Source organism: Pelobates fuscus, chromosome 9, assembly GCF_036172605.1.
Source record: "Pelobates fuscus isolate aPelFus1 chromosome 9, aPelFus1.pri, whole genome shotgun sequence".
Lineage (NCBI taxonomy): Eukaryota > Metazoa > Chordata > Amphibia > Anura > Pelobatidae > Pelobates > Pelobates fuscus.
The window spans coordinates 151749373-151821461 of NC_086325.1; the positions used below are offsets into that span (position 1 = coordinate 151749373).

Below are 72089 nucleotides of genomic sequence, written 5' to 3' on the forward strand. Positions count from 1 at the left end.
TTTTCCTGACTACGCCTTTAAATTGGGATCGCTATTTAACGCAGTCTAACTTATAGCCTCTTTTTTCTTCAGTCCTATGTTTGCAGCATATGGGGTTGATTCATTAATCCTTAATATGCATTAGCATAACTCCTTTGGACAGTGGAATTATATAATTGGTTCTGCAGCGTTTGTTTTATTACCTCCAGTTCTGGGGAATATGCCGAAATTATTCGACCTTCTACCCCTGGGCACTGGTAAGTGATCCACCAATCACATATTAGCCCCCGCTAAACACCTTATAAGGTGTACATGCGATATGCTACTTTGGTGAGTAATTCCCACTGACCGGTCCATAGTGAGTGGCATTAAGCCCCGCCCTCCAGACGGGGCTTTACACTCCCACTCGTTCGGACAGCCCAGTGTTAGAGGATACATGGCGAGCAGCTTGCCAGTAATTGCATCCCTCCTCCTCCTCTGCCCACACTCGACGGACGTGTCGATCAACCTATGACCGCCGCCGAGTGTGTGCTGTAGTAAGGAGAGGCGGACCCTTCGTGGGATCAACTTTGATTGACCCACATAACCACCAATGTACAGCCACTAGCTGGCTATGACGCGGTACAGGAGGCGGGACAGAACGGCATCCATACACACGCCCCTCTAATTTGCTCCGATCAGCTGTAGGCTGTTTGGTTATGATATGTCAGGTATTTAAGAAGCTTGGGAGCACACAGTAGTTGACTGGCTCCTGACGACGGCGTGTACTCACGCTGAAACGCGCGTCGAGCGTTTCCTTCACTTTATTTTTTTCTTATGTTTGTTTTACACTTTATTTAGGTAGCACTTTAGTAGTTTTCATTAGGTGACCTTTCAGTTTGCTTGTGGTATCAGGTATTTAGCTAGCTTGCCTTAGTCCAGGTGGATGTTTCCACAGGCAATACTATATTAGGCAGCTATTGGAGAGGTTTTGGGGGTTTTTTTTGTTTGTTACCTCCTTATAGTCCCTGTGTTGGGCTATTTATTATTACTACTCTGTATAAGTATGGTACATTAAGGAAGTTGGGGGTATTGCATAGGTTATTTTTTACCTGCTTTCTCTCCTACTACTCTCTCTCTCTTTCCTGTTACCAGGCATTCAAGTGCCTTTTCCGTGTCCAAAGCTGCTTCTCAGGATCCCCTTGTTTCAAGGGTCTCCTTTTCTGTGTATTATCTATTTCCTGCAAGTTGTGAATTTGGCTAAAAGTTATTTTAGCCAACAGAGACCAGGTATTATTAACACCACTCGCATATACTTTTAAAAGGATCAATATAGCCATTTATACTCCATACAATTTCAGTTTTTCTAGACTACATTAAACCTATCTAACTCTGCATACTGTTAATCCAATTAAACACTAAGTCCAACTGAATACATCCTATGTTTCCAGTGTTCCAGGAAGGGGTTAATTGAACTTACCGTGGTAATTCCCCTTCTAATGGAGTTTCCATTCACGTCACCAATGAGAAATTGCCACGTCGCACCAATAAGAAGATCTCTCCTTTTATTTAACCCCTTAAAGACCAAACTTCTGGAATAAAAGGGAATCATGACATGTCACATGTCCTTAAGGGGTTAAACTGAATGCTGTGTACCAACCGGTTCCCCTATGATGAGCCAGGTCGGGCAAAATGCGCGCGTCAGGGGTTCCTAGCGTGCTGTTCTTTTGATCTAGAGATCAGTACATTTACCTGTGACCGTGCTTTTTCGTTTATCAGTCTATTTATTATTTAATTGGCCACAATATTACCATTCACTAGCCTAATGGGACTAGCGGTAGGTGCCCTCGAAGGCACAGGGGGTTTGTTAGCCTTAGCACTGAGGCATTGTTAGTCAATTTGATAGTAACTACTATTTATATTTCGTCACCATTCACTACTGGGACGTTGAGACCTCCTTATTAACATTACTTTTTAGGAGCATTACTTATAGACATTTTATGCTTTCTTGTTCCAGTTCTGATAGATCTCTACTACAGAACTTTTAAGTGCTTCACTACTACCCTACGAATCTTTAGACGGACTAGTACTACCACCCAATATAATATGTTTGTACTCAGCAGATAGTCATATCTAAGGAAGATTTATTCCACTGGTTTAGCATTATACATGGCAATTTACCTGTATTTATCTCCCACCAGTCCTTAACAAACTGACATTTACCTTCCAAATATCAGTTGATTCTGCTGCAAGTAGTTTCTAGATGCCTTATTCATTTGCTAAGTATTGAAAAACTCTGCATATCAAAGGGGTGAATACTAACAGATACCTTGGCTCTGTCATTTAACAGACAACCTTTATCAGAAGGATTTAAAAGTGGATGACTAAAATTAACCTTCCTATTATACACTGTTTTAGTATTACTACTAAGCACCATCTTGCTACTATCTCTACTCAGTAGCCTCTAAATATCTAATTTACTAGCATTGTCCGTCATTCAGATTGATCGTATTGATTTAACTCCACACCTGCCAATCTACCTGTGTATTCCTTACCAGTCCTGCTTTAATTAGCAATCACTTTACAGTAGCCCTAGTACTTTTATATATCTTTTTCTTATCCAGATACATTTTATAATCGGCAGACTAGACAGTTTTTTATTGTAAGTAGGGGTCTGATACATTTACAGATGATACCCCAGCTTACATGTAATGTTAATGAACACTTACAAACCTGTTTTAGCACCTCAGTGTGCTTTTTAATTATGGTATTGATTTCTAATACCTATTGATTGTTCACTGTCTGTACATAAGCACATTCATATTTTGTTATTTGAGTTTACAATAAATTTTTATTTTTTTATTTTATTAACCTAGTATATTGTCTGTCAGCTGTTAGTCTGTCATCCCTGACATTTGAAAGTCAGATTTTCTACACTTAGCTGTGTAGGTACACCACCTTTTGTCTTGCTATCTTCTACTTGGGGTTACCCCCGTCTCTCCAGTGTACCTAACATTTTGCTCCATCTCTGTTCTTTATCCCCTCATAGAATTGGCAAGACCTTTGCTAAATATTATACTTCATCATGCAATTGAAAAGAAAATGGTTTCTTTCAGAACGAATTAAAAGCTTTTCTTTATAAACATAATCTTCCTAAACTAAAGCCTGGTAAATTGGAAAATTTAAATAAATCCATTAAACCTGAAGAAATCAAGCGAACAATTGCTAAGCTTAGCAATGGGAAAGCACCTGGACCAGATGGTTTTACAGCCTATTTCTATAAATCTTTTGAAACCGTGATAACTCCTCTTTTACTAAAAACATTCTTAGATAAAAACAACTTCCAAAAGTTTTTCTTCTGAAATGTTAAAAGCTACGATTTCCCCAATCCAAAAACCTGGGAAAGACTTACATTATATATCCAATTACCGCCCGATTTCTCTTATTAATTTAGACATAAAAATATTTTCAAAAATTTTAACAGACAGACTTTCCCAAATAATTTCAGATCTAATCCACCTAGATCAATCTGGCTTCTAAAGAGGAAGATCAGCTAGTAATAATATTTGCAAGATTCTGAATATGATGATTGAAGTTGATAAAAAATCTGTCCCTACAGTTTTTATAGCTGTCGATGCCGAAAAGGCTTTTGACAGAGTAAATTGGAAATTTATTTCGGCTACACTTTCTGCGTTTGGGATTGAGGAAACTTCTAAAGATTTAAAAATGTCCATATACTCTTATCCCATGGCAAAAAATATATGGTAACGGTCTAGATTCCGATTGGTTTACTATTAGAAATGGAACCCGCCAGGGATGCCGTTTGGCACCCCTCCTTTATATTCTATCTATTGAGCCATTGGCAGTATACATAAGATAAAAACATAATATAATTGGGGTAGACCTAGGAGACCAAAAACAAAAAATAACAATGTTTGCTGACGACATCATTATGACATTAACAAATCCTGAACCCTCTGTCCCACATACATTACAATGTATAGAAGAATATAGTATATTTTCCAATTATAAAATCAATATGAAAAAAAAAAACAAAACACAGGTCCCACAACATAATCTTTCAACCTCTGAAATAGAAAATTTGAATAAAGATCATAAGTTAAACTGGTCTAATTCCCCTTGTTATCTAGGAATAATTATCAAATTCAATATTGATGAGTGGACTTCTGACAACTACAACTTACTTCTTAACCCCTTAAGGACACAACTTCTGGAATAAAAGGTAATCATGACAGAATATTTCCGCTGTGTGTCCTTAAGGGGTTAAAGAATTTAGAAATACTATTTTAAAATGGTCAAAATTGCAAATATCATGGCTTGGAAGAATGAACATTATAAGGGCATATTTACTTCCAAAATTGGAATCTCTCTTTCATACAATTCCCCTTAGAGTCCCAAAGAAGATCTTCAGCTATTGCATTCTTTATTTCTATCTTACATTTGGGCAAAAAGAAACCAAGGATTGCGCTTAGAATTATGTCAGCCAGACTAATAGAAGGAGGTTTATCTTTTCCGAACATTTTTTATACACATGATACTGTAATGTTCTCACACTTTTTAGAATGGGGATATAGTAAATCAAGGTTGAAAGCATTGTATATATATATATGAAAGGAAAGTGTGTACAGTAGTACTTTTGAGTGGATAAGAAACAATATAAAAATCTACTTATTGATAACCCACTCATTTTTCATACTTTTCAATCTATAAAGCCGATAAAGAAACATTTGTTTTCCCAAAATCAAATCTCCTTAAAAGCTCCTTTGAAAATTTTGAAACTATTTATGCAAGATCTAATTGGATGGCTGGCCGGAGATGTGGAAAAACATTTTTAAGATATTTATGGTAATTCCGAGATTAGTACCTCCAGGAAAAAATTGGAATACCAAATCCAGAGTATTTTACATACCTAACAATACGTGACTTTCTCCATAAGACACCTATAGTTAGAGATTCTTCTTTTGACAAAATATTCTTTGGAGAGAATTATCATAAAACTTCAACCATTAGAAGAGCCTTGGATGTATTAAACCAGGGTGTAAAACTTAACACTGTTATTAAGTGGGCAGCCGATTTGGGTAAATCTTTTCCCTGTCAGGATTGGTTAAATTCATTTGTAGCACTAAGAAAACCAATACATTGTATAAATATACAAGAAACCTTTCTTAAACTAATACATAGGTGGTATATAGTCCCTACGAAAATATGCAAATTTCAAATAAACTCAACCAACGTCTTTTGGCGCTGTAATAAAGAACCTGTCTCACTTAAACATATTTGGTGGGATTGTACTGGTTTGGACTCTATTAGACTTGGAATGTGTAAACTTTTTGCCAATTTAAATATCAATTTGTCCCCAGAAAGATTCTTATTCCATTTAGACATGCCAAAAATGGATAAATCCTCCTTGTATATGTCCATACATGTTTTGATGGTTGTTAAACTTTGTATCGCCAGAAAGTGGAGACAGGAGGAACCTCCCTCCCTGATTAAGGCCCAAATCCATAATCAAGAGCTAATGGAAAAGGCGGTATACTTTAAAGATAATAATATTGCTACCTACAATAAGATATGGAGAAATTGGTTAGACTACTATGAAGAATAAAAGCTTACCTTCCAGTAAATAAAACCCCTGCATAGTTGCACTTATTTGCTAAACCATTAATAATATTAATCTAAAAGTGGTTCAGAGTTAAATTAATATATTAAAGAAATAATGATTGCGCCCATCTCTCTGTTCTCGAGGGATGTCCCTATGTCTTATATGTTGTATGGAGTATGTATTACTCCCTTCTGTAGATTTAACTTTGGATAAGCAACTCATCTAGGGAATATATTAATATCTTAGATAGCGATACTTAGAGTTTACCATTTTGAGGAATATTAGTTGGGAATTAAATTACAATTCTTGTAAAAAAACAAATACAAATATAAAAGTACAAAAGAATTTATATTTATTCAAACAATACACGCCATCCGAAAATAAAAAAAATATTGGCACACATCTGGACCAATACAGCAATATGTATGCACTTCAAGTTAATATACCTTTTTGATGCTAAGTATTGGTGGTGAATGTTTATCTGCAAAAGCTTTTATATGTCTACGAATTCAATTAATTAGTATAAGTACACATAAGTATAAGGATATTTGATTCTTTAAAATAAGTGTAAAAAGGGTTGTGACTTAATCCCCATTCTGCCCAATCTATTTATAATACATTATAAAAATGGTTATAGGAATTACTATATATGTTTAAATGAATACATTCAGAAAGAGTCCCTTCTTAATACACATGGGAGTCTGGCATGGAATGCTGGGTTGAAGGTTATAACAACAGGTCTTCATCAATCTATCTGAAAAAAAAAACATGTGTTGACCATTGATATACAATTGACATAAGTCCTATAATTAATGTGTAGGTAGGGCCTCTCAGTTCCTGTGTATGAAATTATGTAATTTGAACTAATACAACAATGATAATAATATTCCAAAGAAACAAATCCTGCAACACAGATATTTTAAAGCTCATTAAATATTTTTCAGGAGGCTCTTTATTTGACTCTATGAATGTCTGATTTGATAATGTGACAAAATTGGTATATTTATTAGTTATAGTCTCAGCTGCATTGTATGCCTTAAGAAAAACCCTAGAGAATTAGAAGTAAACATAACCTTTGTTTGAAGTCTGTATTAACATGGGGATTGGGGGAACTAGCCTTTAGAGTTAGCAATGCAGGTTAGGCACCCCGGATGATAGCATCATATGTACATTGACTGCTACTATCACAGTTACTATTTATTGTGTCAGCATGAGAAGAATTCACACTACAAGATATTTTATTCCTATGTTAATGCATAGATGCATTATACATTTTTAGAGACTCATCACCTGTGTGAATTCTCTGATGTATAATAAGATGTGAATGTTGAGTAAAACATTTTCCACATTCACAACATGAGAACGGTTTCTCTCCAGTGTGAGTTCTCTGTTGTGTAATAAGAGCTGAGTGACAGCGAAAGCATTTTCAACATTTAGAACACGAGAATGGTTTCTCTCCTGTGTGAGTTCTCCGATGGCTGAAGAGCTCTGCTTTAGTGACAAAACATTTTCAAAAATCTGTGCATGAGAAAGGTTTTTCTCCTGTGTGACTTCTCTGACAGACAAGCTTTGCTTTAGTAACAAAACATTTTCCACATTCAGAACATGAGAACGGTTTCTCTCCTGTGAGTTCTCCGATGTTTAACAAAACTTGAGTAACACCTATAACATTTTCCACATTCAAAACATGAGAAAGGTTTCTCTCCTGTGTGAGTTCTTTGATGTATCATAAGACTTTGTTTACAGACAAAATCTTTCCCACATTTATTGCATGAGAAAGGTTTCTCTCCTGTGTGAGTTCTCTGATGTGTCATTAGAGATGCATTATTACTAAAACATTTTCCACATTCAGAACATGAGAAAGGTTTCTCTCCTGTGTGAGTTCTTTGATGTATAACAAGACTTGAACTTTGACTAAAACATTTTCCGCATTCAGAACATGAGAAAGGTTTCTCTCCTGTGTGTATTCTTTGATGACTGACCAGATCTGCATTAGTAACAAAACATTTTCCACATTCAGAACATGAGAACGGTTTCTCTCCTGTGTGAGATCTCTGATGACGGACAAGCTCTGATTTAGCGACAAAACATTTTCCACATTCAGAACATGAGAACGGTTTCTCTCCAGTGTGAAATTTCTGATGACGGATAAGATTTGCTTTAGCAGCATAGCATTTTCCGCATTCAGAACATGAGAAAGGTTTCTCTCCTGTGTGTATTCTTTGATGACTGACCAGATCTGCTTTAGTAACAAAACATTTTCCACATTCAGAACATGAGAACGGTTTCTCTCCTGTGTGAGTTCTCCAATGTGTAACAAAACTTGAATAACACGTATAACATTTTCCACATTCAGAACATAAGAACGGTTTCTCTCCTGTGTGAGATTTCTGATGACAAATAAGTCGTGCTTTATCAACAAAGCATTTTCCACATTCAGAGCATGAGAATGGTTTCTCTCCTGTGTGTATTCTCTGATGTATCATAAGACTTTGTTTAGAGACAAAATCTTTCCCACATTCATTGCATAAGAAAGGTTTCGCTCCTGTGTGTACTCTCTGATGTATAACAAGACTTGAACTTTTCCTAAAACATTTTCTGCATTCAGAACATGAGAAAGGTTTCTCTCCGGTGTGTATTCTCTGATGTACCATAAGACTTTGTTTACAGACAAAATCTTTACCACATTTATTGCATAAGAAAGGTTTCTCTCCTGTGTGCGTTCTCTGATGTGTCCTTAGAGTTAAATAATTACTAAAACATTTTCCACATTCAGAACATGAGAACGGTTTCGCTCCTGTGTGAGTTCTTTGATGTGCAGTAAGAGCTGACTTACAGCTATAACATTTTCCACATTCAGAACATGAGAATGGTTTCTCTCCTGTGTGTATTCTCTGATGTATCATAAGACTTTGTTTACAGGCAAAATCTTTCCCACATTCATTGCATAAGAAAGGTTTCTCTCCTGTGTGTACTCTCTGATGTGTAACAAGACTTGAATTTTTCCTAAAACATTTTCCACATTCAGAACATGAGAACGGTTTCTCTCCTGTGTGAGTTCTTTGATGTGCAGTAAGAGCTGACTTACAGCTATAACATTTTCCACATTCAGAACATGAGAATGGTTTCTCTCCTGTGTGTATTCTCTGATGTATCATAAGATTTTCTTTACAGGCAAAATCTTTCCCACATTCATTGCATAAGAAAGGTTTCTCTCCTGTGTGTACTCTCTGATGTATAACAAGACTTTCATTTTTCCTAAAACATTTTCTGCATTCAGAACACGAGAAAGGTTTATCTCCGGTGTGTATTCTCTGATGTACCACAAGCCTTTCTTTACAGGCAAAATCTTTCCCACATTCATTGCATAAGAAAGGTTTCTCTCCTGTGTGTACTCTCTGATGTATAACAAGACTTGAACTTCTCCTAAAACATTTTCTGCATTCAGAACATGAGAACGGTTGCTCTCCTGTGTGAATTCTTTGATGTCTAATAAGAGTTGAGTTACAGCGAAAACATTTTCCACATTCAGAACATGAGAACGGTTTCTCTCCTGTGTGTATTCTCTGATGTATCATAAGACTTTGTTTACAGGCAAAATCTTTCCCACATTTATTGCATAAAAAAGGTTTCTCTCCTGTGTGCGTTCTCTGATGTGTCATTAGAGTTAAAGAATTCCTAAAACATTTTCCACATTCAGAACATGAGAACGGTTTCTCTCCTGTGTGAGTTCTTTGATGTGCAGTAAGATCTGAGTTACGGCGAAAACATTTTCCACATTCAGAACAGGAGAAGGGCTTCTCTCCTGTGTGTATTCTCTGATGTATTGTAAGAGCTGACTTAAAGCTATAACATTTCCCACATTCAGAACATGAGAATGGTTTGCGGTTTATGTTTACGATCTCATTTAAGAACATATGGGAATCTGAGAAAATGCTTGACTGCTTGGTTCGGTTATTAAAAGATTTCTGCATAGCCTTGCTGCATGGATTTCTGTTCTTGTCACCTCTTTCAGTAATGCCGCTCCTGGGAAATACACCTGAAAAAAATATATACTGTGAGTTAAATGAAATCGGTCACAATAAATTGTTTGCCATACTTAGAAAAATCACAACATTTTTGCAATTCATAAGAAATACGACTATCGGGTATCATGGTGACTGTAGCGGAGAGGTAGTATAATCCACAATGACAGGAAAAGCAGGTAATAATCGAAGTAGGCAGGTACAGCATACAGTAATCCAGGTAGCGTTATAAGAATCCTTTCCTCCCAAGGACTAGACGACACATAGGCTGGGAGTCAACTGAGCTTATAATCACAGGTCACAATATTTATGCAGTTCCCCATGCAAGGGGTTTCCTTAATTACTTTACAGGGGTTATACAGTAGGGGACTACATGGGGAACTGAACATACAGGACATTACTCCCATCATGCACTGCTGTACGAGAGGGATACTCCCACAAGAATATTCTGTTAAGTGGATTATCCCGCCGTACAGCAGAACCGACTTTTTACATAAAAATAATAATTTTTATATTATTCGTGCCATTGTACTGAATGAACGTTCAGCAGATAGCTGGGGTCTGAGCGCATACTTCGTGAAAGTACTGCTCAGATCCCAGCACAATTAGCCCAACGCCGCACGAAATACACTTTCCTATAAACTTCTCATAAATGGCACGAATCCATATGAAGAGAAAAAATACCGAAAGGTCGGTGGGCCCAAACGGCCTGGAAGTGCCATTGAGTAGCCGATTTCAGTTCCAGGCCCTCGACGACAAAACACAGCTGGGCTAACAAAGGATCCACCCTGAAACCCCATTAACAACCGACAGCAACATTGTTGCCATCTGTAATGGGAGCCACACGACCTCATGTGTGTGGTCTCCCATTCGGTACTTTGTTTGTTTCACGAACAGTGTTGAAATTCACTGTTCGTGAAACTACCATAGGAATCCTAGCAGCTTTTCGTGCTGTTAGCATACGAATGCTCTCATTTACATAATAGGGAACACGGACATTTCAGACAGGCTTAAAGCAATACTATCATATAATGTAACTACAGTCTTACGTGGCTAGGTATGCAGGTCTTCCACCAGGTGGACACTCACCTAGGGGACCTGGTGGAAAACTGTGACAAAAATGACCAATCACAGTATTAGAGGCATAAACACTCCCCTTTAGCTGTGAAGAACCCTCCTCTCTATCCTGGAGATAATTGGGAAGTAATTCAATTATCTCCCAGGATAGAGGCAAAACTCCATTATTTTACATGTGGCAGAAAAACACAAAAATATATAACAAAAACTACCGAATGCACTAGGTACAATTAACGTATCCCAGATAGCTTAGATCTGAGCGCACATTATTACCGAATGGCGCTCAGATCACATACATACAGTTCAATCGCCATGTAGCCAAAGTCTTTCACATAGTCTTTCATTATACGAATGGGCTCCATGGCATAGCTATCTGGGGTAAGACCATTCGTGACGAAAAAGTACCGAACGAGCCGGCGTTCGAATGCTGGATGAACAGAAGGGAGGTCAGCGAACACCGCTGGGAATTCGTACGTCCAAGATGGCCGCCGACTCATGGTTGGCATACGAACGGCAACCACCCAGCCGACATTCGACAATTAGGAGGTGTCTGTGGTTAACCACAACGTTCTGATGGGGCCAAGAGGTTAACAAGCAGCACACTTCCAAGCTGGGTGGCCGGCCGTTTGGCAGTTGTTCGGTAAGAGAGCAAATAAATGTAGGGGCTATACGGACAGGGGAAATAGCCAAACAAACAGACGAATAGAGGGACAATAAAAGTAATTCACAGACAGATGAGTCTGTAACATATATTTATTACAGATGTACCTAGTGTTTTTCAGCATTGTCCACACACCTGTCTCTCCACTCTAAGGGTTTTGACATACTGGCTTAGTTTGATCATGATTTTTAGCTCTTTAAAATTCATATACAGCTAGAGCCAAGGCTTGTGCATGCGAGTTCTCTCTGGGTATTGAAACTAATCAAACAGAAGAGAGGGGATTTATAATAGCATTAAAGACGGCAAAAATTTTTTAGTCATCTTATGTTCCAAACACAAACACCTGGAACAAAAATACATTTTTTAAAGAATACGACCCCTAAAAAAATCAACTTAAATTATCCAGAGAGATCCCGAACAACGGTAAAACCAAATGAACGCCTGCTTCCTTTTCCCGAACAGCTACGAGAGCGCTATTTGGTAGCTTGGTTCCCACGAACCAGGGGAACAATCGCTACTAAGAGCCAGGGGGTTCCGTTCGTGCATTAGTTCGTTTTTGTGATTTGTCGAAATAGACCGACCGCACAACCTAAACCCCCAGGAACTGTATCCAAACCTCTTGTGCAGTTGGTCCAAATTCACTGTCCAGCGATTTAGTCTATATCAAGCTTACACGCTATTTTGCAAAGTTAAAACCAGGTTTCAATACCTAATTTTTCGGAAGCAACCTTCACAAGCAAATTTAAATGACAGATCTTTTAGACGAGTTATTAGATCCTACCATAAATCCAGACGACATTCAAAATGGTTTTTCAACAATCCACTATCCAAAAATAATACAATACAAAAACTATACCAGCAACACATTAGATGTTTTGGGGAATTAACAAGTCTCAACCAATACATAGAACAAAAACTGGTACCTAGGTCTCCGTCCAGATATACTATTACCTGACAAAATCCAAAAAGACGAACAATTAAATGAATGGAACACCATTTCACTAGATTGTTCCTCAAAATTAATGACTTTCCGTGTAAAACTTGAAACCACACATTTGGAATAAACTAATCAAAAATTACAAAATGAGATCACCCAAATAAAGAAATTTAAAACAGATACTCTCTTTTCACCTATGGAAATGAAAATTACAAAAAAAATATAGAACATTTTAGACAAAATCTAAAAGGAAAGAAACACAAAATTTCAAAGAGATTTCAAAGATTTTAAAGACTGATATCTTCTGTAAAAAAATGCAATTTTCGTAGATGTTTAAATAGTCAGAGAGGATCTACATCTGTAGACACTGAGTGGTCAGACTCAGATACCAGTTCCTCAAAATCACGACAAAGTCACTATATCAACAGCAATCGCAATAGCGATTGTGCCCCTAATCATACTCCTAATAGGAGTATTCCTAAAAAGCACTAATAAATCAGTCTCCTTTTTGGACACTCCGATTCCATCTGACACTAGCAATTCCATTGGTTTCAATACTTTTTTAGGACAGGACCCCCCTCGCGAACAGAGGGGGAGGTTGAGGGACCGGGATCGCTGGGCATACAAGAGACAGGGACGAGGACAGAGACTTTGACGCTAAACAAAATCATTATCCTCTCTGATTATCCCCTCCAACCACGTCACATCGCTTTGCTTAATAAAAGGTCTTTCATACGTACCAACTCCAAGTTACAATAAATTCATTTGGTCCAAGGACATAAACCTCTTTGGCAGGAAATTGGCCCTTAACGTAATGCACTCTAAAAAAAGATTTCCAAACCGCTAATGAACTTGGTCTATATGTTGAGGATTATGTATTCTCCAAAGTATTTACCGATCTATTGGATGAACAAAGTCCCAGTAAACCCTTGACCAATTTAAAACCTCAAAATTGGTTTACTCCTACCCTGAAGGTGTAACGGAGCTCAGTGTACTCCGACCGAGTACCCTCCGTTGATGGACGCTTCCTAGCTTGCGCCGAGGACCACAAGCACCACACTGGACACCACAACCACCGCAAACTCCACAACCGCCGAAGCTTAACTGGAGCCTCGCCGTCTTCCTTCCACCCGGGATCGGCTACTGTCCTCCAGGACCGTGTGGGGAAGACCTCTCCTCCAGGAGAGCGTATCCGGAACAAGCTCAGGGGAATATGCAGAGCATAGCAATCCCCAGTGTGATATAGCAGTTCCCTCCAATAACGAGACAAGGCTACGTATTGAGGGTCAGAAGAGGTCTGAGGTGCTAGAACACCCAGCCTGGTTTTTATTACCATTTTGTAAATACAGGACCACCCAAAGGGAGGGACAAAACAACCAATCATACACGTACATCATTGAAACCCCTCCCAGTAATTACACACAAAATCCTTCCTTCTGTCTGTGATATAATTATGGTTTAACATAATTATCACAGACAGTAAAAATACAGTTTTTAAACATACACTGTAACTTTAAAACCATACATTCAATCTCAGCATACATCAAACATAAACACTTCCAAAAATCAGCCAAATCCCTCCAGCGGATCAAAAGTTAAGTGGAAGTCCTTTATGACCGACCGCAAGCACAATTTCCTGCCCAAAACAGTTCCATAGATTTGGGCTGTGCGGTCGGTCAATTTCATGCAGAAAAACGACCAAGTCCCATCTTCGAACGGGACTTAGTCTCTGGAGCTGCAAGTTCAGTATGGAAGAAGGTAAGGGTCAGCAGTGTTCGTGTATTTGCGCATCCGATTTTAGTTCCACAGAATCTTTAGCATACACCGCTGACCGCGTTCGAATGAACAAAGATGGCCGCCGCCACGTGTTCGACTGTCGAATGGCGGCCACCCAGCGGTCGGCAATTAAACTGCAGTAACCTCACAGCCTGGGAGGTAAATTGCCTGCACACTTTAACTTCTGGGTGGTCCGCCTGTGTGGTACTTTGTTCAGTAAGCCCCATTTACTGAACCAAGAGGGAGAAAGCCAGGAACAAGTTATTTTACAGGTCTGGGGACATAGTCTTAAAGGGACATGGTTCACCAAAGTCCCAATATGTCCCCAGACGGTTCTTAAAGGGCCATACACACCCAATAAAAAAGTTAATAAGTTTTCAGGGGCACAATCTTCCAGGGGCCATAGTCATGAGGAAGGAGGCTGGCAAACAGGCTTCTCCACAATCCAGGGAAGCAGGGCAATTTATAATTTAAAGGGCCAGTTACAAATAGCAATTTGTAACAGAAGGATACCCCACATGTTTAACTTTTCGTAGAAATGACTGCTAGTGAACCACAAAATAGTCACTTTGAACATCCACCCACCAACAATCTTACTCACAATGAGAGGAAAGCCCTTCACTCACTAAAAATGCTGGATAATGTTGTAATTAAACCAGCGGATAAAGGAGGGAATATCGTTCTACTAAACCGTGACAGATATCTTGAAATGTGCACGTCACATCTAAATGACCAGTCATGTTACAGTGTCCTCCCATCTGATCCTACTAACAGCTACATAAGAGAACTGGAAGATCTTCTAACTAAAGCCCTAAAAGAAAAAATAATCAGTTCTGACGAGTTTAAGTATCTACTGCCTCAAACATCCAACAATAGCTACCCTATACTGTTTACCTAAAGTGCATAAAAATATGAGTGTACCCCCTGGGAGACCAATCATCTCAGAGAACAACTGAGGAAGGCTGAACTTGATGGACGTAAGTTTCTTTTCAGCTATGTAACTACCTATGGAGAGAGAAATTACATTTGTTGATAAAGGACATTGTGTCTATTGGTTTAATATTTTTCTTCTTTTTCCCTTATTATACAATTAGGTTTATCTTTATTGTTTCACTATTTTATTTATCTTGTCTAACATTAAAAGTTATGTTTTTCTCTCCTTCTCTACTTATATTGGACTTCCATAAAATTCAAAAAACCCTGATCTGATCTGGGTGATTTTTGGATATGTTGGTCACCCAGGTGAGGGGATATGACATTTATGGGGTTATTTTATGTTTTGGGGAACTGTTCGAGTTTTGTGAAAATAATGTTTTTTCTACCTGAAAATAATTAAATGTATTTCTTTATCTGACTCAATTATCTTCAGGCAGAGAGGAGGGAATTGCATGTTTGTATTGGACTGTCACAATTTGTAACTGCATTGTTATTAGCTGTACTCTTTGTGTCCCTGTCCCCCACATGGTCCACAGGGGAGTGCCCTTTGCATGGGGAATTGTATAAAAGCCATTGTGGCACCAATAAAGCTTCAGTCTTGTTACACCCTTCATCAAGTTTCGGCTGATGTTTGGGTACCTGTCCACATCATTGGGAGAATCTGCTGGGAAAGCTGTACCTGATGGGGAGAAAGAGACGAACGGACACCCGAACTGCGAGCTATAATCACTCATGCTCACAGCAGTTTGGGTGGAAACAAATGAACCGAAAGCTACCCCATCAGGGTTCATTACAATTGGTGGCAAGCAGAGGGATTTGTATCCCGAATGGACGTCCCGAATCGAAGGAAAGATGAATGGCTCAGCTGTATGAGTTACTAAAGCGAACTATGTTAAAAGACCTGCTGGAAGCTCGAGGCATAGCGGCAAGTAATAAGAAGAAAGATCCACGCTAATTGCAGAGTTATTACAGAGCGACAGAGCCAGCAACATGGAAGGAGAGCAAGCAGAGGAAAAAGAGTTCCAAAAAGAGGTGAGATGGATGATATGTTTATTGGGGCCCAATCCATCACAAGTCAGTGGTACAAATCGTAACGCATGCCAAAGACTCGCAGATAGCTCGGGAATCGAGCAGGATCCCCAGGATATACAAATGGGCGCCCACGGAAAGTAAACTATGCAGCCTTCAAAGCATTTATTATGGGGAAACAGACATCGATAATTACCTACAGGACTTTGAGCGGCAGTGTACTTTGGAAGGACTGGAAACAGACAATTGGGCTGCGGTTCTCAGCAGCAAGCTCTCAGGACGGGCAGCGGAAGCTTACCGGGCAGCACCTGATGAGGACATACAAAATTATGGGAAAATCAAAGAAATTTTATTGGCCAGATTTGCGGTCACACCAGAGTCGTACCGGAGGGAATTCCAGGGGCCTCAGGAAAGGAGGGAAGGATTCCTTTACCAAATGGGCATTCCGTATACACCGTGCTGCAAGGCCACATCATTGGAGGATGCGGTACAAATTCTATCCTTGGAACAGTTCTACGACAATACCTCCACGGAAGTCAGAGACTTGGTAAGAGACAGCAAACCCAAGACTGTGAAGGAGGCCGCCAGACTGGTATGGAACCCAGTGGAGGGCGACCTGTTTCCAGGCCCTCCTACCAGGTACCACCTCAACACCTAGCAGACCCGCTCCTTACAACCCTACCCTAACCCCCCAAAGTCGTGGTCCTATAACATGCCACCTTTGCAAGCAGATGGGACATAAAGCAATATTGCCCCAACCGGAACCGGGGAGGTTGGGAAAGGTCAGCAGCTCAACCCAGCCGAGCAGCGGCCCATTGCTGTCAGCAGGAGAGTTCCAGAGCACAGTGAGGAGCAGTGGACCACTCTGCACGAAGTGAATCCAGTGCAAGCAGCAGGCGACAACCGAGATCATCATCGCCAGTGGGTCACCATTGACGGCATGGACGCCAGGGTCCTGAGAGACACAGGGGCCACCCTCACCATAATCCAGCCACACAAAGGACAACAGGCTCTTATATTGGGTAACAGGGGGAGCAGGGAGTGGGGCAACGCAATTAGTATATAAAAAAAAAAAAAACAGCTAGGAGTACCCTGAAGATTGAGGGCTGAGTTACTCAAGCTCAGCCATGATATTCCATTGGCAGGTCATTTAAGAGAGACTAAAACTAAGGATAAATTAACTCAGATCTTCTTCTGGCCAGGTATTTCTCAGGATCTAAAGCATTATTGCAGAACTTGTGATGTGTGTCAAAGGACAGGGAGGAGATCGCCAGAGAGCCAAACTGCACCCCCTACCTATCACTGAGGAACCATTTAACAGGGTGGCCATAGATTTAATAGGACCAAGCAGTAAACCTAGTGCCTCCGGAAAGTGCTACATCCTCACGGTAGTAGACTATGCTACTAGATACCCTGAGGCCGTAGCCCTTTCCAATATAGGGACAGAGAGTGGCGGAAGCCTTAGTGAAAATCTTTACTCGGGTAGACTTCCCCAGGGAGATTTTGTCTGACAGAGGGACACAGTTCACCGCAATTGTGACCCAACAATTATGGCAGAGTTGCGGCATGAAACCGTTGTTCAGCTCTCCCTACCATCCCCAGACCAATGGACTATGCAAACGTTTTAACGGCACACAAACAAATGCTAGGAACTTTCACAGCCTTCTGTCCACACTGGGAGACTTTCCTTCCCCACCTCCAGTTGGCCTACCTTGAAGTGCCCCAGGCATCTATAGGGTTCTCCCCCTTCGGACTCCTTTATGGGAGAAAAGTCCAGGGATCCCTGGATCTAATAACACAGGAGAAGGGGGTGGGGGGGGGAGTCCAGTCCCTATTGTACAGTATGTTCTGGAGTTTAGGCACCACTTGCAGACCCTCACTGAATCCATTCAGGAGAACCTGCAGGCGACCAAGAAGCGCCAGAAAAGATGGTACGATAGGGGTGCCCGAGATAGGGTCTTAGCTATAGGACAGCGAGTAATGGCTCTGATGCCCTTTAAGAAAGACAAGCTTCAGGGAACGTTCAAGGTAGTGGAGACAATTAGCGACACCATTTATATAGTCAGCAAAGGTTCAACTGAAAGGATCCGGAGAGCTTTCTATGTGAATATGCTGAAGCCTTATTTTGAGTGTATAGGGGATATAGCGTCCGTATGTGCCCCTGCTTGTAAGGATAGTAAGCTGAACCCCCTACCGAACTTACTCGTTGCCGGCCCCAACACGAAAGATCAAGTGCAGCTAGGCGAGGCATTAAACCCCCAGGAAAAGAGTGAGGCCTCTCAGCTGCTCCAGGGATACAGGGACATGTTCTCTGCCCTACCCGGGTACACCTCTGCTGCGGTCCACTGAGTCGAGACCCAAGGAGAAACCCCGCTCAGGCAACAACCCTACCGTATCTCTGCGGCAGTTAGAGACAACATTCTGGCAGACGTCCAAGAGATGCTCCAACTAGGAGTTATAGAGCCATTGCAGAGTCCTTGGGCTTCGCCGGTAGTGCTGGTAACCCAAGCAAAACGGTACAACTGGTTTCTGTATTGACTACCAAAAGCTCAATGACAGGACCATACAGTTGCAAGAAAAAATATGTGAACCCTTTGGAATGATATGGATTTCTGCACAAATTGGTCATAAAATGATCTGATCATCATCTTAGTCACAACAATAGACAATCACAGTCTGCTTAAACTAATAACACACAAAGAATGAAATGTTGCCATGTTTTCATTGAACACACCATGTAAACATTCACAGTGCAGGTGGAAAAAGTATGTGAACCCTTGGATTTAATAACTGGTTGAACCTCCTTTGGCAGCAATAACTTCAACCAAACATTTCCTGTAGTTGCAGATCAGACGTGCACAACGGTCAGGAGTAATTCTTGACCATTCCTCTTTACAGAACTGTTTCAGTTCAGCAATATTCTTGGGATGTCTGGTGTGAATTGCTTTCTTGAGGTCATGCCACAGCATCTCAATCGGGTTGAGGTCAGGACTCGGACTGGGCCACTTCAGAAGGCGTATTTTCTTCTGTTTAAGCCTTTGTGTTGTTGATTTACTTCTATGCTTTGGGTCATTGTCCTGTTGCAACACCCATCTTCTGTGGAGCTTCAGATGGTAGACAGACGGCCTTAAGTTCTCCTGCAAAATGTCTTGATAAACTTGGGAATTAATTTTTCCTCCGATGATAGCAATCCGTCCAGGCCCTGACGCAGCAAAGCAGCCCCAAACCATGATGCCCCCACCACCATACTTCACAGTTGGGATGAGGATTTGATGTTGGTGTGCTGTGCCTCTTTTTCGCCACACATAGTGTTGTGTTTATTCCAAACAACTCAACTTTGGTTTCATCTGTCCACAGAATATTTTGCCAGTACTGCTGTGGAACATCCAGGTGCTCTTGTGCAAACTGTAAACGTGCAGCAATGTTTTGTTTGGACAGCAGTGGCTTCCTCTGTGGTATCCTCCCATAAAATCCATTCTTGCTTAGTGTTTTACGTATTGTAGATTCGCTAACAGGGATGTTCGCATTTACCAGTGACTTTTGTAAGTCTTTAGCTGACACTCTAGGATTCTTCTTCACCTCATTGCGCAGTTTGCGCTGTGCTCTTGCAGTCATCTTTACAGGACGGCCACTCCTAAGGAGAGTAGCAGCAGTGCTGAACTTTCTCCATTTATAGACAATTTGTTTTACTGTGGACTGATGAACAGCAAAGCTTTTGGAGATACCTTTATAACCCTTTCCAGCTTTATGCAAGTCAACAATTCTTAATCGTAGGTCTTCTGAGAGCTCTTTTGTGCGAGGGATCATTCACATCAGGCAATGCTTCTTGTGAAAAGCAAACCCATAACTGGTGTGTTTTTTATAGGGCAGGGCAGCTGTAACCAACACCTCCAATCGCATCTCATTGATTGGACTTCAGTTGGCTGACATCTCACTCCAATTAGCTACTGGAGATGTCATTAGTCTAGGGGTTCACATACTTTATCCACCTGCACTGTGAATGTTTACATGGTGTGTTCAATGAAAACATGGCAACATTTCATTATTTGTGTGTTATTAGTTTAACCCCTTAAGGACACATGACATGTGTGGCATGTCATGATTCCCTTTTATTCCAGAAGTTTGGTCCTTAAGGGGTTAAGCAGACTGTGATTGTCTATTATTGTGACTTAGATGATGATCAGATCACATTTTATGATCAATTTGTGCAGAAATCCATATCATTCCAAAGGGCTCACATACTTTTTTTTGCAACTGTAACTGACGCCTACCCCATGCCTAGGATAGACAAGCTCCTAGATAGGATGGTTGGGGGTGGAATTACCTCACTACCCTGGATTTGTGCAAAGGATATTGGCAAATCCCCCTGGGGGCTTTATATATATTTGTGTACAGGGCAATAAGAGGACGTACAATTAAATGTATGTAGTTCGATAAGGCCAAAGTCGGTTGAGGTGTGCCGAAACCGACGAGAGATTATGCCTGTAAAAAGAGGGCCCACCTGGTATATTGATGTAAACAAAAAGGGTGAGGTTAGAGGGGAACTTCCAAACGGCGACGATAGGTAAGCTGGGGTTACTGGGGATTTAAATAGGAAAATAACCGCTCCCACAATTTCAGGCATATGCCTTCCACTTGTGTACGGGGTAATTAGAGGACGTACAATTAGAAGTATGTAATTCGATAAGACCAAAGTCGTTTGAGGTGTGCCGAAACCGAGGAGAGGTTAGGCCTGTAAAAAGAGGGCAAAAATATAAAACAAGATTAATGATTTTCCCACAATTAGCAATTGTTTAGTTACATTATCGAAAGGAAGTCTGATTTCCATCCTGGGTTAGAAATGTTCCTATTGTAATCCAACGTCCCATAATTCTAATTATGTTTTAACGTAACCTTCCCATTAGAGGCTGCTGTTGTTGTATGGAATGAGTGGCCCGAGTAGGGGGAAGGAATAAGGACTGGATAAAGTAACAAATATAGTTATTAGGGAAAGTAATGGGTAGTTAGGGACCTGGCTAATCTGGTCTTTGACTAGGAGTTTAAAGTTTGAACTGGGCACAATTTAAAATACCCAATTGATATGTTTGGTATGAGGAATAGATATAATGTAATGTTTGTTGATTCCTGAATTCTTGACACATGAGTGAAGGTTGAATGCTTCCGACAGTAAAGTTCTATCTTTTTGGCCTCAAGAAACCGTAGAAAGCCAAGTAAGCTGCTGACTTAGTACTATGTTAGTAGGGTTATTAACCCCTTGAGAACCAAACTTCTGGACTAAAAGGGAATCATGACAGGTCATGTGTCCTTAAGGGGTTAAAGGGACGTTTAATTGTTAATTTGAAGAATCCCCCTAAGATTTACTGTCGATAGGGAGTAAATTGGATGATTTGTGGAGTTTTGAATTATGACACCTGTCAGCACACCTTTACTGAATAATAAACCAATTGGGAGCTGTTGGGGTATATTGTCTACATGTAATGTTCAATTCCTGTAAGTATAGTTTCAATTGTATTGTGGGCTAGTTTCAAAGAGATGTGGCAAACATTTGTGCAAGCAACCATTTACAATTGGAACGCATTTATTATATTGAAATTATAAACAACTCTTACACATATCTAAGCTTTAGAGTAAGTTCCTTAGTATTGGTAGACAAATTTACCTGCGTAATTGATCAGACTAACTTAAGGCATGATTAGAACTATTTGAACTGTAGAGGATCTCTTGGCTGAATAGCTCAACCGTTACCTTTAAGCAAGGCCAGACTTCAGGAGTTTAGGAGTGGCCAGGGCGGGGGATACTGCAGGGGACCTGGGATGACAGGATTAGAGTGTCTATTAAAGATAGAACGTCACCTGGAGCTTTTACTTGTAGCATCCTGTAAGGAAGAAAGGAGAGCGAGAGAAAAAAAAAATATAAAAACACACATAGAAAAATAATAATTACAAGCAAAAAAAAGGCGCTATGTGATTATAGTGATCAAGAATATCTATAATTAGTGAAACAATTTTTATAAAACTTGAAAGCTGCACCTTAAAGTGATAAATAACTCCAAAAATCACTATATGTACAATCCAAAAAGAATAAAGTGCGCTGTACCTTTTAAAACACTTAATATGTGTAAAACCTAATATTCCATTATATATAGTATACCAATATTTTAAAGTGCATGTGCAATATCAAACTTGTGAAAATATAAATCCAAAGGAGGAGACACACACTTACAGATAATAGCTGTAGGACGCAGCAATGGCGCTGATTACCCTTCGGGGTGATATACAAAGCAAACACAAGAAAAAAAAAACATAGGGTAGTATGCAATAAATATGTAAGGTAAATAAGAAAAAGTAACACTCACAATGGTAGAGCAGTTTAAGTCTGCTCTAACTATGCTGGCATCAGTCCTCTTATTTCAGGACTCAGAGACCTTGTATGAATCAGGACAGCAACTGGATCCTTTCAGGAATACTTTATTCGTAAAAATACATATAAAAGTCACTCAGAGTGATATAGCTCTTTTCTGCCCGTGTAGGAGATATCCCCAAAATCAAAACTGTCGCCACAGATACAGCTGAAACTTGCCGGTTTCCAGACCGAACTACCGCATGCAAACACTTCCGGGTTCCGGAGCGATAACGTGGTGACGTCGTGCGTGATGATGCGTTTCGCCCAATCGGCTTCCTCAGATCACATACTGGATCCTGCTGTTTTATCGTTTTTATGCCTGCCTCTCTGGGCGTGTTTTTGTTCAAAGTCTCAGTTCATTGGGCATAATTTACAAGCCTACTACTGAATAGATCAGTTCTCAATTCGATCATTTTACAAGGGTATATCACCTAAACATGTAACTCAAATGGAGGAAAAAACACTATAAATTACCAATGACACTATACTATAACCAGTATAAAATAAATATATTTACAATAAAAACTACATCATATACCAAAATTTATCAAATACATTGTTATAAAAAACTAATTACTTACATATACAGATAATTATACTAAACATCCTCTTACCATCTATGATGTCAGCAATATGAGACACCCACTTCCTACTTAGTAAAATAAAAAATAGCAATTAGAACATAAGTGTGATATATAAAAATCATATATTTATTTACATGAAATTAAAAAGGTCAAATTCAATATTGAGACCTTTTGGTTCTAGAGTTCCCAGCTTGTGGACCCATTTAATCTCTTCTCTACCTATATGTTGTATATGGTCTCCACCCCGCCAGGATTTTTTAACTTCTTGTATCCCTACAAAAGTTAATCCACTTGGATCTTTATTGTGATATTTAAAAAAAAAAAAAAAAAAGATTTTATCACGTGTTTTAGTAAAAATATTATCTACCTACTAATTTGTCCATGTGGACTTCAGTATGTACGAAGAACGATTCGTCCGCTACATAAAAGGATCTATGAACAGGTTTATAATATACGTAAAGGTTTTGAACTACATAGTGTTTCCGCTCATTTTAAAAAATATCACAATAAAGATCCAAGTGGATTAACTTTTGTAGGGATACAAGAAGTAAAAAAATCCTGGTGGGGTGGAGACCATATACAACATATAGGTAGAGAAGAGATGAAATGGATCCACAAGCTGGGAACTCTAGAACCAAAAGGTCTCAATATTGAATTTGACCTTTTTAATTTCATGTAAATAAATATATGATTTTTATATATCACTATTATGCTCTAATTGCTAGGATTTATTTTTTATCTTTTATTTTACTAAGTAGGATGTGGGTGTTTCATATTGCTGACATCATAGATGGTAAGAGGATGTTTAGTATAATTATCTGTATATGTAAGTAATTAATTTTTTATAACAATGTATTTGATAAATTTTGGTATATGATGTAGTTTTTATTGTAAATATATTTCTTTTAGACTGGTTATAGTATAGTGTCATTGGTAATTTATAGTGTTTTTTCCTCCATTTGAGTTACATGTTTAGGTGATATACCCTTGTAAAATGATCGAATTGAGAACTGATCTATTCAGTAGTAGGCTTGTAAATTATGCCCAATGAACTGAGACTTTGAACAAAAACATGCCCAGAGAGGCAGGCATAAAAACGATAGGACAGCAGGATCCAGTACGTGATCTGAGGAAGCCGATTGGGCGAAACGCGTCATCACGCACAACGTCACCACGTGATCGCTCCGGAACCCGGAAGTCTTTGCCTGCGGTAGTTCGGTCTGGAAACCGGCAAGTTTCAGCTGTATCTGTGGCGACAGTTTTGATTTTGGGGATATCTCCTACACGGGCAGAAAAGAGCTATATCACTCTGAGTGACTTTTATATGTATTTTTACGAATAAAGTATTCCTGAAAGGATCCAGTTGCTTTCCTGATTCATACAAGGTCTCTGAGTCCTGAGAGAAGAGGACTGATGCCAGCATAGTTAGAGCAGACTTAAACTGCTCTACCATTGTGAGTGTTACTTTTTCTTATTTACCTTACATATTTATTGCATACTACCCTATGTTTTTTTTTCTTGTGTTTGCTTTGTATATCACCCCGAAGGGTAATCAGCGCCATTGCTGCGTCCTACAGCTATTATCTGTAAGTGTGTATCTCCTCCTTTGGATTTATATTTTCACAAGTTTGATATTGCACATGCACTTTAAAATATTGGTATACTATATATAATGGAATATTAGGTTTTACACATATTAAGTGTTTTAAAAGGTACAGCGCACTTTATTCTTTATGGATTATAAAAACACACATGTTTTATCCATGCGAAACTTTGATGCCAATTGAAATATCCCTTGTGTAGAGCGGGTTTGTTAACGAGTACTGATAGGCGAAGATATTGATTATCCAGTGAGAGGTGAGGCCCTGCTATTTGCCCAGTGGCTGTGAGGGGCTCTTCCTTTGATTTGGGCCATGTGGATTTGTAGCTACTATGCGTTGTAGCGGGGTGTTGACCTCTAGGTGGTGGTAAAAGAGACAATACTTGTGGCCGTGACATGTGAGGCCCTACCTAAGACTCTGCAGAAGAGTAAGCGAGGCACTAATTCTGAGTTGGGCGGAACCTCCGTGTTGAGGTGAGTAGTTGGCCTTGCGCAATATTTGACTAAGGTCAGTACTTGGCAGGGCTTGTTTCTTGTGGATGAGCGTGAACATAACCGTACATGCGTGATCAAAGAGGATAGTACCAGAGAGAAAAGGACTGGAAAAAGCATCTGATGAAACTACCGGTTGTGATGCGAAACTAGAATGAAAATACAGTGACTAACAGTAGGGAAAATATGTGTGCTCTTAAGATAGGAACCTGAAAAGGAGCTTTTGATTGTGGTTTAAACTTAAAGATGATGTGTCGTATAATAAATACCCTTATGATTACTTTACTTGATAGGCTTGGGATCGTAAATTGTCTGTATTATAAGATGCCTATAGGTGTAACTTCTTAGACAAAAACAGATAGCATGACCGAGAGTCAATCCTGATGGACTTCTTGAAACGTAAATAACAGTGTATGTAATATTAAATAGCGTAACGAATGATTGAATGCGCATGGAAAAACCTTACGAATGTCCAGCGTGCAGAGACAAGTCCCTATTAGCTGTTAAGGATTTGAATTGTATTCGTTTAGTCGAAATGAAGGCCGAGTGATGCCTCGATGTTTAATATGAAACAAGTGGGAATTCTGGTTTACCCCGTTTTTATTAGATTTGCTAATGCTTTAACCTGTATTGCATTGTATAATTGACGTTAACGTATGGTAATCTAGAACTCAATGTACTGGGTTGTCAAGTAATAAATAGTATACTCCGTAATTAATAAACCTGGAAGCAGTCACTATATGTACGTGTTACAAACTGCCATTTGTAACTTATTTTATTTGACAAATTGCCGTGCTTCCCTGTGTTATGGAGAAGCCTAATTGCCAGCCTTCTGCCCCATGACTATGGACCTAGTGTGTATGGCGATTTGACTGTATTTGTGGGATCTGAGCGCTGTTTGGATATATTAAGCGCTCAGATCCAAGCCATCTGGGGATAGGTTGAATGTGGGGGTTCTGTTCAGTATGATAGTTATGAATTTTTGTGTATTTTTGCTGTTGTGAATGGAGATATTTTCTGTACCTAGAGATAGTTGGCTTACCACACCCAGTTAAGCCAATTGTCTCCAGGATAGAGGACTCTGTGGAACTGGTTTGGGCTGGAAAGCCATGCTTCAGTTGGCCACAAAGGATTTCGACCTCACTTTTAAACCACAGGAGGGAATTTTTGGATATGTTTGTATTTTAAGTATGCGGAGTTTGAATATGTAATTTTTATGGAGATTGGATGTATGGTTTTAAAGTTACAGGGTATGTGTAAAAACTATTTTTACTGTCTGTGATAATTATGTTAATCCCTTGTGTAACAATTATATCACAGGCAGAGGGGAGGATTTTGTGTGTAATTGCTGGGAGTGTTTTCTGTAATGTATGTGTATGATTGGTTGTTTTGTAACACCCTGTGGGTGGTCCAATCTAAGGGGATCCTGCATAAAAGAAGGTTCTTTTGGTGCCAATAAACAGAATGACTTGTCCCTCTAACTTGCAGCCTTGACTCATGTTTGTAGGAGACAGCTATAATCACTACAGGGATTGCTATGCTCTTCATACTCCCTTAGCTACTGAGCTCTTGTAAGAGCTCTTGTTCCTGATCCTGCTTCGCTCTACAGAAGGAAGAGGTTCACCTACTGGAAACTGGAACCTGGTCGTAGGTCCAGGGCGCAGAGCAGACGGCGAGATACCAGCCCAGCAGTGGTGGTTCGTGGAGTCTGCAGTACTTATGGTGGCTACGCAGTAGTTATGGTGTCTACGGTGCTGATGGTCCTTTGGTGAGTGCTAGGAGCATCCTTTTCTACGGTCCGTAAGTGTATTGAGCACCTGACGATGGTCCGATACAAGGCCTAAAAATGTACGACGTGTAAACGTAAAAGGCAGCGTGAGGCCCAATATACGTGTTTAACTGAAAATATGTGTAAGAAATAAAACACTTGAAACAAATTGTTGGAGGAAACCGCTGATCTTGGTTTCTACTAAATTGATATGGGCACCTAGTGAATGTGGTATAATAGGATCACAAAGTGGGTGACAAGTTGGGTAAATATATGTATTTGGTATCATCCTTGTACTGCTATATCTTATTATCTCGTAGACCCTAAGCCCGTAAGTGATTGAATTATTGAAATCATGGATTAGCCTTGTATGATAGTTCTTACATACTGTTTGTATTACTGTAAGGGGTATATGAACGCGCAATCGAAACTAAAGCTATAACGAGGCGGGAAATAATCCGCTAGGATACCTGATAGGAGTATCAGATCTGAAATATAGTGAATATGCATGACTGGGTCTGCAGGCGCCGCCCCCCCAACTTACTACACGTGTGTGCGCGCTGACTAGCTAGTGCCGCAATGTGGCGAAACGATTACTCTAGGTTGGTGACAGGTGAGGCCCTGCTAGGTGCCAAGCGGCTTGAGAGGCTCTATCTATGCGTTGCCACGAGGGGATTAACATGGCCACTGAACGTTGTGGCGTGGTGTCGGCCTCTCAGTAACAGTTAAACATAAGATAGAATGGGAGTGGCAGGTAAGGCCCTCTCTATGCCACCATGCGAGGTGACTAACTATGATTTGGCCCGAGGGGCATAGTACCTCTGAGTAGGAGGATGGGTGTTGGCCTCGCGGGACCACTAACCTAAGGCGAAGAAGTCAGGGGGAATAATAACTAGTGGACACCTAGGAACCTGACAGCCAGCCACAGCTAACTAAGAGGGAAGGTTAGTGAGAGAGGACATACCATGGGACGAAAACGTGGGGAGTTAGAATCGTAAAGCTGACTGTAACTGGAGTGCCCTGTGAGCATGTCGGGGTCCAGATGGTCAGAACATATGAACTAGAATGCATGTATGGCCTTCGCAGAGGCTTGCTTATCAAAACTGCAGATAACATGAGTGCAAGCTTAATGCACTTTGTTTATAATCACATGTGCTTGTCTGCGCAGAGGCGTACAGGTCAAGTTAAACTGGCAATGATAGGTCTTAAATGTAGGTAGTCTATGCAAAGTTGAATACGTCAGAAACTTTAAAAAGGTTTAGTAATGTAATATGCAAGCGTAATTGTCAAGTATGTATAGCTGTGCTTATTCAAAGCGTCTGCTGATGAATGTAAGATGTGCATAATAGTCATAGCATCTGCATTTAAACTGAGGTGTAATAATATATAATGCTGTAGCCAGGCTATCACGGAATCGTTAATAGTCTTCCTATACAACGTGTTCACTTTGCATTAGATTAGACAAAATGTAGATAATCCTCCAACTTACTGCAATCTCCTACTCTCATGCAAGTTAAAATCGCGTGTGGTTGCCTGCGCAGGGGTGTATACGTCCGGGTAATCAAGCCATTTTAAGTGTGCATGGATTTAGCAAGGTTAAATATTTCTTGATGGTAAATACTCTTGGTAATGCAGTGTGTGGCATTATGGATAGCGGAAAAGTATATGCGTGTAAATTAAGGCATAGTAATATGTAACGCAGCAATCAGGCAATTAAGTAAGCAGTATTAAACAACTGTTACAGCGTATTCGCTTCTACATTGAATTACAAGAGTAAATATTCTTTTACTGGATATACAATGAATACCCGGCTGCCCAGTCTGTTTTACCTGCACCAGGAGGCTGCCCACAGGGACAGTGCCCTGAGAGACGCGGGCCGTCACTGGACAGCTCCGGTCTTTGCTGCCCTGGCAACTGGATGCGGGCATTGAACCACTGCGCCAGGCGGGGACGGAAGATTCCATTCAGCCGCACGCTGGGAGGGGTGCCCGGAAGTGTAACCGTTGCCACTCGGAAGTTGGTTGGTTGCCATGCGGAAGAAGTTCAGAGTGTAGCGCGGAAGAGGCTGTGGGAGCAACCACGGCTCCTGTGCCCTGTGTGCTGCTGACCAGCTGCGCTCCGGGATCTAGCGAGGAGTCTCTGGTGGCAGGTAGGTACATGGTAGAGGGTGTGCATGCTGGGCATGGGAAAGCTGGCCCTCGGCTCCATGGATATAATAGGGGTGTAGCTGAAGTAGCAAGTATTTCATTTAAACAAACGGAGAACTGAATTTATACGAATTGTCACGCGATAGTGCCCGGTGATTTAACCAAACAAGGGAAACCCACGAAATGAATTGTATGCAACAAACATACGAAATCCAAGGTGTTTCGTGTAAACGAACTACTTACATTTAGTAGAATGTATGTTGCCAGTAGGTCAGCTCGTGCGACGGCTGCGTGCGTTTTTTTTTTTTTTTTTAATGCTCACGAATTGTATAAAAGTTATTTGGAAGGCTGTGTTCTTACAGACAGCCGGCGGGCGGAAATGACGTCAGAGCTTTGTGAACCGGAAGCAGAACAGAGGACGATAGGTAAGCTGGGGTTACTGGGGATTTAAATAGGAAAATAACCCCTCCCACAATTTCAGGCATATGCCTTCCACATATATATATTATATATATATATATATATATATATAAATAAATAAATAAATAACAGTCCCATAGGACTTCTTTATGAAGTATCTGTCCTTAGGTTCGATTGCTGATTCTTATTTTACTCTTATCTATGTATGGCCTGTGGTTAACCAGTCATTTAACAATCTTAGGTCCCTTGGGACTTTTTGAAAATAATCATAGACCCTTTGGGACTGTTAAAAATATTCTTGTTATAAAAAGGGATTATACAACTGAGACATGCTGGCTCTAGGTTATCATCTAACTTGCATGTATAGACCACATATTTATAGTTCATAAAACATTGTCCAAAAGCCCTGTTTGATACATAGTGGAGATCTTTACCTAAATTACTTTTATTATTTTTATCTTTATTTTTATATTTTGTTTGTTCCTAAATTATTTCATGATTGGTGGAGCGTTGTTTAATAAAAATGCCCCCCTTTTAAAATCCTGATGTCATCGTCCATGTCGGATAGTTCGGAGCTGGGGTATATATACCCAGTAGGACCATTATGAACTTCAGTCTTGAGAAAGTCTTGCTGAAGACGAAACGCGTAGACTTCTAGTCCATTCTACTCTCATTCAGCACTAATACTCCAGCGTGAACTCTCCTACCCGGCTACGAGTCTCGGGTGCAGAAGCGGTCAGCCGAAGTGAACCTACACACATACCTTTTGGCGGGCAGATTGGTGTGCTCCCCCAGCCTGGCATGAGGTGCGGCCAAAAGGGTAAGTTGCTCTGGGTTACTCCCAGATTTTTTTTAAGACTTGGGGTCCCAGTGCAGCACCCTTAGCTCTTCCTTATCTGCTTGGTGGGTTTCAGAGCTCCCTAATGATGGGACCCCTAGACCTTGTCAGGGAGCACAGGGAGGGAAATGGGGAGCAGGAAAGGGCCCCCATCGTCCCATAAGTGCTGCAGTTTAGGGACTAGCTGGAGGAGTTCACTCACCTGATGCGTGGGAACCTCCAGGTGGCGCACAGAGGTGCCAGCACACCTGGTACGATAAGGGAGCCAGGGACTGTAGCTTTCAAGCCGGACAGAAGATTTTTGTTCTGAAACCGGTCCGCCATGATAGGCTACAGGTCAACTGGCAGGGGCCGTACCGGGTGGTGGACAAGAAATGTGCCACTATAGGTGCACCCGCCTTGGAAGATTTTGATAATCAAATAATAGTAATCGGGTAAATTTGCATGGAGCTCAGGCAGGGTCCATAGACTAGGTCCACTTGGGGAACCACAAGACTGAGTCGGAGCGCAGGCAAGCAAGGCAGCTGTTGGCTGCAAAGCGGGAGACCTTCTCAAACCTGGCAGGGTGTAACCCCTCTAGCCACCCACCGGGTAGAGACCCCCAACCAGCTACCTCTGAGGCAGACCCCATACCGGATACCAGAGGTGGTCCGGGAAAACGAAGAAGGAGATCCAGGAGATGCTCCGACTGCGGCTGATCAAACCGTCCCAAAGCCCTTGGGCCTCTCCCAGTAGTCCTGGTCCCGAAACGGGACTGAACCACCCGGTTCTGTGTGGACTACAGGAGGCTCAACGGCAAGACTGTCTCCGATGCCTACCCCATGCCCGCATCAACAGGCTCCTGGAATGGATGGCCCGGGGCCAGTACCTCACCATGACAGACTTGTGAAAGGGGTACTGGCAGATTGCCCTAGCGGTAGATGCTGTCCCCAAGTCGGCCTACATCACCCCCTTTGGCCTGTACCAGTTTAAGGTAATGCCATTCGGAATGAAAAACGCCCTGGTAATTTTCCAAAGGATGGTGGACCGGCTGTTGGATGGCCTCCAGGATTATGCCTGTTCATAGCTAGACGACATCGCCATATACAGCGATACTTGGGAGGAGAGTATGACACATTAGGAAGCGATACTAGATCGGATTAGGGAGGCAGGGTTAACCCTAAAGCCCAGTAAATGCATCATAGGGATGGCCGACGTACAGTACCTGGGCCACTGGTTAAGGTGTGGGAAGCAGATGCCCAAGCCAGCCAAGGTTGAGGCAGTAGCAAACTGGCTCCATGCCCACACTAAGACCCAGGTGCTAGCCTTCATAGGAACCACTGGACACTATAGAAGATTTGTCCCCAATTACAGTGCCATAGCCAAGCCCCTCACTGACCTGACCCAGACAAAACCTACCCAGACAGGCAAATTGGGCCCCGGAGTGTGAGCAGGCATTCCAAGCCCTTAAGAACGCCCTGGTAAATGCCTCTGTCCTGGCTTATCCTCATCCCCGCAAAGTTTTCTCATCCACACAGATGACAAATGTTTGGATTAGGAGCGGTGCTGAGCCAGATCTGGGACGATGACGGAAAAAACACCCATTAGCTTACCTTAGCAGGAAGCTACTACCCAGGGAGGTAAGCTACGGCGCCATCAAGAAGGAGTGTATGGCGGTGGTGTGGGCACTCAAGAAGCTGCAACCCTACATCTATGGACAGCCGTTCTTGTGGCTTAACTGGGTCACAGGAGACAATGCCAGGCTGTTGTGATGCAGCCTGGCACTTCAGTCCTATGACTTCACCAAACACTACCGACCCGGTAGGCAAAATCGGAACACCGCCGGGATGTCAAGACAGAAGGAATTGGAGAAGTGATCTGTGAACCCTTCCCCAGACATCCACAAAACGAGCCGTTGGGGATCTGGCTGTGTATACTGGCTAGGTGTTAAGGGGGACGAAACCCCGGCTGTTCGTGGTTTTCCCCTTGTATTATGTGTTTCATGTATTGTGCAGCTGTGGGTCCATTCAAACCTTCTTTTGTGAATGTAATGTCTGCCTGGACTTACTTCTCCCCCCTGTCTTTTCCTGTCACAGCAGGACGTTGCCACAGAGACACTGCAAGCCCAGTTTAACCTAGATGTTTTGTCCTTCCCCCCTCCCCCTTCTTGGGTTTGAAACCCCAGTTGTTTTTGTGTTGGGGTCTAGGTCTGTAAAAACCATGTGTACATAATAAACAGTCAGTCAGTGTTGTAACCTCCAGGACTGTGTTTCGTCTAGTTACTGGGGGGGGGGAGGGGGGGGAATGGATTACTGCTTGTTGTAAGGGTTCCTGAACGGCTAAAGGAAGGTTAGGGCCATAGGGATAGAGGTTTCTGGGTGAGTTAGCATTAGGATTAAATAATTTGCATAGAGTTGTTTTTTGTTCTTGTTTTTTCAAAAGAATGCCATGGATATTATTGGATTGTCTGATGTACTCAGCTAGAGGTTCTATTGAGAGGACATACAACAGAGGTGCCAATGGACCCATGGCATGTGTCATTCCCAATATTGAACCATTGAGAATTCAAACCATTACCGATAATTTTAGCCTTCGGGGAAGAGTAGACTGACAAAACCAGATCTCTAAATATTCACTCAATTCCAAAGGCTGTTCACGTTTCTGACAGAAATCTCTAGTTTACCCTGTTGAACGCCTTTTCGGCAGAAATGAAAACAGAAGGAATTATTTTTTATTTTTATTATATTAGAAATGTTCCTTATATTATCGCATCCTGATCTACCTGTTATAAATCCAGACTAATCTGAATGGATTAGATCTAATATAACCAATGCTAGTCTATTGGCTAGAATTTGGGGAAAAATTTTCATATCCAAATTAATAAGCGAGATCGGACAATAGTTTACCATAAAGTTTGGATCTTTTCCAGGTTTCAAAATGGGTGAGATTGTTACAGCCAACAGATTGGAGGAAACAGTTTTTGATAAACTAATTTCACTGTAAAGTTTACAGAGTAAAAGGTATAATTTATAGAAAACAGATGTGTACCCGTCAGGACCGGGAGCCTTCCCGTTTTTAAGATTAAGGATTACGTCTTTAGTTTCTTCAAGAGTTATAAGTTTGTTTAGGCTATCGTGTTTTTCTTTCTTTAATTGAGACCGGATAACATTTTTAAAAAAATTATAGTTCTAATTATGAGAATTTATCTGCAGGTAATATAAGCCGAGGCCCCTAATTTTACCCCCCAAAAACTGGGAAAACTTATTGACTCGAGTATAAGACTAGGGTGGGAAATGCAGCAGCTACTGGTAAATTTCTAAATAAAATTAGATCCTAAAAATATAATATTAATTGAATATTTATTTACAGTGTGTGTATATAATGAATGCAGTGCGTGTGTGTATGAGTGCAGTGCGAGTGCAGTGCGCGTGCAGTGTGCGTGCGAGTGCAGTGCGCGTGCGAGTGCGCGCAGTGGCCGCGCGCGAGTGCAGTGCGCGTATATGAATTAAGTGTGAGTGTGTGTGATGCAGTGTGTGTTTGTGTATGTGTTGGTGGGGGGTGGGCATTTTGATTATTGTTATTTTAATCATTTTTTTTGTTCTATTATTTATTTTATTAACCCGTTAACGCCGTTACGGCGTTCCATGCCGTCCCCATTATAATGGGCTTTAAAGCCGTTGCGGCGGCATGGAACGCCGTAACGGCTTTGAGCCCCAGGAGGTAAGTTATACTTACCTCCGCCGCGATCCGCTTCTGGGGGGCTGCCTGACAGCCCAGGCAGCCCTCCCATGGCAAATGAGGCCCCCGGGGGCAATGTGATCGCTCTCAAAGAGCGATCACATGGCCCCCTATAGCTGGCTATGGATCTGCCTGCAGGGGGACTGTCTAAAATATCAGACAGTCCCCCTGCTGGTAAGAAAGTATAAAAAAAGAAATTAAACATGTTAAAAAATAAATTGAAAATATTTTTATATATATATAATATGTATATATATTATTTGTGTGAAGGGCTCATGATGGCAAAGAGAAATAAGACCTAATAAGTGTAGGATGGTATAAAAGTAGCAAGTCGGTTGTGGTGTGCCGAAACCGACGATGAGGTAGGCCTGAAAATAAAGAGGGCCTACCAAGAAGAAATGTAAGAAAAAGGAGTTGATAAAGAGGTGTGGGTGGGAGGGTGATGCAACGCTGACCTCGAAGGTATGGAGCCAGGTAAGGGGTGTCCCTTAAGTAGGGAAGGGGTGTGTCATACGCCCCTCCCACAAACACAGGCCAAAAGGCCTTACTACTTGTGTGAAGGGCTCATGATGGCAAAGAGAAATAAGACCTAATAAGTGTAGGATGGTATAAAAGTAGCAAGTCGGTTGTGGTGTGCCGAAACCGACGATGAGGTAGGCCTGAAAATAAAGAGGGCAAAAATAGAAGTTTCAACATTTTAATACAAACTACCAATATACAACTTAACAAGACATGTTCTGAAAAGCATTCCTTACTTCTTGTACAGGGTTAGGAATGTACCGTGTGTAAGCGGATGATTTCCAGCGCCCCAGTGTCTTGATAACATGAACCGGTATGTTAACACTGGAGGCTGTGGAGGCCGCTCCTATGCGGAAGGAGTGGCCTGAATAGTTAGCTGGCTTGAGTCCCAGCTGTGTTAGTAATGACCTAACGTGGGTCATGAAGTTGGTAGTAGTGAGAACTGAACCTCGTAGAACAAAAAGTGGTTGTGATGGTGGTGCCTTGAGACTCTCTGTATAAGAGTCCAGTATTTGGACGGGGCACCAACTGTTGTGAGTCGGATAGTATTTAACCTCTACGGGTGGAGCGTGTTGACTGTTTTTTGAATGAGGTAGTGTCAGGATATAATAGTCCATGTGTTTGGTTAAGTGCGAATGAAGCAGTAGGTGAGTGGATTGTGTTGTATTGATGGCGGTAAACTCTCTAGGTCTCAGAAACCCATAAAAAGCCACATAAATAGCTGTTTTGATGACTAGTGTTGTGTTGAAGGAGAAGGGTTTTAGATCTAGTAGTTGTGATAATTTCTTAAGGATATGAAAATCTATAGGAAGCCTCTGTGCTGTATGCGGGGGTTCGGATCTTTGTATACCCCTAAGGATGTTCTTGATTTGGTATGATGACATGAAACTTGAGTTGTTGGGTTGTAAGGTCAGCATGTGATGTTGGATGCCTGTAAGATATAGTTTGATTGTGTTGTAAGAAAGTTTGAGTTTGAGGTGGCAAAAAGAGGCAAAACCTAAAAAAGATGTCATGATGAATGGTTGTAATATGTTGTGTTCCAACAGGAATCTTTTGAATAAACTGAAAGCTCTGTTGTAGGTTTTCCTGGTATTTGTAGATAGAGCTAGTTGGGACAAAGTTCTGCAATGTTGCATGATAACGTCTAGTCCATTGTTAGCTGATGGAACAGTGGAGTGGCCGTGGCTGTGAGCGCGGCTGATGGGAGAAGTTGATGAAAGGCCTGGAATTTAAAACGAGACAAATTATCAGCTGCCTCGTTACAAATACCTGGAATATGAACACAGTGCAAGAAAAAATTATGACATGCTGCCAACCAAGTGAGTTTCCTCAAAAATCTCATGATAGTAAGGGAGTTGGAGCGACCTTTGTTGATAATGGAACAGGTTGCTTGGTTGTCTGAGTAACACCTGACTGATGAACCTGTCCATAGATGTCCCCATGCCACGGCAGCCGCCACGATGGGATATATCTCGAAAAGAGCTGAGGTAGAGAAAAAACACTCCAGGTCCTGCACCTCTGAAGGCCAGCTACCCCAAAGCCATTCGTTCCCAAAAATTGCTGCAAAACCTGTGGTAGACGCCGCGTCTGTCCAAACAGTAGGAGAAGTGTCAGACAATTGAGGGAGGAACATGCTTTTCCCGTTCCAGGAGTTTAAAAAGTTTCTCCACATGAGAAGGTCTGCCGTGGCTTGGGTATCTAGGGTCAATCTGTGTGCATCATGTAGAAACCGTGGGAACATGCTGAGGAGACGTGATATGAAAGCACGGCCTTGAGGTATAATACGCATGGCAAAATTGAGTGACCCCAGTAAAGATTGTAATTCTTTGCGATTGCAAGTGCGTAGTTGTATATAGAGGTTGATGTTTGTCAGAATGTTTTCTACCTTGGTGCGTGGTAGGCTAGCTTGCATGTTGGCTGAGTCTAGCATGATGCCCAGGAAAGTGATGATGGTATCTGGGCCTTCGGTCTTGGTAGGGGAGACTGGGACCCCCAACTGGTTGAATAGGCTGACAGTCTCTTTCAGGCTAGTGGGAGGGGAAGAATTCTCCTCGACCATTAAGAAATCGTCCAGATAATGTATGACTGTAGGGCATCTGGATATATTGAGTAGTAACCAGCATAGGATTTCGGCAAATGTGTCAAATATGGCTGGACTACTTTTAGAACCAAAAGTTAGTCGTGAGAAAAAGTAGTAGTTCCCTTCCCACTTGATGCCATGTAGGTGCCACAGTGTGGGGTGGATTGGTAGTAGTTTGAATGCATTTGTTATGTCGGTCTTACTGAGCCATGCACCGACTCCTGCCTGTAAGATAGCCGTAATGGCGTGGTCTATAGTGGAATATTGCAGGGAGAATTCCTCCGATGGTATTAAGGAGTTGAGGCTGGGAGTGGTAGAGGTGTGTGGTGCCGACAAATCGATAATAAGTCTCTGCTTGTTGGAAGATTTTCCTGTGACAACCCCGATAGGGTTTGTCCTCCATGTAGTGAAAGGAGGGGATTGAAAAGGTCCCAATAAAAAACCTTCTGACACTTCTTTAGCTATGAGTGTGTCAACCGCTGTAGGGTTGTGTTGGGCGGATTGTAGATTTGGACATTCCAGGATTCCTGAAGGCATATGTATGATACCTGTGTGGAATCCTTCTGATAGACCAGAGATTATGAAATCTACTAAATGTGTAGATGGATGCTGTGACAGAAATGTCGCAAGTAGGGATATGTTGATAGACGTTAGGTACTGTTTGGGATACATTTTATTGGGACACATGATTTTTGCATGTGCCCTGAAACATTTTGAGCATATATGCAATAAACTACAACCGCTGTAATTACATGTACCAACATTAAAGTTATTACATATCTGGGATTTGCCCAGAAACTTGATAGGTCTACCCAGTTTGTCTTTAGCTATTTTCTCCGTAGGACCAGCGGAGCTAGGTCCTTGCACGTGGGTATGCTCGTTAGCAGTGGTGGGACAAAAATTTGCCGAATGAGACATGGAGGAGCAGTATGCACAAGCCGGTGTCCTTAGCCCTGCAAAGTGTCTGCAGAAAATCACTGTGTCTATCTTACTCCAGTTGGACCTTGTCCCGTACTGTGAGAAGGCGCCTGACACTTTTGCAGAAAAAGATCTATGGTAATCGTAGAATGCCGATCCACCATATTTATTGCCCAGGTCCACCAGCTTGTGCATATACATGTCAAATTCCTCACGCCTGTGTGGGTAAACGGCACATATGACATCCCGGTAGATGCCAAAAGCCAACACAAATTCCGGGATGGTGAGTTTCCTGTTTAGGCGTGCATCCCTGGACTTTACCACCACAGAAATATCCTCATACGCATAAGTTTTATGCTCCACCACATCCTGGGAGGCAATTAGTAGTGCAGCTAAGTTGACATCTTTACCTTCCAGGATGTCTTTCTTAAGGTGCTCAGGTATCATATGGGCAGGGTTAACCTCCTGCTCGTCAGAGGTGGTGGCTGGAGAAACTAGTGGCAACTCGACCAGTGGCGGAGGGGTCACAGTGACTGACCCAGCCAAGGTAAGGGCTGTGGTGACCGATTCCAGTTTCTCCAGCCTGGAGTTCACCTTGCCCATGGATGACATGAGGGATGTAAGCATGCCATGTATATCTGTCGGGTTAGACTGGCTAGTCCCTTCCCCTGCATCAGAGTTATCAGTTGAGGTGTGCAACAGTTTGTATAGTTCCGCTTTCCTGGCAGTCGCGGGGAAAGGAATGTGTCGCCTCCTGAGTTCGTTAGTTATGCGAGGGATTGTCCAGGACCTGAATGATGCAGGACTAGCCATGTCTTCTTCCGGTGGTGGGGAGTTTGGTCTAGCCGGAGTGCTCGGGATGGAGAAATCCTCTACCCCTTCTTGAGACATACTAGATGAGAAAATATACCGTTAGTGTTGAAACCCAGGGGATGTACTGGCGGGCTAATTATGCCGTGTGAGGCGAAAAATTAATCTTGTCCTTTGGTGACAGGTGAGGCCCTGCTATTTGCCAAGTGGCTATGAGAGGCTCTATCTATGTGTTGGCGCGAGGGAATATTGAGGCCACCCATGTAGTGGCAGGAATTCGTAGGCCTCTCGGTGACAATAAAAGAAAAACAGGGGAAGGGAGTGACAGGTGACACCCTCTCTAAACTTTGCGAGGCGGCTAACTACCGTGTGGCTCGAGGGGTGTATGCCTCCGAAACGTTTGAGGCGGGGTGTTGGCCTCGCGGACCTCTAAACTATAGGCGGTATGCCAAGAGGGGAGATACCTATTTGGGCCTATACCCCTAACTGCCAGTACTCTACGTCCTATTTAGGGAGAACGTATGTGACACGTGAGCAGGCTTACGTACCTGCTAGTATGTATACGTATATGGTGCGTAAGGTATAGAAAACCTGGATAAACCTAAAAGGGTAGAAATAGATATGATAGTATGAGAAATGGATCCTGTGATACTAACGTAGACTAGATATGCTGTGGTTGATTTTATTAACCGTATGTGTTGAAGGGGAACAATTAGAGTAAGGAAGTACCCCGCCTGATTTATTATGGAGAAAAACCGTAACGCAGGATTAGCTTGTAGTGTCTACATATAATGTGTATACCTGGTGACCAAATTTAAAATATATATATGGCCGTGCTACTGTAATAATCGTAGTGCAGGGAGTATGAGTTTAAACTATGAAAATTGACCATATGCAGAAAAGTAGACGTATGAGAGGTTAAACCAAAAGTGTGATTCAAACCTGAAAGTGTGAGATGTTGGGACCGTGTTCTGTATACACGATATATCGTTTGAGTATATGCAGAAAGGTCAGGAAATGTAGGTGCCATGTAAACGGGTGTACATGGTAGTGACAACGTAATATACACAATTAATTTAGAGAAAACTTTATCACATATATATACACATTATACCTATTCCTGATTAATTATCTGAGTTTCTAGTGTATGTAATGAGTACATAAAGAAAAGTCAGCATATGACAAGTGCCATGTAATAAAAAGTGTACATGGTGTGTTTAAACAGGGAGGAGAGAGAAAAAAAAAACAAAAAAAAACGTTTGTTTAAAACAAATTCCTAAGTGTAAATGGAAGGTACACAAAAAGTAAAGTGTTCAAGCAAAACTATGTATATGTATACCAGGATAATATCATGAACTAATAATACATGAGCCCTAACCTAGGTATAATTAATGTGACAGCATAAATTATGAAATACATGCTAAAATCGTTATATGTATATAAAACAGACTGGTATTTAATAAACTATAATCTGTATGAAAATGAATAATCCTACTATCAGGTACTAAAACTTACAAAATAGAAACAAACTGAAATAAAGGAGGGAAAAATAAGCATAGGAATGCTACATACTTATTACTTGGTTTCCGGAAACCGGAGGGTTAATTTGCCTGAGACTTTGGCCGTAAAGCGTGTGGCCGTAAAGTGAGGCTGAAAATTATTGCGACGCCGTGGGAAGTGATCCGGGCGACGGACTTACGTTTTAGAAGTCCAGAGGACTCGATCAGCGAAGAAGACCGGGTTTTTTGTGCGTGGCTGGCCGTGGAGAGACCTGTAAGGAGTTTCCTGGACACAGCTGACACCGAAGAAAAACGCGGGTTTCTGAAAGCAAGATGGCGCCGTCCGTGAACCGGAAGTGGATTCAGGATGCAACGCTGACCTCGAAGGTATGGAGCCAGGTAAGGGGTGTCCCTTAAGTAGGGAAGGGGTGTGTCATACGCCCCTCCCACAAACACAGGCCAAAAGGCCTTACTACATATATAATATATATACATATTATATATATGTAACGTCATACAAAGTGTATTTTAATACTAATATAAGTATATATATTAGCATTAAAATACACTTAGAATGATGTTACATATATATAATATGTATATATATTATATATATAATAGATGTACATATATATATTATATATATACGTATAATTAAAATAATAAATAAATAAAATAATAAAATATTGAAACAAAATTTAATATAAATTATATATTCATATGTAATTTCATTCTAACTGTATTTTGTTATTAATATATATATATTGGTAACAAAATACACTTAGAATGACATTCTATATACCGTATATACTCGAGTATAAGACGACCCGAATATAAGCCGAGGCCCCTAATTTTATCCCAAAAAACTGGGAAAACTTATTGACTCGAGTATAAGACTAGGGTGGGAAATGCAGCAGCTACTGGTAAATTTCTAAATAAAATTAGATCCTAAAAAAAATATATTAATTGAATATTTATTTACAGTGTGTGTATAATGAATGCAGTGTGTGCGTATGTGTGTGTATGAGTGCAGCGTGTGTGTATGAGTGCAGCGTGTGTGTGCATGAGTGCAGTGTGTGTGTGCATGAGTGCAGTGTGTGTGTGCATGAATGCAGTGTGTGTGTGCATGAATGCAGTGTGTGAATGCAGTGTGTGCAGGGCCGGTGCAAGGATATTTGCCGCCGTAGGCAAAAAAAATTTTTGCCGCCCCCTCCCCCCCCCCCCATATGTCCTGACTTCCCCTCCTCCTCCCTCAGTGGTCCTTACCTCCCCACCCCCGTGTTCCTTCACTCCCCCCCCCCAGTGGTCCTGACTCACCCCTCCCCTAGTGGTCCTTACCCTCCCCTCCCCTAGTGGTCCTTACTTCCCCCTCCCCTCCCATAGTGGTCCTTATCCCACCCCCTCCCTCTCATAGTGGTCCTTATCCCCCTTCTCCCTCCCATAGTGTTCCTTATCCCCCCCATCCCTCCCATAGTGGTCCATATACCCCCCCCTCCCTCCCATAGTGGTCCTTATACCCCCCTCCCTCCCATAGTGGTCCTTATCCCACCCCCTCCCATAGTGGTCCTTATACCCCCCCTCCCTCCCATAGTGGTCCTTATCCCCCCCCTCCCTCCAATAGTGGTCCTTATCCCCCCCTCCCTCCCATAGTGGTCCTTATACCCCCCTCCCTCCCATAGTGGTCCTTATACCCCCCTCCCTCCCATAGTGGTCCTTATCCCCCCCTCCCTCCCATAGTGGTCCTTACCCCCCCCCCCTCCCTCCCATAGTGGTCCTTATACCCCCCTCCCTCCCATAGTGGTCCTTATCCCCCCCCTCCCTCCCATAGTGGTCCTTACCCCCCCCCCCCTCCCTCCCATAGTGGTCCTTATACCCCCCTCCCTCCCATAATGGTCCTTATACCCCCCTCCCTCCCATAGTGGTCCTTATCCCACCCCCTCCCATAGTGGTCCTTATACCCCCCTCCCTCCAATAGTGGTCCTTATACCCCCCCTCCCTCCCATAGTGGTCCTTATCCCCCCCCCTCCCTCCAATAGTGGTCCTTATCCCCCCCTCCCTCCCATAGTGGTCCTTATACCCCCCTCCCTCCCATAGTGGTCCTTATACCCCCCTCCCTCCCATAGTGGTCCTTATCCCCCCCCCTCCCTCCAATAGTGGTCCTTATCCCCCCCTCCCTCCCATAGTGGTCCTTATACCCCCCTCCCTCCCATAGTGGTCCTTATACCCCCCTCCCTCCCATAGTGGTCCTTATCCCCCCCCTCCCTCCCATAGTGGTCCTTACCCCCCCCCCCCCTCCCTCCCATAGTGGTCCTTATACCCCCCCCCCTCCCTCCCATAGTGGTCCTTATACCCCTTTTTTTATTATTATTAATTTTTTTTTTATTATTTTATTTATATATTTTTTTTCGTCCCCCCTCCCTGCTTGATATATGGCAGGGAGGGGGGCTCTCCTTCCCTGGTGGTCCAGTGGCAGTTCAGTGGGGGGGAGAGGGGGGCTGGCAGAGCTGTAACTTACCCGTCCTGCAGCTCCTGTCAGCTCTCTCCTCCTCTGCGCCGTCCGTTCTGCTCTTCTGTCAGCTCCCAGTGTAAATCTCGCGAGAGCCGCGGCTCTCGCGAGACTTACACTGGGAGCTGACCGAGGTGCTGAACGGACGGCGCACAGGAGGAGAGAGCTGACAGGAGCTGCAGGACGGGTAAGTTACAGCTCTGCCAGCCCCCCTCTCCCCCCAGTCTGTATTATGGCAATGCAAATTGCCATAATACAGACTCTGACTCGAGTATAAGCCGAGTTGGGGTTTTTCAGCCCAAAAAATGGGCTGAAAAACTCGGCTTATACTCGAGTATATACGGTATATATCTATCTATATATAAAATACAAATAACCGCAAATATATATATATAGATAAATATATATAATTACATAAAAGATTACATTAGTATACACGTAGAATTTAAATACCTATAAATGCATATATATTAAAATTCTACATGTATATTTAAATAATCTTTTAACATAATTATGTGATTTGATTAATTAAAATTTGATTGACATGCCTGACAACACAGGAAGAAAGTGCAGAGAATTTAATTTGCAAGCACTATATTTGACCCTGTAATACTCCACGACACCATAAAACCTGTACATAGGGGGTACTGTTTTACTCGGGAGACTTCGCTGAACTCAAATATTAGTGTTTCAAACTGGTAAATTGTATTACAACGATGATATTTTAAGTAAAAGTGACGTTTTTTGCATTTTTTACAAACAAACGGCACTTTTATGGACTATATTATTGTTGTAATATGTTTTACTGTTTTAAAACACTAATATTTGTGTTTAGTGAAGTCTCCCGAGAATAACAGTACCCCCCATGTACAGGTTTTATGGTGTTTTGGAAAGTTAGAGAGTCACATATAAGGCTTGCGTTTCATTTTTTTCACATTGAAATTTGCTAGATTGGTTATGTTGCCTTTGAGAGCGTATGGTAGCCCAGGAATGAGAATTACCCCCATGATGGCATACCATTTGCAAAAGTAGACAACCCGAGGTATTGCAAGTGGGGTATGTCCAGTCTTTCTTAGTAGCCACTTAGTCACAAACACTGGCCAAATATTCGTTTTTTGCTTTTTTCACACAAAAAAAAATATGAACGCTAACTTTGGCCAGTGTTTGTGACTAAGTGGCTACTAACAAAGACTAAACATACCCCACTTTCAATACCTTGGCTTGTCTACTTTTTCAAATGGTATGCCATTATGGGGGTAATTCTCATTCCTGGGCTACCACACCGTCTCAAAGGTAACATTACTAATCTGGCAAATTTCAATTTGAAAATGGAACGTTCTATATTTGACCCTGTAACTTTCCAAAACAACATACAACCTGTTAATGGGGGGTACTGTTGTACTCGTGAGACATCGCTGATTACAAATATGTGCATTTTGTTGCAGTAAAACAGTATTATGACATTTACAGCTAAAATGTGAGGCGGAACTACACATTTTTAAAAAATAAATAAATTTCTCATAATAAATTATATTCCATATATGAATAGTTAATGGTAAATTAAAGCCCTGTTTCTCCTGAACAAAATGATATATAATAAGTGTGGGTGCATATAATATGAAAGAGGGGAACTACGGGTGAACAGACATATAGCGCAAATTCCAGTTTTTGTTTACGTTTTGTTTTGATCAGAACGTGCACTATTGACTCCGTCCTGAAGGGGTTAATTATTATTTTAAATTTTTTTTGTTATATTGTTATTTTTTTTTAATTATTATTATTTTTAATATTTTTTTATTATTTGTTTTCGGCCCCCCTCCCTGATTGATACACGGCAGGGAGGGGGGCTCTCCTTCCCTGGTGGTCCAGTGGCATTGGCAGTTCAGTGGGGGGGGGGGGGGGGGGGGGAGGGGGCTGGCAGAGCTGTTACTTACCTCTCCTGCAGCTCCTGTCAGCTCCCTCCTCCTCCGCGCCGGTCCGGTCAGCTCCCCTGTCAGCTCACACTGTAAGTCTCGCGAGAGCCGCACTATGACCCCGCGGCTCTCGCGAGACTTACACTGGGAGCTGACAGAGGTGCTGAACGGACCGGCGCGGAGGAGGAGGGAGCTGCAGGAGAGTTAAGTAAACACTCTGCACCCCCACAGCCCCCAGTCTGTATTATGGCAATGTAAGTTGCCATAATACAGTGACTCAAGTATAAGCCGAGTCGGGGTTTTTCAGCACAAAAAATGTGCTGAAAAACTCTGCTTATACTCGAGTATATACGGTAAGTCTATTTGAAACAAGCTTCCCTACCTTATTGTTACTACTGTACCATTTTTTATTAAGAATCAAGGTCCTTTTCCTAACTCTATCTTCGAGTATTTGATTTATTTGTAGCTGTACAGATTCATTTAATTTCAGGTTTAAGGTAGGATTAGTTTTATTCCTCTTTTCTAATTTAGCCAGTTCTATATAGAGATCTGGTAGGTTAGCCGCTCTACTCTTCTAGATCTAGTCTCCAATTTTATTACATTTCCGTGCATTACACATTTAAATGTTGGCCAAAGAGTTTCTATGGACACTGGTCCATTATCATTATCCACAAAAAAAAAAAAATTGCCTTTATAATCCTTAGCTTGGAGGATTGTTTCCTTTAACCCCTTAAGACCGCAGGGTGTTCTATGCAGTCCTTAATGGACTGGCACTAAACGCCGCAGGGCGGCATATAACGCCCTCACGTGGCCGGCGGCATTACCCCGCTGCAGATCGCGGTTGGGGGGCATGCCTGGCCCCCCAGGCAGCCCCCGTGCCCAGTGACCGCTGTCTGCAGCCTCCGATCGCAGTGACAGGCTGTCACTGCGATTGGTATTTACCATGTGTCAACCGATTTTAAAATCGGCAGACACATTGAGCCGCGGCATTTTCCCGCTACAGATCGCGGTCGGTGGACATGCCTGGCCCCCCCAGGCAGTTCTCCTGCAGTCAGTGACCGCGATCTGCAGAGTCTGATCTCAGTATGAATAGAGTAAGGAGCACAACTATACGTATTTATGTACAAGAATAATCTTTATTAAATGGGTATATACTATAAGAATGTCTCTTTAAATTTTAAACCCAAGATGCAAAGTCATAATGCTATAAACACATCTACCAGAAAAAATTCTGGACATATATGAGCGCACAATGCGTAATATATAGGTGAAAAAAAACTAAGCAAACAACTATAAGCTAGTATAGTCAAAACCCCCCCAAAAAAGATACAACATATAAAAATAATACAAAAACCATACCAAATTAAGTGAGAAGCAGGGACAGAGTCAATCAAAAAGCCCCCAACGTTTCGGCAAGAAGCCTTTATCAAGGGAGCCCTTGAACCTTTTTTGCTGAGCTGATCCCGACGAAAGCCACGGATGATGGCTGAAACGATTATGACTATGATTATATTTTAACAAGATATGGAATAAAGAAATACATTTTTACAAAAGAAAAAGCCCGTCAGTGCAAGCCTTTTTTCACAATTTTTTCTATTATTTTTGGCTGTTGCTGGAATGCACCCGGACTTTGGAAAAATCTGAAAGTGTGTGTACAGGGATAAAAAGGAATATATTATAATATTATAAAAAGGAATATATATGTCAAAAAGGACATTGTATATATGTAATACATAGTTGGTATATTTGTACGATGGATATGGAGTACAATTTGTAACATGTTCCTATGGTATCTAATACTTGTTAGAATGATGAAGACTTATTGTTTGAGCATTAGTTGCCATCCACAGTGTGTGGGTGGCTTCTTTGTACGAAAAGGTACCTCAGTGGTTGAGGATTTAATATTTGTTATACTGTTGCGTCCGTGCGAACGCTTTGCCGCAATGCGCAAACGAGGTGATGCTACACGCATGCGCGGCACTTACTACAGTGCACATGCGAGGTACTTATTATAGTGCGCATGCGCGGCAATTACTAGAGTGTGCATGCGCAGAAATGGTTATGACGCGTGTGGGGCGCAGTAGTAACGGTGTTCGTATGCCAGTAAGTAGTATGGAGATTATAGACGCCAGTTTTAGTATATGATATACTTACTGTCGATTTATGAACTAATGGTTATCCAAATTTGTATATCTAATATCATTTTAGATTATATATCCTTTTTTTACTCTGTGAATATATATTTTTATTATTAATTTTTATATCACTATGTTCTTAGTAGAGTATTGTGCCAGCACTTGAGTTGATGATGTCACTTCCGGGTGCTGGTAACAACATTATGCTGATGGCCATCAGCTGTAAGAAGGCTTTAAAAGCAGACACATTTGAACATGGATACGGGTACCCTTGATAAAGGCAACCAGTTGGTGCCGAAACGTTGGGGGGTTTGGTGACTCGTGTTTCTGTCTTGTGGCTTGTAAGGAATTTTTCTTGGTTATTTACCATTGTCTTATTATATTTGCCCTTGCTTCTGTCATTGTGTTTATTTTTCTTGTATATTCTTTTGGTACTTTTTGTACATAATAAAATGATAGTTTTTGCAATTTATATGGTGTGCATCCTATATTCTATAGATATTTGTACATTTGAAACATTTCAGGGAGTGTTTATATGGTTTGCACCTGGCTATTGTTACATTATTTTGTCTCTCCATGAGCTTTTGTTTTGAGAATAATTGTTTCACTCTAATAAATTGTCACAGTCTTCCACCAGGTCCCTATGGGAGTGTCCCTGGGTGGAAGACCTGCATATAAGCCAGTCATGTAGCCCACATTAAACAGATTCCTGCTTCACCCTCAATACAGAGCCTCGTCTTGTACTTAGGGTTGATTCGTGTGTTTTCTTGTTCGGCAGTTAGGAGTGTTCGGTAGTTGAATTCGTTTTCGGGAAGGGAACATTTTTGGCAGCGTTAACCCTTTCTATACCCAGGGTGCCATTACAGTCACTGACTACAAATATGTATACATACACAAAAACACACATATGTATGAGTGCATTACACAGACAAATATAATAAAAGTTATTCAGCTTACCGAATAGTGTTTGACAGATACTTCTCAGAGTCTGCTTTATGGAAACGATTTTCTAATACAACGTTCTAAAAAATAAAAATGTAATGTTATTTTTGCTAAATACAATTTTATTAACATTTTAGCAGATTGTTTAGAGGTGTACAGAAAGGAAAAAAGGGGGAGCGCACATACATTTTGAAGTAAAATATCAAATACATTACATATTGTACTCATAGAATAGGTATAATACAGTCAAAGTTGCATTGGACAATATATACTGATATATATTGATACGGATTCCCTGTCTGAGCCTGAACTAGATCCCCTAGTTGAAGCCCAGTCTGTTGGCGCCCGGAGGTCACCCCTTGTCATGGTGCACCCTGAACCCTGCAGAGAGCAAGGCGTGGCTGCCCCTTTAAGAGACCTGGCTGGATTTTAACTCACAGCTCCAGCATCGCAGTCAGGTTCTCCACCTTGCTGCCCGTGCCTGGGCGTGAGAGGCACCCAGGCCGTGCCTGGGCGTGAGAGGCACCCAGGCCGTGCCTGGGCGTGAGAGGCACCCAGGCCGTGCCTGGGCGTGAGAGGCACCCAGGCCGTGCCTGGGCGTGAGAGGCACCCAGGCCGTGCCTGGGCGTGAGAGGCACCCAGGCCGTGCCTGGGCGTGAGAGGCACCCAGGCCGTGCCTGGGCGTGAGAGGCACCCAGGCCGTGCCTGGGCGTGAGAGGCACCCAGGCCGTGCCTGGGCGTGAGAGGCACCCAGGCCGTGCCTGGGCGTGAGAGGCACCCAGGCCGTGCCTGGGCGTGAGAGGCACCCAGGCCGTGCCTGGGCGTGAGAGGCACCCAGGCCGTGCCTGGGCGTGAGAGGCACCCAGGCCGTGCCTGGGCGTGAGAGGCACCCAGGCCGTGCCTGGGCGTGAGAGGCACCCAGGCCGTGCCTGGGCGTGAGAGGCACCCAGGCCGTGCCTGGGCGTGAGAGGCACCCAGGCCGTGCCTGGGCGTGAGAGGCACCCAGGCCGTGCCTGGGCGTGAGAGGCACCCAGGCCGTGCCTGGGCGTGAGAGGCACCCAGGCCGTGCCTGGGCGTAAGAGGCACCCAGGCCGTGCCTGGGCGTAAGAGGCACCCAGGCCGTGCCTGGGCGTAAGAGGCACCCAGGCCGTGCCTGGGCGTAAGAGGCACCCAGGCCGTGCCTGGGCGTAAGAGGCACCCAGGCCGTGCCTGGGCGTAAGAGGCACCCAGGCCGTGCCTGGGCGTAAGAGGCACCCAGGCCGTGCCTGGGCGTAAGAGGCACCCAGGCCGTGCCTGGGCGTAAGAGGCACCCAGGCCGTGCCTGGGCGTAAGAGGCACCCAGGCCGTGCCTGGGCGTAAGAGGCACCCAGGCCGTGCCTGGGCGTAAGAGGCACCCAGGCCGTGCCTGGGCGTAAGAGGCACCCAGGCCGTGCCTGGGCGTAAGAGGCACTCAGGCCGTGCCTGGGCGTAAGAGGCACCCAGGCCGTGCCTGGGCGTAAGAGGCACCCAGGCCGTGCCTGGGCGTAAGAGGCACCCAGGCCGTGCCTGGGCGTAAGAGGCACTCAGGCCGTGCCTGGGCGTAAGAGGCACCCAGGCCGTGCCTGGGCGTAAGAGGCACCCAGGCCGTGCCTGGGCGTAAGAGGCACTCAGGCCGTGCCTGGGCGTAAGAGGCACTCAGGCCGTGCCTGGGCGTAAGAGGCACTCAGGCCGTGCCTGGGCGTAAGAGGCACTCAGGCCGTGCCTGGGCGTAAGAGGCACTCAGGCCGTGCCTGGGCGTAAGAGGCACTCAGGCCGTGCCTGGGCGTAAGAGGCACTCAGGCCGTGCCTGGGCGTAAGAGGCACTCAGGCCGTGCCTGGGCGTAAGAGGCACTCAGGCCGTGCCTGGGCGTAAGAGGCACTCAGGCCGTGCCTGGGCGTAAGAGGCACTCAGGCCGTGCCTGGGCGTAAGAGGCACTCAGGCCGTGCCTGGGCGTAAGAGGCACTCAGGCCGTGCCTGGGCGTAAGAGGCACTCAGGCCGTGCCTGGGCGTAAGAGGCACTCAGGCCGTGTCTGGGCGTAAGAGGCACTCAGGCCGTGCCTGGGCGTAAGAGGCACTCAGGCCGTGTCTGGGCGTAAGAGGCACTCAGGCCGTGTCTGGGCGTAAGAGGCACTCAGGCCGTGTCTGGGCGTAAGAGGCACTCAGGCCGTGTCTGGGCGTAAGAGGCACTCAGGCCGTGTCTGGGCGTAAGAGGCACTCAGGCCGTGTCTGGGCATAAGAGGCACTCAGGCCGTGTCTGGGCATAAGAGGCACTCAGGCCGTGTCTGGGCATAAGAGGCACTCAGGCCGTGTCTGGGCATAAGAGTCACTCAGGCCGTGTCTGGGCATAAGAGTCACTCAGGCCGTGTCTGGGCATAAGAGGCACTCAGGCCGTCTGGGTATGAGATACATTCAGGCGATATGGTATAAAGGCCGATAGTTCTAACTCACCATCAGAAGACTCGAACACAAAGGAGAGGGAGGAGACCGCGCGCGGTATTTTCTCTGCACAGCCTGCCATTCCATCCAGCTCTACATCCCCCCCTGCACAGCCTGCCATTCCATCCAGCTCTACATCCCCCCCCCCCCTGCACAGCCTGCCATTCCATCCAGCTCTCCATTCTCCCCCCTGCACAGCTTGCCATTCCATCCAGCTCTCCATTCTCCCCCCTGCACAGCTTGCCATTCCATCCAGCTCTCCATCCTCCCCCTGCACAGCCGGCCATTCCATCCAGCTCTCCACCTCCCCCTGCACAGTTTGCCATTCCATCCAGCTCTCCATCCTTCCCCTGAACAGCTTGCCATTCCATCCAGCTCTCCATCCTTCCCCTGAACAGCTTGCCATTCCATCCAGCTCTCCATCCTTCCCCTGCACAGCTTGCCATTCCATCCAGCTCTCCATCCTCCCCCTGCACAGCCTGCCATTCCATCCAGCTCTCCATCCTTCCCCTGCACAGCTTGCCATTCCATCCAGCTCTCCATCCTCCCCCTGTACATCCTGCCATTCCATCCAGCTCTCCACCTCCCCCTGCACAGCTTGCCATTCCATCCAGCTCTCCACCCCCCCTGCACAGTTTGCCATTCCATCCAGCTCTCCATCCTTCCCCTGCACAGCTTGCCATTCCATCCAGCTCTCCATCCTCCCCCTGTACAGCCTGCCATTCCATCCAGCTCTCCATCCTCCCCCTGCACAGCCTGCCATTCCTTCCAGCTCTCCACCTCCCCCTGCACAGCCTGCCATTCCATCCAGCTCTCCACCTCCCCCTGCACAGCCTGCCATTCCATCCAGCTCTCCACCCCCCTGCACAACCTGCTATTCCATCCAGCTCTCCATCCTCCCCCTGCACAACCTGCCATTCCATCCAGCTCTCCATCCTCCCCCTGCACAACCTGCCATTCCATCCAGCTCTCCACCTCCCCCTGCACAGCTTGCCATTCCATCCAGCTCTCCACCTCCCCCTGTAAAACCTGCCATTCCATCCGGCTCTCCACCTCCCCCTACACAACCTGCCATTCCATCCACCTCTCCACCTCTCTCTGCACAGCTTGCCATTCCATCCAGCTCTCCATCCTCCCCCTGCACAACCTGCCATTCCATCCAGCTCTCCATCCGCACCCTGCACAACCTGCCATTCCATCCAGCTCTCCACCTCCCCCTGCACAGTGTTAAAGAAAACATTACCTGCCTATATCTTGCTCAATGCTTAATATCAGTTTGATGCTTACAGTCATTAAACAAAAGCCTTTCTGTATAGTTCAGCTAAATTCTGTTTTACGTGCACAAATGATGTTACAACATATAAGAACTGTAAAGACGAGATAAGAAAACCCTGAGTTGGAGAACGTGCAGAGAATTCTATTGGACAAACTGCATCACTGAGATATCTGCAAAACGTATAAGAAACAGCTTTTATCTGATTATGCTGCGCGCCAGCTAAATAACATTGAAAGTGCTAAAACCTCTGTCACTTTGTTTTGTAATTTTGCTTATCTGTTAAATAATAATATATATTATTTTTTTGACAATCTTTATTTTCCTTTTTTTCGTTTTACAGTTGTTGGAGAACAAGGTTTCTGAACAGCAATATCGAATTGTATTATAGCGATAAAACATACGAGTGTCAGTAAACATATTTACACAGTAAGACCATTTAAGAAAAAACCAAGAATGCAAATTCAAACATATTTTCTGCACTAGTAGGTGATCAATTATACTTAACGAAGTTGTGAGGTGCGGAGGTACACTTAGTCCCCCGTGGCTGTGCTGTCAGAGTGTTTAGTAAATTGTGTTGTGACCTCCACTGATATGGTGTGTTCGGTCGCCTCCTCCCCCTGAGAACCCGTCAGCTTCCTAGTTATCGTTGTCGGGCGCTAATTTGGTAGGTCCCCTCCGGTACTGTCAGTTGTAGCCACTTTCTTATTTTAACTTTCAGTTGTTAAGAGCCCTGTGGGTGGCTGAGTCAGGTGTTTTACCGTTGTCTACCGTTTGTGGAATGTATGTATTCCTGAGTCTCGGTGTCACATAAGGTCTTGTGTTTCACTGTTTGCAGTGTGGTGTCTACTACTCGATTGTACCGCCGGTATAGCGTCTACTGGTTGGGGCAGGTAAGCCCCTCGGGTTCTTGTTGTAGGCAATCGGTCTTTGCGCTGGGCAATTCGGACCTAGGGAATATGTCTGGGTTTTTGCCCGTATCCGAGACGGGTGGGTTGTCAGCGTGGGAGTCTGGGTTTTCGGTATCCGTCAAGTTTGGTTCCCATCTCTGGGGCCCCTCAGGTCTTCTGCCGTGTCTCACTATCTGGTGAGTATACGGGGGTCTGGTGTTATGTCCTCGTCCTGGTGTGTTTACCCAGTGCTCGTGTTGTGAAAGTATAATTCGTGTTGCCCACTTGGGTCAGCTCACTGTAGAGTGTGTCACGTCCTATCCAGGACTGGTCGTGTCCATTGTGTGGTTCTGTCCGTATATTGATGTGTGTCTTCTGCCGTCTGTTTTGGTCGTTGGGAGGGGGGGGCTACAGTCAGAGGTCTCGTCAAGAGGCAGGAGGGAGGGTGTTGCCAGCATAGGGGGTGGGGGTAGGTGGGGGGTTGGGCATGTGTGTTTGGAGTGTCTGAGGGCCCCTGGGGTGTCAGATTTGGGGTCGTCAATCTGTTGGCTAGGTATGTTGCCCATGGGTACCAGGTCAATGCACACTGCTCCTGTCTCCCATGGAGATCAGCCGTCAGAGATTCCATGGAGTGTATTTCTTCCACCTTAGTAACCCATTGCTGGAGGGTGGGCGCCCCTTTCTGCTTCCACAGCACAGGGATGAGGGACTTGGCTGCGTTGAGTAGTGGTAGCGTTAGGGACTTCTTATACGCCTTTAGGGGTGTGTGGGTGTGGTGTAGTAGCATTGTTAGGGGGTTTAGAGGTATCTCTGTGCCTGTGATTGCGTGTATCTCTCCCCTGATCTTCTCCCAGTATGGAGTGATCAAGGGGCATGTCCACCATATGTGGTGATATGTGCCAGGATGAGTGTCGCATCTCCAGCAAGTATCCGGAGGGCTCTCGTGTATGCGGTGTAATATGTCCGGAGTTCTGTACCAGCGGGTTAGGATTTTGTAATTCAGTTCCTGGAACTTCGAACTGATTGAGCATTTGTGCGTGAGGGTGAAGATCTTGTCTCATTCCTGCGCAGATAGGGATTCCCCTGAGTCTGTCTCCCAGTGGTTCTTAAATCTAAGCACCACGTCGCTACTGGTCTGGGTCATGAGTAAAGCGTATAATGTTGAGATGCCCCTGGGAGTGTGTGTACGGTGTGTGCACAAGAGTTCAAAGCTAGTGAGGGGCCTGAGTAGGTGCCCTCGTCCCAATAGTGATTGATAGTATGTTTTGATTTGGTGGTATCGAAACTGTTCGAACAGCGTTGGCGTTCTATCTGGGCAGAGGTCTCTGAGTGTTTTAAGTCCTCGTGGGCCGAACTATTGATGTAGGTATGTCCAGTCGGACCCTTGGAAGCTAGCCAGGTCGCTAGGGTGGAGGGCATCGGCAAGGTCCGGGTTGTGCGTGATGGTAAGCTGCAGTCGGTAGCATGTAGCCATCCACACTTTAAGCGTGGCATCAATTAGGGTTTTTTTGGTGAGCAGGTCTGCGGTAGCGGTGGTGTGTAGCCACAGTCTGGAGGGTATTGTCCTAGCTGTCTGCTCTAGTTCCAGGGTCACCCATTGTTTCGAGGGGTGTTGTACGTGCCAGTCAGTAAGTCTATGCAGGTGTGTGGCACGGTGGTACGTCTCTATTGAGGGTAATCCCATGCCTCCCATCTGTTTTGGTAGCTCTAGGGTGGTTCTTTTCGTGCGGGTAGGGTGGGAGTTCCAAACAAATTGGCGTATGGCGTTCGTCAAGGAGCCAAAAAAGGCTCTGGGCACAGTTATCGGCACTGTCTGGAATAAATAAAGTATCCTGGGCAGCACGTTCATTTTAACCACATTGATACGGCCAAACCAGGAGATGTAGTACAGGGACCACCTCCCAAGGTCTGTCTGTAGTGATTGCAGTATTGGGAGGTAGTTAAGTTTGTATAGTTGTGACAGGTCTTTGGGTAACCAGATTCCTAAGTATTTTAGTTTGGCGTGGCACCATTTAAATCGGTATTGGGCATAGAGGTGTGTCGGGTGATCGCCAGGGGATGGTAAGTGGAGGGCTTCGGACTTATCGGTGTTGAGCTTAAGGTTAGAGATCGCCCCGAATTCTTGGAAAGACGCTAGGAGGTTCGGCAGCGAGATTAGCGGCTGTGTAAGAAAGAATAGCATGTCGTCCGCCTATGCGGCTACTCTGTATTCCGTGCGCCCCATATCGAATCCTGTGATTCCCCCATTCCGTCTGACCGCCCCCAGGAATGGTTCCAGGGAGAGGGCAAACAGGAGGGGGGAGAGTGGGCACCCCTGTCGGGTGCCATTGCGGATCGGGAAGGGGGCTGATAGTGCCCCATTGATGCGAATCCTTGCCGTGGGAGTCGTGTATAGGGACAGCACCCACGACAGCATGTGCAGTCCGAATCCCATGTGCTCTAGTGTGCTCTCCAGATACATCCAGTCGACCCGGTCGAAAGCCTTTTCTGCGTCAGTCGACAATAGCAGTAGTTCCGTTCGACGCGTCCGCGCGATGTGCAAGATGTTCAGTGCTTTGATCGTGTTATCTCTCCCTTCCCTACCTGGGATAAATCCGACCTGGTCTGAATGTATCAGGCCGGGAAGGTATTTCGCGATCCGCAGGGCAATGGTTTTAGCAAATAGCTTCAGGTCCGCGTTCAGCAATGATATGGGGCGGTAGCTCGCGCAGTTCGTCGGATCCTTGCCCTCTTTGGGTATTACCGTGACTATAGCTGCTAGTGTGTCGGTGGGGAAGCGGCCCTCCTCTATTATGGAGTTAAGACCTCGTAGGAGGTTTTGTAAAAGAATGTCCCGGAATGTGCGTAAGTATGTCAGAGGGAGACCGTCTGGACCCGGCGCTCTGTGTGTTTTGGACAGTTTCAACGCCGTGGCTAGTTCTTCGATCGATAAGGGTCACTCTAAATCGTCCCTCACCTCGGCGGTCAGCTTCATATCTATGTTTCGACCTAAGAATTCCGAAATTTGGGTTCGGCGCTGTGCTCGAGCTGCTTCAGTGGTGGGCTGGGGTATATTGTAAAGTTCTGTGTAATATTCTACAAATGCTCGCTGTATCCCGTCTGGTAGACGCGTCTCAGCTTTATCTCGGGGCTTGATCTTATGTATGTGGTTTGCTCTTCACCGGTCAAGGGTTGGCGAGCCAGCAGTCTGCCGCTTTTGTCAGAGTGTTCATAAAAGAACCGTGCGGAACGCCTGAGGGTGCGTAAGAGTCCCTGGGCTAGTATGTCTCGTCTCTGCCGTCTGAGCTCCGTCAGTTGGAGGAAAGTGCCCTCTTCCTGACTTCGCTTGTGAATCTGTTCCAGTCTGGTGATTTACGCGTTTAATGTGGTCAGCTGTCGGGTGTACTCTTTTTTCCGTTGTGTACAGGCCTTAATATAGTGTCCCCTCACTACGCATTTATGAGCCTCCCAGACGGTCAGGGGTGGCGTGTCTGGGGTGTTGTTTGTGTCAGAGCTAACCTTACTGGTTCCGTGTCTTCTAGTTTAAGCAGTAAGTTCTCGTTTAGCTTCCAAGATCTTTCCACTGGTTTGTGCAATGGGGATTGGATCTGCACTATGATCGGTGCATGGTCTGAGTCTGTCAGTAACCCGATATTCGCCCGGCGGAGCAGGGGCAGGGCTTCCTGTGCTAGGAAAACGTAGTCAATACGGCTGTAGCGCTGATGTACTGCCGAATAGTAGGAATAATCCCTGCCCTCTGGGTTCGCCGCCCTCCAGCAATCCACCAGGCCACTCCGTGCTAGTGCCCTCCCCGTGGCGCGTATGCAATGACCTGGTATTGCGCACTCCCCCCTGGATGTATCTAGTCTAGTGTCTAGTGGTGTGTTTAGGTCTCCTGCTACAATCAGGAGGCCTTCTCTAAATTTGTTTAGCAATGTTAGTGTTTTATTTAGGAAGACATGTTGATTGCGGTTTGGGGAATACAGGCAGGCAAACGTGTATGTGTGTTGTGCAATGGTCCCTTTAATGAATAAGTATCTGCCCCCTGGGTCCTTCCGTTGGTCAACGCATACGAATGGGACATTGTGTGAAAATAGAATTGCAACACCTGCTTTTTTGTTGTCTGGGTGGTTTGCGTAATACCCCAAGGGGTATCGCCTGTTTTTTAAGGTGGGGGCATCTGTACCCTTCAGGTGCGTTTCCTGCAAGAACGCCACCGAGACGCGTCCCATCCACAGGGTACGAAGTACTTGGGAACGCTTCTCGGGGACTTTCAGGCCTCTGACATTATTGGACCACAGGGTGAGTGGTGCGGGCTCATAGTTGGAGCCCATCTCTGTGTGTGCTCGGTGTAGGGTGCGGGTGAGGGGGTATTTCCCAGGGTTGGAGTTTTAGGAGGGTACAGGGTGCGGTCCGGTCAATGTCTGGGGTAAAGGTGTCGGTCCGAGTATAAGGTAACTATGACTCGATTCGGAGTTAGTCGCCCACCGGTGTGCAGTCCCCTCAGGGTGTGTCTCCGGATTGGCCTCCGAATATATGTACAGTGTGAGCCTGTCACTTGGGTAGTTGGCTGGTCGGTCTGGAGTGTTCGGTCGTGTTTATCGCGCCGCTCCCACGGCACCCAGCCCACTAATCACGTCCATCGGGGTTATATCTTCCCAGGTATGGGTGTGGTTTGCGGTAGTGCTACCCCATATCGGTCTGTCGCCCTGGGCTCGCGGGTCCCCGGGTTCTCTTTAGCGAAGACTGGTAAATTGTCGGTTCTCATGGTAATATCGAGGGCCCGGTCTCCCCTAGGGCACCCCCCCAGGTCAGACCACCCCCGCCCGGAGACCGCAGAGGAGTTTCCTCCCTCGTGTGCATGCGTGTGAGCATAATGGTGAACTAGAAAACTGGTAAACATTGCAAACATTATAAACATTACAGATCGTACAAATCACACCGCAGAGTTAAACTTTCCCTCCTCCCCCTCCACTATCGGTCGAGCCTTTCCCCCCCCAGCTGCCGCCTGGTGAAGTGTCAGCCTATACAGCCAATGTGCTTGCTAACCCCTTCCGGATTAGGCCAGAACCAGTCCATGTGCCACCTAGGGTGTGTATGTGAAATCCCAGCCCCTGGCAGGGGGTTCGACCCGGGTAGTTAGCAACTGCTGAAGCCCCCCTATGTCCCAGCCTCCCAAAAGGTGGGTCTTGCCTGTTGGGGTGGCCCAGAGCTAGAGATCGTCTCCGCATGGGGTATGTCCCTCTTTAAGCATACTTGAATGCCTCCTTTCCCACTCAAACCCCCCATCCCACTGGTCTGGTACCCCAATAGCCCAGTCTCAGGCAACTCTGACATGGATCCATGTGCTACGGTGTCAGGATCGGGACAGGGATCCAACACGCAGAGTACAAACAGGCGAAAGTACGTATACCGGACCTTAGGATGGCCGGACTAACGTAAGGAGTAGGTAAAGAATGGTCAGAGACAAGCCGAGGTCGAGGGAACGAGAGAGCAGGTAAGCGAGAGACAAGCCGAGTCAAAAGGATAACAGAGGTAAGCAGAGTAGAATAAACAAGCCGGGTCAGAACCAAAAAGACAAACGATAATCAAAGCGCTGAGTGACTAGACAAGCTAGAACCACGACAGGGCAATGAACAACAGTATGAAGCCCTCTTTTATACCCTGGTTCTAGATAGGAGGTCACACCCCCGATGAGTCCTGATTAGTGTTCGGGACTTGACTGACAGGTTGAGAAGGTCTGTCGTCATGACGTCGGGTGCTGAGCGCCGCGTCATAAAAGGAAGCGGATCCCTCGCGGCCGGCGTGTAAACGTCCGAGGGAGCCGCGAGGAACGAGTGCCTCAGCCCTTCTGGAAGGATGACTGTCTACTTGTCTCACCTCCTCTGAGATAGAGACAACAGGTACCCTGACAGTACCCCCCCTCTCAGAAACGCCCACCGGGCGGAAGGAACCAGGGCGGGATGGAAAACGAGAGTGAAAAGCCCTGCGGATGCGCGGAGCATGCACATCCTCATGAGGTAGCCAAGTCCTCTCTTCAGGACCATATCCCTTCCAGTTAACGAGGTACTGTAACCTCCCCCGAGAGATTCGAGAATCGAGGATGGAGTTGATCTCATACTCCTCCTGACCCTCAACCTGAACAGCGCGAGGAGACAGTAGATGAAAACTTGTTACAGACAAGGGGTTTCAACAAGGAAACATGAAAGGAATTAGGAATGCGTAAGGCAGATGGAAGAGCCAAGCAGTACGCAACTGGGTTAATACGAGTCAAAACCCTGTAAGGACCAATGTAACGAGGAGCGAATTTCATAGAAGGAACCTTTAAGCGAATGTTCCTGGTACTCAACCATACCCTATCACCTGGAACAAAAACCGGAGCCGCCCTTCTACGCTTGTCAGCGTGATGTTTGAACAACGTGGAATTATGCAGGAGAATTTGTCGAGTCTGATCCCACAACTTCCTCAAATTGGTAACATGTATATCAACCGACGGGACCCCTTGGGAAGGAGAGACCGAGGGAAGAATGGCAGGATGAAAACCATAATTCATGAAGAAGGGGCTAGAATGAGTAGAATCACAAACCAGATTGTTGTGTGCAAACTCCGCCCAAGGAATTAGACCGACCCAATCGTCCTGATGTTCGGAAACAAAGCAACGTAAATATTGTTCAATCTTTTGGTTGGTACGTTCTGCAGCTCCGTTAGACTGAGGATGATAGGCAGAAGAGAAATTCAATTTGATGCCCAGTTGAGAACAGAAGGATCTCCAAAACCGGGAAATAAATTGGGAGCCCCTATCAGAAAAAATTTCCGAGGGTATCCCATTTAACCGGAAAATCTCTCTCGCGAATATCTCAGCCAATTCGGGAGAAGATGGGAGCTTAGGTAAGGGCACGAAATGAGCCATCTTAGTAAACCTGTCGACCACCGTGAGAATAACAGTCTGTCTTTTAGAAACAGGTAAATCAACAATGAAGTCCATAGCCAAGCAGGACCATGGTCTCTCGGGAATCTCCAAGGGATGTAACAACCCACAAGGAAGCGTATGAGGTTGTTTAGTCTTCATACAGACCTCACATGCTCCGACGAAATCCCTAATATCTTTACGTAAACCAGAAATCTTTAGAAATCAAGAAACATGTCTTGCGAATACCAGGATGCCCAGCCACCTTACTGTTGTGAAAGTATTGTAATAGTTCCAGTTGTAGTTCAGGAGGAACAAAATACCGTGCCCCAGGGACCTGCCTGGGCGCCAGATGCTGTGACTCCTTGATTTTGGCAAGCAAAGGAGAATGAATCCTGAGACTCGTGTTGGCGATAATATTGCACTTTGGAACTATAGAAGACAAAGCCACCTCAGATACAGTAGATGGTTCATGTTGGCGAGACAAAGCATCGGCTTTAGAGTTCTTAGATCCCGGTCTGTAAGTAAGCACGTAGTTGAAATGAGTGAGAAACAAGGACCAACGCGCTTGCCTGGCGGACAAGCGCTTGGCCTCCCCAATATAGGACAAGTTCTTGTGATCCGTCAGAATGGTAACAGGATGCAAGGTGCCCTCCAATAAATGTCTCCACTCCTTTAAGGCCATGATAACCGCTAGTAGTTCCCTGTCACCAATGTCATATCTGCTCTCAGGCCCAGATAATTTCTTGGAAAAAAAAACACAAGGATGTAATGGTTTATCCACACCTAACCTTTGAGACAAGATAGCGCCTATACCCGTCTCTGAGGCGTCAACCTCGAGTAGAAAAGGCAAGGTCGTGTCAGGGTGAACTAAAATTGGTGCAGAAGCAAAGAGTTCCTTGAGTGTCTTGAAGGCAACGAGAGCTTCAGTATGCCAATTTTTAGTGTCAGCCCCCTGTCTAGTCATATTGGTAATAGGAGCAATAATAGAAGAGTATCCTTTAATGAAGCGTCTATAATAATTGGAAAATCCAATAAACCTCTGAATGGCCTTGAGACCCTTAGGCAACGGCCAATCTAAAATAGATTGAAGTTTAACTGGATCCATCCTAAACCCGTCTCCAGAAATAACGTAGCCAAGGAAGTTAATCTGAGATTGGTCAAAACTACATTTCTCTAACTTGCAGTACAAGCCATGTTGTAGAAGTTTGCGCAATACCCTTCTGACTTGTCTGTGGTGAGTCTCAATTTCTCTAGAGTGTATCAGTATATCATCCAAATATACAATAACACAATCATGTTGAAATTCCCTAAGAACTTCATTGATCAAATCCTGAAATACCGCCGGTGCATTACAGAGGCCAAAAGGCATTACCGTGTACTCATAATGCCCATATCGAGTATTGAAAGCTGTTTTCCACTCGTCTCCCTGCTGAATCCTCACCAAGTTATACGCCCCTCTGAGATCTAACTTGGTGAAAATCTTAGAACCCTTTAAACGATCAAAGAGCTCAGTAATCAAGGGAATCGGATAGGCATTTCTAATAGTTATTTTATTCAAACCTCGATAATCAATGCAAGGCCTTAGCGTACCATCTTTTTTATTTACGAAAAAAAATAAAAAAGAGGAGAGGAGGATCTCCTAATGAATCCCTTGTCTAGGTTCTCACGAATATACTCTTCTAACACTAAGTTCTCCTTAATGGATAACGGATATACCGTACCTCTCGGAGGCATGGTACCAGGCAGGAGTCTGATTTTGCAGTCAAAGGACCTGTGTGGGGGTAAAGTGTCAGCATTTTTCTTGTCAAAGACTGCCTTTAAATCCAGGTACAGAGGTGGTATTTGTACGTCTGTAGATTGGGTAGAATTAGCCGGTGTGTCAACTACGCAAACCGGTAAGACTTTCTGTAAACAACTGCTCTGACAACCCTGACCCCACGAGACTATCTCCTCTAGTTCCCAATCAATAATGGTGTTATGTTTCTTTAACCAGGGATACCCCAGGACTATAGGAACAGACGGAGATGAAATAAGCATAAGGGATATACCCTCCTCGTGTAAGATACCAACAGTTAAGTTAACGGGTATGGTCTCACGAGAAATAACAGGTTCAGATAAAGGTCTACCATCTATGGCCTCAACGGCCAAGGGTGTATCCTTTAGCTGGGACGGGATAGAGTGTTTAGTAGCAAAAACCTGGTCAATAAAACTCTCAGCAGCTCCAGAGTCTATCAACGCCATAGTTTTTAGTACTCCCTTCTCCCACGCTAAAGAAACGGGTAGTAGAAGCCTGTGATCTTTATAGTTGTGTATAGAGGACAAAATAGAAACACCCAAGGCCTGTCCTCTAGAGAAACTTAGGTGCGAGCGTTTCCCGAGCGATTAGGACAATTTAGGCGTAGGTGTCCCCTTACTCCACAATACATACACAACCCCTCCCTTCTCCTGTAATGTCTCTCTTCCTCTGAGAGGCGAGTATTGCCTATCTGCATAGGTTCTGGGAAAGCTGAGATTGTAGATTCAGGACTTTGAAATGAGGGAGCTATTTTAAAGGAAGGTCTACGAGTTCTATCTCGAGTGTTCTGCCTCTCTCTTAAACGTTCATCAATGCGAGAAATAAACGAAATTAAATCCTCCAAATTTACAGGGAGCTCTCTTGTGGCAACCTCGTCTAGAATTTCGTCTGATAGTCCGTTTAAAAATACGTCTATATAAGCCTGTTCATTCCATTTAACTTCTGCCGCCAAGGACCTGAACTCTAGTGCATAATCCACAAGGGTTCTGTTATTCTGCCTAAGGCGCAACAGTAATCTGGCTGCATTGACCTTTCTACCAGGTGGGTCAAAAGTTCTTCTGAAAGCAGCGACAAAGGCATTGTAATTATAGACTAACGGGTTATCATTCTCCCACAAAGGATTAGCCCATCTCAGAGCTTTGTCAATGAGTAGGGTGATAATAAACCCAACCTTCGCTCTATCTGTAGGATAGGAGCGGGGTTGTAATTCGAAATGTATACCTATCTGGTTTAAGAAACCACGACACGTATCCGGAGAACCACCATAGCGTACAGGAGGTGTAATCCGGGAAGAGGCACCTACAGTGGCTACCTCTAAACCTGAACTTACAGGAGAGATGGAAGTGGGGCGCATCTCCTCTGGCTGATTGCTAGAACGAGATAGTAAGGCCTGTAATGCTAAAACTATCTGGTCCATTCTATGATCCATGGCCTCAAATCTAGAGTCGGAAGAACCAACCTGAGTGTTTGTACCTGCAGGATCCATTGGCCCTGTCGTAATGTCAGGATCGGGACAGGGATTCAACACGCAGAGTACAAACAGGCGAAAGTACGTATACCGGACCTTAGGATGGCCGGACTAACGTAAGGAGTAGGTAAAGAATGGTCAGAGACAAGCCGAAGTCGAGGGAACGAGAGAGCAGGTAAGCGAGAGACAAGCCGAGTCAAAAGGATAACAGAGGTAAGCAGAGTAGAATAAACAAGCCGGGTCAGAACCAAAAAGACAAACGATAATCAAAGCGCTGAGTGACTAGACAAGCTAGAACCACGACAGGGCAATGAACAACAGTATGAAGCCCTCTTTTATACCCTGGTTCTAGATAGGAGGTCACACCCCCGATGAGTCCTGATTAGTGTTCGGGACTTGACTGACAGGTCGAGAAGGTCTGTCGTCATGACGTCGGGTGCTGAGCGCCGCGTCATAAAAGGAAGCGGATCCCTCGCGGCCGGCGTGTAAACGTCCGAGGGAGCCGCGAGGAACGAGTGCCTCAGCCCTTCTGGAAGGATGACTGTCTACTTGTCTCACCTCCTCTGAGATAGAGACAACAGGTACCCTGACATACGGGTCATGGGCTGGGGTCAAGTACAGTCAAGTACATACCCATCGATGTAATGGCACCTCCGGAGGCGAGTGGTGTGTTCTGTACAGAGTGGTTATCTCTCGGGGGAGTATCTAGGGTGTCTTGGTGCGGTCTGTCCAGCTTTCTGTGCCTTATTGTCCGGGTGGGCTCGCGCGTCCATAACGGGGGTGCCGGCCACCAGTGAGCCCCCCAGGGGTACAGGCCCATTCTACTAGAGCCTGTTATTCCTCGTGACTATCTGGGCCGCCTCTTCGGAACCCCGGTCCCATGAGGCCCGTGCCTGGCCTCTCGGTTGGTGAATGTGGGCGCTGTGGCTGCCTCTCCAAGATCCAATTGGAAACCACTACAGCCGGGAGGTTCGCGGCTCGGAGAAAGCGCAGAACATCTGCTGGCCAGCGTATAATGTGCCACGTGTTGCCCACCTTAGCCTGCAAGCTGAAGGTGAATCCCCACTTGTACTGTATCCGTCGGTCCCTGAGCAGGGTGGTTAGCGGGCGTAGCGCTCTTCTTGCTTCCAGGGTGAACACGGAGAGGTCCTGGAACAGGGAAATCTGAGCATCCATGTAAGAGAGGTTCTGCTGATTCCTTGCTTCTCTCATGATTTCATCTTTTAAAGCGTAAGAGAGCAGGCAGAAAATTATGTCCCTTGGAGGGCCCTCTGCAGACGCAGGACGCAGGGCCCTGTGTGCTCTTTCTATTCCGAAATCCGAAGGTGCTCTGTCTCCTAATATGTGGGTGAATAGACCCGGCAAAAGCTCTGGCAGTGCCTCCTCAGCTGACTCTGGTAGGCCCCGTATGCGGATATTATTTCTGCGCCCGCGGTTGTCTAGGTCCTCCAGGTGCCTCCTGAGCTCGAGTATAACTTAACCTTGTCTGGTGGTGGCAGCAGTATCTGTAGCTTGGTGGTGCTGTAGGTGTCGGGCTCGGTCTGCTTCCAGGTCCTCCACTCTGCGTTCCAGAGCCGACAGGTCCCTTCGTACCTCCATGATTTCTTCCCTGATCGCTGTCCTGATGTCTGCCAGCATCTCTGACTTGTCTGCATGGGATAGCATGTTTGCTGAGATTGTGGCCAGGTCAGCCGCCATTTTGGTTAGGGATTCTCCCCTGCCAGGGCCTTGTGTCAGGCTGTCATTACTGCTTGCGTCTGGGGAGGCCGGCGCCATTTTGGCCGCGGCCTGGGCCGACCGCATGTCTCGCGGCATGCCGAAGTACCTGTCCATGGGACCCGAGGTGCGACCCGGCGACCCCGTCTGAGAGGGGCCAGGGGTGTTGGGTCGTTTAGTTTTCCCCATCCTGGGTCGTGTTGCGCGGGTGTATTGGTGCTTCAGTGAGCTGGGCCCTAGGAGCTGCAGGGAGATGCGTCCTACTCCATACCCGGTCCAAATAATAATATTTTGATTTGGACCAGTTGTTTCACGTGATTTTATTATCCTCAACATTTTGGTGCCGAACCTGGGGAGGTGAAAGCGACCAGCGGACGAAACCAGGCCTGGAAACTGAGGACAGGAGACCAACAGGCGCCTCTAATAGATGAGAACCTTTGTATCTCAATTGCTCTCCCTTCCTCTGATTCCTAAACCCTCTGTCCCCTGTTGTAAGTACAAACCTCCTAAGAACCTGAAACAACTGTTTTATGTTTTAACATCTTTTTTTATGAATGTGTGAGTGAGTGAGGATACTGGTGCATAAAACCCACTGTATCAGTATGCAAGAGGTCCTTTACGGCTTATGATTGAACTGCCTCAAGACGCACCTCTACGGAGAATGCCAGTGGAGGCAGTGATGTGCTAAGTAAGAGGACCCTACCATCCTCAGACACAAAAGTTTCTATCTCTCTGAGTTTGTCAAGTAAATTGTAACTAACCATAGTCTGCACAGCAAAGGGACAAAAAAATCATAGAAGGTTCAGTGTGGGTTGATGCAGAGTTTTTACTAAGTGTGCCTTGGCCTGTAAGTGCAATGTCTTTGGGTACCCCCTGTGCTCTGCCTTTGGACATCGTCGGCTTTAGTCGGCTTCAGTCCACTGCTGCTGTTGGGTACAGGGCTACTCCCAGAGAACGAGAGTGACCCTGATCTCTGATCACCTCTCGGCTTTGTTTCTAAGCAACCCTGGTCACGCTGGTTTGAGCCTGTATCTCCCATGCTAAAGGGCATGTCCCAGAGCTGTAGCAGACTTGTCTCCCATGAATAATCAGACTGATTTTCAGGGTGGGACTTTCCCTGACAGCCACAGCCACAGTGTTGCTAAGAATTGAGAGAGAAGGGTAAGAGTCCCCTCCATCATAGCCAGGCTATGGGAAACGATCTTAGCAAGGGTGATACTGCATCACCCTCAAGTAAAGGACGTCCAAAGAGTCCTCCTACCCCACAGGAGAGTATGAATAAGAAATATGGCGTGTGGGTCAGCCGGCATCTGCCAAAGTGGAGCAAGCTGACTAAGGGAATGGATTTTGGGATCCCCAAAGGGGGAACCTTTGAATTATCCTGCTGGGAAAATCTCTACAAAAATTTCAAGCTAAAATTAGTAGAACCAAATGAGAAAGCAGCATGGTGTAGATGGACTGTAGAATCCTATCAGAGACAGCAGAAGGCCCAAGGTATTTTTACTGTAGAGACTAAGACAGCATCAGTGAGAACAGACCAGCAGAGAGAGGAGAGTCAGAAAGGGAAGAGGCAGAACAGATAGAGCAGCTTGCAATCTCACTTGTGGAGCATGCCGTGGACAATACAGAGACCCCGAGAGACCTAGGGGCCACACAAAAAATTCCTGTTGGCCCAACCACTACATGCCCCACTGGAGGATTGAACCCCCACCCTCTTTGTACCCACCCCTATATGTTGAACCCCAAGTCAGAGCCACTGCCCCATCATGTGTGCCTCAACCTCCACCCCCTCCCTTCCCCGTGGCAAGATCTGTGTGCCCCAAGGGGAGGAAAAGTATTTTGTGGAGTGGAAGGAGAACTCCTAATCACTCCCAAAATAGACCCTGAGGAGGTGAGCAAAACGGCTGAAGAATTTTTATTACCTCAAGCCTCAGCTTACCCTGTCAGAGAGCAGTTTATTCCAGGCACAAATGGACAGGCAGGCAGGCACATTACCCAGCATGTCCCATGGACACCTGGAGAAATGAAGGGATTTCTTTCATCAGTCCCTAAGCCGCAGAGCAATCCATATGGGTTTGTAAATGAGCTGTACAATATTACTGTCAGCTACAACCCCACATGGAGGGATCTGCTGCAGATAATAAGAGTTGTGGCTGGTCAAATAGACACTGCTGCTATTTGTACTAAGCTTACTCTGCCACTTAATCCATCAGAGGTAGAGAATAATCCACGTAGGGCATTGGAGTATGTCAACCAGCTCAAGAATAAGATTACGGAGGTTTTCCTTTCACAGTCTTGGGTTCGAGTGACAAATATCCAACAAAAGGCTAAGGAACCAGTGGAAGATGACTTTGAAAGATTTAGGCAGACTATGGAAGAGGCAGGAGGTAACCTTGAAGATCAAGGTATGGGGAAGATGCTCACTGCCACATTGGTGTCTGGACCGAATAAAGACATCCATGACAAATTGGTTTCTGCCAATTCGGATTGGAGAGACAGGTCAGTCCCAGCACTAATGAGCCTAGGGAGCTCAATACAAAGAAACATTGAGGAAGTGCAGGACAAGAAAGCCCAGAGGGTAATGCTAGTCAGTGCCCCTGGGAAACCTTAATGGAAGCAGTTCAGAGGAGCAAACAAGGGGGAACCCAGAAAAGTTAAATGCTATAACTGCGACAAACTGGGTCACTTTGCAAAGCACTGCACAGCCCCTAAGCGGGGGAGACAGGAGAGCAATTGACAGGCAGGGTTTCCAGTGCTACCAGTCATCTCTGAGAGCAGAGGAGGTGATGCCTTTGTTCGCCTGACCCTCTCTGACATGCCATACCATTCAATGGAGTGCCTGATAGACACTGGAGCAGCCCGCAGTGTTCTCAAAATTTCAGAAACCCCAAATTTGAACATTTCTGGACTAATTGATGCTATAGGACTAGCAGGTAAATATATCTTGCTGAGGGAAACTGTAGAGACTCCTGTGACTATAGAAAACAATACAACCTGTATAAGGCTGCTGAAGGACGTGGAATCTACAAAAATACAGAATACAAAATATGGTGAAGTAAATAAGACAAGAATAAATGATCCACGTGGTAGAAAACTTACAAGAGAGAAATGGTAATCACGCCTGTCACCCTTCAAGGGTACTATCCAAGTCGGAGATCAGGTATATGTGGTAGGAACCGGATGGCAGTACAAGCAGATGTATGTCCCTCAAAATTGAGAAAAGGGAAGTTCAAAGCTCGTTTGCTTATACAGCACTGTAGCTTTTTCTTTGGCTCAAGAATAAAAAAAAGAGAGAGGGATAGTGCAGATTGTATAAAAGTAACAAAATGTATTCCAACAGATTGCACTTAAAACGAATCAGTAGTAAAACAGCATATCTCCACAATTGAGTAATGACCAGGTCTCCAGCTGGAAGCAGAAAGAGATCCCAGAGTAGAGATGCAAAAATAAAATATAAAAAATAGACTGTAATAACAATAGGTATAAAAAGTCCAAGATATGGTATCCAATGCATTTCGTCACTGCAGTGACTTCCTCAGGGATATGGTTATGTTGTAATCTTCCTGGTTTATATACCATGCCAATTTTTAAATTCGCAGGGAAAATTCTCCGGTCACGTATTACTTCCGGTTGTCGGACATTCAACTTCCTGCGTTCCACCTTGGAATGCATGACATCACTTCCGGCAACCGTAAGTAATACGTGACCGGAGAAATTTCCCCGCGAATTTGAAAATTGGCATGGTATATAAACCAGGAAGATTACAACATGACCATATCCCTGAGGAAGAAAAAGGTATAAGGGGGGTGCAAAGAGAATATACACAAATGTTGTATACTTATTATAATGAGTGGAACACCTCCTGATTTTCCTACAATAAAAACACATACATAGTGTGATACTGTTTTAAAAGGAACATAAGTCAGTAAAGGGTAATGGGTCACTCACAGTATGCAAAACCACATATAGCTGGCTCTGGCTTCAGTAGCAGGTGAATAATTAGCTTATTCAAGGTTTCAGACTCCCCACCAGGATAACTTCTTTCCAGCCTCTCAATAATTCAGGATATCCAATTTGGTAAAGCTAAATGAAAATTTTACTGGATAAAATACAAGAAGTAAAATAAGCTAAAATAACATAAGTAATAGAATGTCCACAACACTAATGCGTTTCAACCTCCAGGTCTTTGTCAAAGTGTGTGGTTGATGCTGACTCTCTGCCTTTTAAATAGTGTTCTTCTCTTTGAAATTGGCGCCGTTTTCCCGGTGTCTTCCTTCACTTCCGGGTCCGCCGAACATCCGCGTCATGTGACTTTCCGCCCGGTCACATGATTCTTACGTCATACGCTTTGACGTCACTTCCGGTTCTTCAATCCTAGCTTTATTGATTGTTCACATGTCGGCAGTACTGGCGTTTTTGCCATATTTAAAGAGGGAAAAGAACCACTACATACAGAAAATTTAAATACATATATCAAATATAAACCTTAAGTATAGTTCTTTCTCCATATTCAAACAATTATACATGCATATATTACAAAGAAATATGTTTTACCTAAAACTAATTTTATAGTATTGCACATCTATATTGCAAATAGAGTTCATGCAATGTAAATTAAAAAACATATTTTTACATAGACAATATTTCTTATATTCCCATGTCCACGTAACAGAATACATCAAAGTTTAATAACTAAAAGAGCTAATAATGCATATCTTTAATATGAGGAGGATCAGCCCCTTAAAGTGAAACACACTCATAATGGGGAATAATAGGTAATTCATAACTAAAAAAAGGGGAGACATCTCACAAAAGGGACTCCAGTTTTTTGGTATACAAAAGGTAGAAGCCCATTGGAGAGGGGGAGGTCTGAAATTGACGTTGAGCCGCTGCGAGATGAAGTGGATATTTAATTTGGACACTTTGTCTCCTGGCGGACTCAACGTCGATTTCGAGATGTCAGCACTTATCTAATTTCATTTATGTGTTCCATTTTTATTTAAATTGTGGATTTCCATCTTTTTATTTAAAGGTATAAATGTATTATTAATAATTCTTGTCTCCTTGTTTTTACAGATTTATTAACTATTCATCCCTTTTCTGAGATGTCTCCCCTTTTTTTAGTTATGCATTACCTATTATTCCCCATTATGAGTGTGTTTCACTTTAACCCCTTAACGACGAGTGACGGACGAGGTCCGTCACTCAGGGGATTGCCTTAACGACGAGTGACGGACCTCGTCCGTCACCCGTTAAAATTAACCCCAGATCGCCGCAATCGCGGCGATCGTGGGGTTAATGGTGCTCCGGTCTGCCTCTTCATTAGAGGCAGACCGGGAGCACCGGATCCGGCTGTCCCAGTACATGTGCCCGCTCTGACAGCATGCCAGAGCGGGCACATGTGCTCTCTATACTCACCTCCGCCTCCCTGCACTTCCGGGTTCAGTGTGAAGTGCAGGGAGACGGATCAGTGTTGATCCTGCCCCCTGGTGACAAAACAATAAAGTTTAATTAAAATCCCACCCCCCGTTACCCACCCTTTACCCATTTTAATATAAAATTAACCCCTTCCCTGCCAATTGATCACTGACTACAGTGATCAATTGGCAGGGATTACATTTTACTATGATCTGATTTTTTTTTTTAACCCCTGAGGGTTAATTATTTTTTTTTTTTTTAACCCTCAGGGGTTAAATTTATTTTATTAATTAATTAAATATTTTAAAGTTATAAATTTAGCTAGCTGGGGAGGGTGGAAGTTAGTGGGGAATTGGGGGATTTAGTATTAGGCTAACTAGGGGTTAACGTTAAAAAAAGTTTAAAAATAAGCTTTAAAAAGTTAAAAAATTAAGTTAAAAAAAGTTTTAATAACGTTTAAGTAAAAAATGTAAAAAAAAAAAACCTTTACCCAGTCCAAATAAAAATTAACCCCTTCCCTGCCAGTCGATCACTGCCTACAGTGATCAAAATACAGATCACAGTATTATACTGTGATCTAATTTTTTTTTAACCCCTGACGATTAACTTTTATTTATTTTTTAACCCTCAGGGGTTAAATTTATTTAATTAACTAATTTAAATATTGTATAATTAAATATTTTGCTAGCTGGGGTGGGTGGGAGTTATGGGAAAATGGGGAATTTACTGTTAGTGCTGCTTACTGCTAGTTAGGGGTTAACGTAAAAAAAAAGCTTAGAAAAATGTGAAATCTGTAAAAAAAAGTTTTACGAAAGTTTAGGAAACTTTAAAAAAATTAATAAGCAAAACAAAAGTTTAAAAAATTGTTTTAAAAAGTAAAAAAAGTTTTAAAAAGTAAAAAAAATACATTTAATAACGCTCATTACCACTACACCTGGTACAAGCTAGCGGAAAAATGATCCCACGCTAAGGTTCAAAATATGCCTTTTAAAATACCCTGGGATGTCTTCTTTAAGAAATGGTATGGCTTTATGGGGTATTTGGTTTATATAGCCTGGTAAAATACTCTAAAATGGGACATGGGCACAGCGTAAAAATGTAAAGTTTGAAAAAAAATGGAATGGCTGTGTCCCAAATGTGCCCCTCCGATGTCCACATATACCTGGCAAAGGTACATACGGGGGTATTTTTGTACTCAGCAGACATAGCTGAGCAACATATGAAGTATTATACAGTGGTAGTACACATAAGGTTTGCAAAATATACTGTGCAAACTCACTTTGTGTGTCAAAAAGGCAGAAAAAACGCTTATTACCACTACACCTGGTACAAGCTAGCGGAAAAATGATCCAACGCTAAGGTTCAAAATATGCCTTTTGAAATACCCTGGGATGTCTTCTTTAAGAAATGGTATGGCTTTATGGGGTATTTGGATTATATAGCCTGGAAAATACTCTAAAATGGGACATGGGCACAGCGTAAAAATTGAAAGTTGGAAAAAAAATGGAATGGCTGTGTCCCAAATGTGCCCCTCCGATGTCCACATATACCTGGCAAAGGTACATACGGGGGTATTTTTGTACTCAGCAGACAAAGCTGAGCAACATATGAAGTATTATACAGTGGTAGTACACATATGGTTTGCAAAATATACTGTGCAAACTCACTTTGTGTGTCAAAAAAGCAGAAAAAAAACGCTTATTACCACTACACCTGGTACACGCTAGCGGAAAAATGATCCCACGCTAAGGTTCAAAATATGCCTTTTGAAATACCCTGGGGTGTCTACTTTAAGAAATGGTAGGCCTTTGTGGGGTAGTTTGAATTTAAAACCTGCGAAGATGCTTGGAAATTGCACTTAGGCCCGGCGTCAAAATTCAAAGTTCGGTAAAAACTGATATGGCTTGGTCTCCTATATGGCACTGTAGCTTCACGAAATAGTGCCATAGACATACAATGGGGGTGTCCTTTTACTCAGAAGACTTAGCTGAGCATAATTTGGGGGGTTTGAACTTAGTGGCACATATGAAATATACAAAATGCCCAGCAAAAATGCAATCCGTATGTAAAAAATGCACAAAATTATTTTTTACCACATACTTTGGCATGTAATGGTAAAAAAATGGGGGCATGTTAAAGCACAATATGCACCTTATGAGATACCCTGGGGTGTCTACTTTTACAAATGGTAGGCCTTTGTGGGGTTTTTTTGAACAGTCAAACTGTTATAATAACCCAAATGGAAGCATAGGCTCATTAAATCCGTCTCTCAAAATTCTACTGTGAATACTGAAAAGGACAGGTCTCCTGTATGGCACTATAGCTTCACGAAATAGTGCCATAGACATACAATGGGGGTGTCCTTTTACTCAGAAGACTTAGCTGAGCATAATTTGGGGGGTTTGAACTTAGTGGCACATATGAAATATACAAAATGCCCAGCAAAAATGCAATCCGTATGTAAAAAATGCACAAAATTATTTTTTACCACATACTTTGGCATGTAATGTAAAAAAATGGGGGCATGTTAAGGCACAATATGCACCTTATGAGATACCCTGGGGTGTCTACTTTTACAAATGGTAGGCCTTTGTGGGTTTTTTTTGAACAGTCAAACTGTTATAATACCCCAAATGGAAGCATAGGCTCATTAAATCCGTCTCTCAAAATTCTACTGTGAATACTGAAAAGGACAGGTCTCCTATATGGCACTGTAGCTTCACGAAATAGTGCCAAAGACATACAATGGGGGTACCGTTGTACTCAGCAGAAGTAACTGAACACATAATAAAACTTTGTACAGGAATAGCACACAACAACTTTACAAAATACACATGAGAAGTTCTTTGTTATAAGTTTGTGTGCGAAAACCC

At 44.0% G+C, this 72089-nt stretch overlaps 1 protein-coding gene across 3 annotated transcripts; it reads right to left on the bottom strand.

The window, feature by feature from the left end:
• Positions 1 to 5910: 5910 nt before the first annotated feature.
• Positions 5911 to 49867, bottom strand: LOC134573197 (oocyte zinc finger protein XlCOF6-like). 3 transcript variants are annotated; one of them, XM_063432773.1, is made up of 5 exons: positions 49780 to 49867; positions 47328 to 47392; positions 16219 to 16330; positions 7380 to 9620; positions 5911 to 7294 (listed from the first exon to the last, which is right to left on the bottom strand). In XM_063432773.1, the coding sequence occupies exons 4-5, from the start codon at positions 9553 to 9555 to the stop codon at positions 7092 to 7094; spliced, it is 2379 nt and encodes a 792-aa protein (XP_063288843.1). In that variant the 5' UTR covers positions 9556 to 9620; positions 16219 to 16330; positions 47328 to 47392; positions 49780 to 49867; the 3' UTR covers positions 5911 to 7091. The 3 variants fall into 3 exon arrangements, with proteins under 3 accessions (XP_063288843.1, XP_063288844.1, XP_063288842.1); XM_063432774.1 differs by lacking the exon at positions 16219 to 16330 and adding an exon at positions 21768 to 21830; XM_063432772.1 differs by lacking the exon at positions 16219 to 16330.
• Between the last annotated feature and the right edge of the window lie 22222 nt (positions 49868 to 72089).

Bases quoted from the DNA above. Each gene is read 5' to 3' on its own strand.
- LOC134573197 (XM_063432772.1), bottom strand. From the start codon at position 9,555: ATGCAGAAATCTTTTAATAACCGAACCAAGCAGTCAAGCATTTTCTCA. The intron at 7,295-7,379 runs CTCACACAGGAG...ACATCAAAGAAC, and splicing joins TCTAATGACACATCAGAGAA to TCACACAGGAGAGAAACCTT.